We start from the raw sequence: 71,168 nt of genomic DNA on the forward strand, positions 1-71,168 counted from the left end.
AAATGCTACCCTCCAATCAGCCAGATACCTCCAAGGTTTGAGACGCCACTACAACAAGAATACCCAACCTCGATCACTCCAAATCAGAGATCTAGTACTAAGAAGAATACAAAAAACTGACGGATGCCATAAACTACTCAGTCCATGGGAAGGTCCTTTCATTGTCACAAAAGTCACCGGACCAGGCATGTATAAGTTGATAACTGAAGATGGAAAAGAAATCAACAATACATGGCACATCAGCCAACTAAGGAGATTCTACGCATGAAGACAATGCAAGGAAGAATATAAATACAAGCCACAAGAGATCAACGTTCATGATCAGTAAAGATAGCGTTCCTCAACAACATATGTCTCATTATGGCTTTTTCCCCCAGTTGTTTTCACTAAGCATGTAAACGTTCATGATCAATAAAGATGGTATTCCTCAACAACAGATGTCTTATTACGAATCTTCCCGAGTTGTTTTCACTAAGCATACCGGCTGAGAGCAAAAGAGCTGAAAAGATGCTTGAGCCCGCCGATGAGGGTAGCTAATAAGCTAACACCCGATCCAAAAAGCAAAATGGCTGAAATCATACCTGGGCATATCGACCGAGAGCAAAAGAGCTGAAAAGATGCTTGAGCCCGCCGATGAGGGTAGCTAATAAGCTAACACCCGATCCAAAAAGCAAAATGGCTGAAATCATGCCTGAGCATACCGGCTGAGAGCAAAAGAGCTAAAAAGATGCTTGAGCCCGCCGATGAGGGTAGCTAATAAGCTAACACCCGATCCAAAAAGCAAAATGGCTGAAATCATGCCTGAGCATATCGGCTGAGAGCAAAAGAGCTAAAAAGATGCGTGAGCCAGCCGATGAGGGTAGCTAATAAGCTAACACCCGATCCAAAAAAGCAAAATGGCTAAAATTACGCCTGAGCATACCGGCTGAGAGCAAAAGAGCTAAAAAGTTGCTTGAGCCCGCCAATGAGGGTAGCTAATAAGCTAACACCCAAACCAATCATAAGATGTTTTCTACAACCAGATGAAAGCCAAACAAGCACTCGACAAATCAAGAAAGTTTGCCAAGACAACGATCTACAAAAATCGAGTTGTTTACACGGCACAGATGAAAGCCAGACAAGCACTCGACAAACCAAGAAAGTTTGTCAAGACAACGATCTACAAAAATCGAGTTGTTTACACGGCGCAGATGAAAGCCAGACAAGCACTTGACAAATCAAGAAAGTTTGCAAAGACAACGATCTATAAATACTGAGTTGTTTACACAGTGCAGTCAAAGGCATGATAAACACTCGACAAAATCAAAGACATCCAGGCAAAGAAGACATCAACAAAAAATAAAGGATCTTCATTCAAAAAGAAGTATAATATCCTTATTACAGAGGCTGGAGTACTAAAGTCAAAATACATCAGGCATCGCCATCAGGAGAAGAAATATCAATATCAAGATTATCTACAATTCTCCTAGCCAAATCTTCGACCTCAGGCTCCATCTTTTCAACAGCATCAAGATATTCTTGACTCTCGGCTTCCCTGCAATCTTGGACAGGGGCATCTCCGGAGCAAGAACCCGGACCTAGGCAAGAACATTTCTGGTACATAGTTGGGCGCATCTCTTCATGAACTCCTAGAAACGGGTTGGAACTTGGGGAATAAACTGAGCCCAAGATTGACCATCATCCGATGGAGTCCGAAGAAGATTGGCTATTGACCGAAATGATTTCCACAAAGCATTCTAGTTCTCAGTAGCCGTCGCCAACTTACCAGTCAATACTTCAATTGTTTTTTGGGCCTGCACAAGATCCCTGTCACCTCCACGCCTAATCAACTTGACAAGCGCGAGTTCTTCTTCAGCACGAGTAATTACCTCTTCAGCCCTGTTGTGACTATTGCGAGCAAGTGTCTTCATTTCCTCAATACCTTCCGAAAGCTTCTGCTTTTCAACTCGGAGAGCTAAACCAGGCACCAAAAACAAGTTATCAGAAAGGAAAATTCGAATACAAGAGTGAAAGGAAAATGGACCCTTGGCCCATTTACTTTGGATTTTGGTGTTTGATGACTAACACAACCAAATTAGACTAATGAATTTGCAAGTGTTTGTTTTGTAGTTCAATAGGGTGCAAGACGTAACTTGGACGAAGGCGACGTGATGATCCGATGATCAACACCTCAAGCAAGACCTTAAGGGCACAAGAGAAGACCTAAGAGATCAAGCAAAGTTCAAGCATGAAGATTAGAACCAAGCCGTACGCAAGATCGCAAAGAAACGAGCTCGCAGGGGCGACCGAACGCTAGACCGAACGCTGGTGGCTTGGTAGTCGGGGCGACCGAACGCTGGACCGGTGGCTCAGTAGTCGAGATGACCGGACGCTGGACCAGTGGCTCTACAGTCAGGGCAACTAGACGCTGGACCGGCTCTACAGTCAGGACGACCGGACGCGGGTGGCGAAACCGACCGGACGCAGGGAAGCAGCGTCCGATCGAGTACAGAGAGGTTCTAGAGCGGCAAATCTACAACCGGACGCGTTCGGTGGCAGGCGCCTGGACGCTGGCCAGCGTCCGATCAGCACATTGCTGGCTCAATGATCGGGACGACTGGACATGTCCGGTCAGGATGATTCAGCGTCCGGTCAGTAGCAGAATTGCGGAAGTTCGACCCCAACGGCTACTTTCTCAGTGGGGCTTATAAATAGACCCCCCAACTAGCCATTTAGTAAGTGTGGAGCTGAGGAAACATACCAAGGGTGTTGATACACTATTTTAGTGATCTCCACTTGCATAGAGCTTAGTGATTCATTAGGTGATTAGCGTAGGTGCTTTGTGAAGTGCTTAGGTTGATTAGACCACCGCTCATGCGCTTGCTCTAGGTTTAGGCCTAGTGTTTAGTGAGGTTTGCATACCTCTTACCACTCGGTGCTTGTGAGCACCATTATTGTACATCGGAGGGCCTTGAGGTCTTACGAGATCACACCAACCGCGTTTGTGGTGTGGCCACCACCATGTACCGGAGGGAACAAGGCCCGCGATGTTTTGGCCGAAAGCTTGATAGTGAAGACGGCGGGGAGCATCCAGGAGAGGCTTGCCGGAAGGCACGTTGGAGACCCACTTGCACGTCGGAAAGGCCCAAGGCTATCCACGGAGTTACCCGACCAGGAGCTTGGCCCTTGCGAGGGATTCCTTGCGAGGGGCTCCAACGAGGATTAGGGGGAAGCTTGCGCGCTTCTCGATACCTTGGTAAAAATACCAGAGTCATCGATGGGAGTTTGCATATCTCTACCTTGCTCTTTAGCTTCCGCATTTACATTGATTACTTTACTATGTTTGCGGTAGAGATAGCAACATACTAGTAAAACCATAGTTGCACATCTAGATAGTTTATCTTTTGCATATGTTTTGCTAGGGTTAGAAAAAGAGGCCATAGTTTTGGAGTTAGATTTTTAAGTTGCCTAATTCACCCCCCCTCTTAGGTGTCACGGTCCCTTCAATTGGTATCAGAGCCGGTTGGCTCAATTTAGACTTTTGGCTTAACCGTTGTTGAGCCAACGTTATTTAGAGTGGTTGGGATGGATACCGCTAGGCCTCCGCACTTTGATGGCACTAACTTCCCATACTATAAAGCTAGAATGGCTTGCCACCTTGAGGCGGTTGATTTGGGTGTATGGAGAGTCACTCGTGATGGGATGAAACCCATTAAGAATCCCGAAAAATCCACAAAGAATGATGAAAAAGAAATGCACTTCAATGTTAGAGCTAAAAATTACTTGTTTGAATCACTTAGTATGGATGTTTTTAACCAAGTATTCGCTTTAAATACGACACATGAAATTTGGTTAAAACTCCAAGAGCTCCATGATGGCACAAGCAATGTCCATGAGCAAAAACATTGTCTAGCAAAGCAAAACTATGATTCATTTACTATGAATGATGATGAGCTTGTTCGTGATATGTATTCTCATTTGAATCTAATTATCAATGAGCTCCATTCTATAGGATTATTAAAGCTAGATGATGCGGACATCATGAGGAAGATCATCTCTGTGCTACCACAAAAGAAATATGCAAGCATCATCACCATCCTTCACAACATGGAGGACTTGAGCAACATGACCCCGGGCATAGCCATTGGCAAGTTAGTGGCATTTGAAATGTCACGTAAGGTGGGTCAAGAAGAAGCTTCTTCATCAAGCAAAGGCAAAGCTCTCGCTTGTAGCGAGAAAAAGAAGATGAAGGGCAAGCAAGTTGAGACAAGCTCAAGCTCAAGTTCCTCAAGTGAAGATGAAGAAGATGAGGACGATGGTGATGATGAAGATTCAAGTGATGATCAATCTTCCTCCTCCATTTCCGATCTTGATGAAGAATCAATCAAAGTGATCAACAAGGTGGAGAAGATGATCCAAAGGCTCAATGTCAAGGGTGTGCCCATCCAAATTCAAGATTTCATTTTCACAAATCAAAGAAATGAGCAAAGAAAGAGAGGATGCTATGGATGCGGTGAGTTGGGGTACTTTATGGAAGTTTGTCCAAACAAGCCCACACCCAAGACAAAGAAGAAGGCATACAAGAACCAAGCCCTCACATCAATAAGATCATGTGATGATTCTTCAAGTGAAGAAGAACCCCATCACAAGAGGCGAGGCCACAAGCACTCATTATCAAGCTCTTCTCGTGTGTGCCTTATGGCACGAGGTAACGAAAGCTCTTCCTCTAGTGAGAGTGATAGTGATGATAATATGCCTTCTTATCATGAACTTGTGCAAGAAAATCTTAATTATGCTAAAGCTTGCACTAGTCAACAAAAGAAGCTCAAAAGTTTAAAAGAAAAGCTAGATAGTTCACAAAAAGCATACAAAACCTTGCTTGAACAATATAAGAACTTTGCTAATCTCAATATTGAACTATCTACTAAAATTAAGAAACTTGAGACTAGTGCAATAACAAATGCATGCACAATCAATGATGAGCAACTCTCAAAGAAAAATAAAAAATTAAAAGAAAAGTTAGCTAGCTCACAAGAAGCATACAATAGTTTGCTTGCTAAAATGGAAACCATGTGCAAACATTGTGATGAGCTAACTAATAAAGTTGCCGATCTTGAAGCCGTTAGCACAACCCCCACCAAGGCATCTAAAAAAGTTCTATCTTTAACATGTCTAAAAAGGATGCCTCTACTTCTTGTAATGATTTATGTTTAGAGTCACCTTTGTGCAACCAAGTTTGTGTTGAGAAAGTTGTTGTAGATACATGCACACAAGAGGTTGCAAAGGAGAATGAGCAACTCAAGCAAGAAGTAGCTCGCCTCACCAAGGACTTGACTCAAGTAAAAGGCAAGGCGAAGCAAACCCAACTTCATCAAGATAACACCGTCAAGGGAGTGAAGAAGCTTGATGAAGGACAAACCGTGGTTTGTTACGTATGCCATAAGGAAGGTCACAAGTCCTATGAGTGCAAGGTGAAGAATGGAGGAGGAGCAAAGAAGAAGGAGAAAAAGCAAACAAGCAAGCTCTCCAACACCTACACCAACAAGGTGGACAAGAAGGCCTCCACACCTTATCTCTTGAAGAAGAAGAAAAATGATAAGGTGGTGGCCACCAAGGTGAACAAGCAAGCCAACAATGGGGTCAAACGCTTCTGGGTGCCAAAGGAAATCATTTCAAACATGAAGAGCACCAAGAAGGTTTGGATCCCGAAAGGGAAGTGAGAAGTCCGTCGGACTTCGGGGAATTTGGAGACTTGGCAAAGTATGGGTGCATTTCATGGGGTGCATCATGATGAACAAAATCATTGCCAAGCGGGTTAGTGAATACTATGGACCCAAATTCCCCTTCCCATATTAGGTAACTAGATGTTATTACTTTTTAATTGGTACATCTTGCAATTAGATTTTCCTACAATTGATATCTTTAAGCATCTAGTTACTCTTCATGCCTAGATTTGCATTTGCATGCTTATATCTTTTGTCATGCATACACTAGGTATTTCATATGGTAGGCTTGCTCGGTTACATTCTTATTCCTTGGAGCAATCCTACATAGTTTAAAATTATTTAGGAGCACGGCACATAGCTTATCTTACTATTGTTCATCTAATATGTGCTAAAGTCCAAATTATAGATAATCTCTCCCGGATATCTTTTTGAAAATGATTCTCACATTCATGAGATGTCATCTTTAAAGTGGTATTTTTTATTCTAAAATCAATGTGCATGATTTCTACAAAGCATTCTACATTTGTGTGCACATATTTAGGGGGGGGGGTTAATTCTACAACTTGGATGCTTTGAGACTAATACTATTTCAAATGGTATCAATTTTTTAAACCTATCACATGTGTAGTAGTCTCATTGTAAGGAAGTTGGAGTCCCCGGAGTTAAGCATCATTCTTCAATTAGCATCATCATGTTGATTTCATTTCATATTTATATGCTTTCTCCATGAATTTTATAGATTAAATTCCCTTGTGCAATAATGTGCCAATTATGCATATACTTTGCTTTCTATCATATGTATGCATATATTTAGGGGGAGCTTAATCTATATAATGTGAGAGTCAAATTTTATGACCTATTCCTTTCTACATTCAAAGGATCACAAAGTTTGACCCTCCCTTGTGCCACTAATATCTTCCTTTTTGGTGTTTGATTTCAAAGGGGAGAATTTAGAGGACCAAAGGCAAGCATTAAAATAAGGTGTAATGGTCCAAAAAAAGGGAGGATAGTGGATTATGGATTGCCTATGTATTAAAAAATTTAGGAAGCAAGGCTTAAATCCATAATGCCACATGGGGACATTTGCAAGGGCAAGATGGTCCTCAATTGGTATCTAAGTAGGATATTCTAGCATCACATAACTTTGTCCTTTGCATTGCATCCTAGCAAGTAGATAGTTTTTAAATTTAAAATTTTTATAATTTGCTTGCTTTGGTCGTGTTGGCATCAATCACCAAAAAGGGGGAGATTGTAAGGAAAATGGACCCTTGGCCTATTTACTTTGGATTTTGGTGTTTGATGACTAACACAACCAAATTGGACTAATGACTTTACAAGTGTTTGTTTTGTAGTTCAATAGGGTGCAAGACGTAACTTGGACGAAGGCGACGTGATGATCCGATGATCAACACCTCAAACAAGACCTTAAGAGCACAAGAGAAGACCCAAGAGATCAAGCAAAGTCCAAGCATGAAGATTAGAACCAAGCCGTACGCAAGATCGTGAAGAAACGAGCTCGCAGAGGCGACCGGATGCTGGACCGGACGCTGGTGGCTCGACAGTCGGGGCGACCGGACGCTGGACCAGTGGCTCAGCAGTCGGGACGACCGGACGCTGGACCGTCTTTGCAGTCGGGACGACTGGACGTGGGCGGCGAAACCGATCGGACGCAGGGAAGCAGCGTCCGATCGAGTACAGAGAGGTTCCAGAGCGGTAAATCTACGACCGGACGCGTCCGGTGGCAGGCGACCGAACGCTGGCCAGCGTCCGATCAGCACATTGCCGACTCAACGGTCGGGACGACCGGACACGTCCGGTCAGGACGATTCAGCGTCCGGTTAGTAGCAGAATTGCAGGAGTTCGACCCCAACGGCTACTTTCTTAGTGGGGCTTATAAATAGACCCCCTAACCAGCCATTTTGGCAAGTGTGGAGCTGAGGAAACATACCAAGGGTGTTGATACACCATTTTAGTGATCTCCATTTGCATAGAGCTTAGTGATTCATTAGGTGATTAGCGTAGGTGCTTTGCGAAGCGCTTAGGTTGATTAGACCACCGCTCATGCGCTTGCTCTAGGTTTAGGCCTAGTGTTTAGTGAGGTTTGCATACCTCTTACCACTCGGTGCTTGCGAGCACCATTGTTGTACATCGAAGGGGCTTGAAGTCTTGCGAGATCACACCAACCACGTTTGTGGTGTGGCCGCCACCGTGTACCGGAGGGAATAAGGCCCGTAGTGTTTTAGCCGGAAGCTTGATAGTGAAGACGGCGGGGAGCATCTGGGAGAGGCTTGTCGGAAGGCACATCGAAGACCCACTTGCGCGTGGGGAAGTCCCGAGGCTATCCACAGAGTTACCCGACTGGGAGCTTAGCCCTTGCGAGGGATTCCTTGCGAGGGGCTCCAATGAGGATTAGGGGGAAGCTTGCGCGCTTCTCGATACCTCGGTAAAAATACCGGAGTCATCGACGGGAGTTTGCATATCTCTACCTTGCTCTTTAGCTTCCGCATTTACATTGATTACTTTACTACGTTTGCGGTAGAGATAGCAACACACTAGCAAAACCATAGTTGCACATCTAGATAGTTTATCTTTTGCATAGATTTTGCTAGGGTTAGAAAAAGAGGCCATAGTTTTAGAGTTAGATTTTTAAGTAGCCTAATTCACCCCCCCTCTTAGGCGTCACGGTCCCTTCAAAGAGGAAACAAAAAGAACCCGCAATACCATTGCACTCATTCTTCATGGCCTCCACAGCTGCATCCCTCTGCTTTCCTACCTCAACCACCTAGGCACGGAGAGCTTTCTCCTCCTTTTGGTGCGTTTGACGCTCGATCTCCATCTCAGCTCGACAGAGGTCAAGCTCTGTTTTTAGGGCACTAACCTTAGAAGATAACTTTTATCGGTTTCAGATGAGAAAAAGAAGCCGATATGATCCCGAGAAAAAGACTGGGCAAAAGAGAAAGAGAAAAACAAAACATAAGAACAGAAGAAAAACGAACATCCAAAGAAAGAACTTCAGAAAAAAAAAACTTACCTAGAGTTTTTCCCCAAAAGAAGTCGCGAAGGTTCCCTAGGCAGCGGTCAGCTCTGACAACCGATGAGTGGCATCAAATTGTTGCACCACATCATCATCCAAACACTGAACGCCACTAGGAAGAGGAGCAGAGGGAGAAGTTGGTCGAGGCAAAGAAGACAAGACCAAGGCCGTACCCTAGGAAGCCCCGGCTGCCTCTTCAGATGGCTCCACCGCCACAACCATGGTCACCTCCAGAGCCAGCAAATCAGCAGCTATGGAACCACCAGAGAACCCTGTCCCCCTCACAGCCAACTCGCCGACCGCACATTCTAAGTCCAGAGACTCAGAACGCAAGGGCACACCAGAAGACTGACAAGAAGTCGACTGAGGGATGAGGGAAGGCAAAGGCCTGCAAGATGATAAACAAAATCGACGATAAGAATATGAATCAGAGAAGGGGAAAATAGAAGCAGAGAAACATAACCAGGATTCACTCACTTAGCTATCTTCTTCTTCATAAAACCCCCAAGACCAATAGAAGACCTTAGAGGGGGAACTATAGAAGCAAAAATATCACTGCCACCTTGCAACGGGAGTGGCGTGGTCAGAACCAGAGCTCCAGAAGAACTCGAGGTCAACGACCGCTTACTACAAGAGAACAAGGTCAAAGTCAGAACAAAAAGAAGTGTTCAACAGCAGAAAAACAGGAAAACAACTCACCGACGCGTAACAAGGGCCGCATCATCATCCTCCTCTTCCTCACTCTCAAGCATGGCAACCACAGCGCCATCTGAAAAAGAAGAAAAGTATTCGGTTAGAGGCAAAAACAAACAACAAAAAGACAAAACATATTAATATGCTCACCTAGGAGCACGCTACCTATAACTTGAGTACTTGGACGAGTACTTGATTGGCAAGACTTCTTGGTGGCAGGCAAACCAGAAGAAGAACAATCCACTCGCCCCCTTTTTCCGACACTGCGGGGAGCTCGAGGAACTGGACGAGGAACATACTCAACATAGGTGTCAAGAACTACGGAAGAAACACCAGGAAACATCGTGGTGATTTGAAGCTTACTGGTTAAAGATGCCCTAGCAAGATTCTTCCAAAGCTCCACAATGGCAGGGCAGTCATCAAGGGGGATTGGGTCAACGAAGTTACGCCCCAATTCCTATAAAAGAGTAAAACAACCAGACAAGAACTATTAAGCGAAAAAATGAAGACAGCAAAGGAAATACGAAAAGTACCAGCATAAGAAAAAACAACTCACAGCAGGAGGCGGGTTGTTAGCACAGTACTCAGGGACAGTATGCAGGACGACGCTCACTCTCTTCAACATCTTCTAAAGGCGCTCGAGCACCTCCTCACCAGTCAACTCAAGGGCAGGGACCATACGAGAAGGGTCCTCCGCTCCAGAGTATTCAAAACCGTAGTTCTCCCACTCCTTCAGAGGTTGAACACGGCGGCGAAGAAAACTAGAAATGATACCAAAGCTGATCAAGCCTTGCTATTTCAGAGCACATATCCTCTCCAAAAATGGCTTGATCGCCTGGAGCTCATCCACCGTCATAGGATTCTTTTCCCATCGGTCGTTAACCACGGGACCAGAAGAAGAATGGACAGCAAGAGGAGGGATCATATTAGCGACATAAAACCAGTTAGCACGCTAATCCTTCATAGAATCAACCAAGTCATAATCAAAGAATCTACCCTTACGACCCTGACGAAACTGGATCCCGCAGCCACCAAGAACATGGGTGTCATCGCTGCGGGGTTGGGGCTTCAGACGAAAGAAGTAACGAAAGAGAGAAAGAGAAGGAGGAATTCCAAGAAAAGTTTCACAAAGATGAACAAAAACAGAAAGATGAAAGACAACATTGGGAGTAAGATGGTTCAAGCTAATCCCAAAATAATTGAGAAAGCGATGAAGAAAAGCAGAGGCAGGAAGACAGAGTCCAGCACGGATAAAGGAGACAAAAAGAATAATCTCACCGGAGCCTAGAGTTGGGACCCGGTGCTGACCTGGAGCTCTCCACTCAGCAATCTCCTTATCCTGGATCAGGCAATCACTGACGAGCTCGTGCAATTGATCCTCAGTCGTAGTCGGAGCCGGCCAGACCTTCTGAGCAGCCCTCATGGCCATGAATTCTTGATTTTCAATCATAGAAAGTGATGCCTCCTCGTCTACAAAGGTTGCATGGGACTTGCTCGCTGATTTCTTCCTACCCATATACTAGCAAAAGCAATAAGGCACTAAGAAACGATAACGGTCAGGTGGCGGCGCTTAGATGACGGCGACAATGGCGACGGCGGAGTAAGAACTGGTTTCAAGGTAAAAGCAGGGCAGTAAAGAAAAAGAAGAAAGAATGCCTTTAAATAGACTTTTACAGCAATAAAAATACAGCCCATTAGGCCCGTTTTAACACGGCATGTGAACGCAACGGTTCATTTCCCAACACAACTGACAAAGCCAAAATGACGTACGACACACTTCTACACAACGGTACAATTCAACGGGCAGATTTCAGACTTATCCATCCAGCACCAAGGCAGAGTTAACATATTGCTACGAAAAGAACTCATCAACAATGAAGCAACGAAGGGTTGCCTCACAAGGAACACAAGAACTCGATTCTTATAGAAAGAACTCGGGAATCTCACAAACAACCAGGACATCAGCAGAAAAAAAGAATGACAACCCAGAAAATAAGATTCTTTCCATTATAAATGGCTTCAAAAATTACAAGATTACACATCTTACAAGACCCAACGAACTCGGTACTACGACGAGCAAGGTAGCAAAAAGGAACCCGGACACAACTAAGCTCTAGAACGACTACGTGTTCCAAATTGCTACTCGGTAGAACAAACTGCACTCGGCTACACTGTTTTCTTCAAAGGACGAACACAGAACATCCGAGGCGGAAGTCAGCAGCACGGCGGGACAACATGGAATAAGGAAGCCTAGCAGGCATCTGTCTACCCAAGCCCGATGTGATACCAGATCAGGTGTTGATCTATACCGGACAGTCGCAGGGCAGGCAAGGGGGATCTATCCAGAACTGCTGGATGAAGAAACATACCCCGCATCACAAGACTTCCTCCAACTACCGCCACGTACCTCCTGGTACAATGCCGCTGCGAGATTAGTCTACCTCTAATCTCTATCACAAGACTCCCTCCAGCTACGACAAGATATACAAGAACTACAAGATACGCCCGGGGGCTGCTCTACTTCAGAAACTATCATATTCATGACTACGGAGATTTCAGACCACACAACAGAACGCTCGATGAATCAAAACAGCACACCAGGAGGGTATTTATATATCAAACAAGCGGTGCACATGGACCGGGAGCACCAACGGAACAAACCCAACAAAGGACACGGTGAAAAGACAGAATTCAATGAAAGAGGACTCAGGCGTGAAGGAACAGTACTCAAGGATAAGCATATTCGAAAAGGATATACCAACACTGTACAACTCGTGAGCAAATAGCATTTACACTCAACCACTATCATACAACCACATCTGACAACAACAGACTACCAGAGAATATGCCAAGACCCTGCACCCAAGTTCTTTTTGAGTAAAAGAACCCGGATAGACTCTCAGGGGCTGCAACAGGAGAGGTTTTTTCAGCTCTTTTGAACAGCATAAGATTCAAGACCCTCCAGCTCCTTGTTCCAAATAGCAAGAGGCTCGGGGGCTACACTCAATGAGTGCACTTTTTTCCTTGAAAAAAGCGCACGTCACCAAGAAGATCTCTTCAAGACAAACTACTTCAAGGACTCATGTCAAAAAAAACCCGAACCGAGCAATATCCGAGTTCTTTTTTAGTAAAAGAACCCGGGCATATGCTTGGAAGCACTTCGATGAGGAATCAGAACAATTTCAAGATAAGACCCTCCAGCTCCTTGTTCCAAATAGGAAGAGGCTTGGAGGCTACACACCCAGATGGATGTATTTTTTCTTCAAAAAAGAACACACCACTCGAAGATCCCAAGAAGCGCTACACGGTTTCACTCAGGAAAGTACTCGGACAACGCTTGTTCCTGCTCGGCAAGACCTGAAGGAACAAGATGAAGCTTCCAGAACTCAACCATAAAGTGCTCGGGGGCTTGTCGATACGGGACCCACCGGATACCCCATAAGGAAGAAAGAAGATCTAGTCTAACTAGGATTTCTTTCCCTGTAAACTTAGTAGTAGTATTATTCTGTAATCCTACTAGGAACCTCATTATAAACTGACTAGGACTCTGGCATCCTGACTATATAAAGGAGAGCGGAGTTCCCAGAGAGAGGGGGATAACGTAACACAACACTTTACAATCAATCCAACGCAAAGGCTAACGCCGACTGGACGTAGGGCTATTACTCGATCACGGTCGAGGGTCCGAACCAGGATAAATCGACTGTCTCTTGCGTTTACCGTCGAGTTCTGCATACGTTGAAGCCCGAACAAACTGCCCCGGGTACCCCCGTAGCAGGCTATCGGTGGTGAAACATCGACAGCGCCCCTGGGCGACGACCAACGCGAGGCGTGCGAGCACCCTGGGTGAGCATCTACGCAAGCACCCCTGGCGAGCACCTGCTCGGCGGCTTGGGCCAGCACACCCTAGGCACAACAGAGGACGGGCATGGCGCGGCGGAGGATGGAGGCGCGGCGAGGGATGGTGCGACGGTGCGCCAGAGTGGCCTGGCAAGGTTGGAGCCGGGCGCACGCCACGCCTGGCTGGAGGCGGCAGGGATAGGAGCAAGTGAGCGACAAGTACGTGGACGAGTGGATTTTTTATTTAGAAATGGAGGAGCGGGTGGTCTTGAGCTGTCGTCGCACACTCGCACGACCCACCAACACAGCGTTTGGGCGGGCAAACACCCGCTTTCTATCGTTACCGTTGTCTTTAACCAGGCTTGGAAATCGACACATGAAATCCTTGTTGAGAGTTGAGACTGACGTTAGTTTCTATTGTATTTATGTCACGCTCGGCCAGAACCACAAAGAGTAACAGTGACAAGTGACAACACCACAAATATTGAAACAGTGGAAAGTTGTAAAAAATGTTTCGAAGTTTTTAATCACACTTAGTACTTTGCGTCATGATTATTTTTGTTTCTCTAAAAAAAACTGAGGCTAAAACTCATCGTAATTTCATATACGGAGTACATAAATAAGAAATTCGGATGAATATACGCACCATATAGCAACATAAAATTCATCTAGTTTACCTTAGACCATGCAAAAACGCTGGAGTAAGCAATAATGTAGAAGGAGGCGCCGTGGAAGCTCGCCGTCACCGGCGGTGACCCGTGAGAGCCTGACGAGGAACGAGCCAACTGGGTGGGTCCCGTTTCCAATGTGAACGGCGGCGCCAGGAATAGGCGAGCAACTGATATCACTGCCACGTGGGCCCTTCTGGCTGGGGAGCAAACCTTGCCTCGCGTTATTTATCCGAAAGAAACCAATAGCGCGGGCGTGCAGTCACTGGCGTGTGGGCCGCGAAACATGTCGCCTCGCCTTGCCGCGGCCGCAGCCGCTTCCGCCCTTCCTCTCCCTCTTCCTCCGCCGGCGGTCGCCGCGCCTTCCCGCACCCTCCGAGCTCTGGTCCTGTCCCCTGGCGCCGCAGCTGCCATCTCCTCCACTCTGCGCCGCCGCAGCGCGCCGGCATGCCTCGTACGCCGCCTGTGCTCCTCCCACCACTCCTCCGCTGCGGCGGCGACGACGGCGGTGGAGGAGGCGCGGCGCGGGCGGAAGCAGCTCGGGATGACGCCGCCGCTCTACGACTACCTCCTCGCCAACGTCCGCGAGCACCCCGTGCGCCACTCTCTATCTACCCGTTCTTGTTCCGAGCCAATTTGCCACTGATTTTGGTTCTGACTGTGAGTGCCCCGTCCTCGATTTTTTCCAGATTCTCCGGGACCTTCGCGAGGAGACCGCGGCTATGAGAGGGAGCCAGATGCAGGTGCGTGGCAATGCATAGCATGGCATCCATGAACTGTTGTGTCCATTTTTTTTTACCTGTTCCCATCGCGTTAGTTGCATAGATGAAGTGCAGTGTGCTTATGGTTCTGCAAGAACATCACAGTAGTCCGTTCAAGCGCAAAACTGGGAACACCAATCCATGATGCATCTCTGATGCAAAGCTGGTATTGCATTTGCAGTTCTTCAACATCGTTGGCCATTCTCAATTAGTTCTCCTAAGTGCCATATAATAAGGCTGGCATTTGGTTGTCTTATCACACTGATGCTTCCACGTTACATTCTGCATATGCATGCAATGAACTCTACTGTATTGTTTTGTTTTCAAGTATATTATTGGAGGTTACAGGGCAAAATACAGATAATCCTGTTTTGCTGAGCTTAATGTTGGGCATAGTTGCAGTTGCAGTTTCTTGTTATTCCCTTGAATCGCCTTGGTCTCCTTGTAGCATATCAAATATAATTTGCCTTTTGCCGTCTTTTCCCTGAAAATATTATGACGGTTTCCATAGCTACAATACACTTCAAATTTGTGTATATTTCTCAACAAGCAAGCTACAGAAAAGTGCTCATTGTCTGTCTAATCTGGTGCCTTTGTCTTTGTAGGTTTCTCCCGCTCAGGCTCAGCTGTTGGCAATGCTTGTGCAAATTCTTGGGGCGCGGCGTTGCATTGAAGTTGGTGTGTTTACTGTATGTTAACTGATTACTTTACCATTTTGGATTTTCCTACCATCCACACCCAGTCAGAAAAACAAAACAATAGCAATCCACTTTTTCTTCGTGGAATTTGAGTGTGTTATAGCAAACTAGCAATGTTAGGGCCTACATCAGCTAAGCTTTGGCAGTCTAGGGTGCACACCTTCCTTCAAATGTTGAGGAAATGTATATACTTGCACATATAAAGCTTTCCATAGAATTGTGATAACTACCATAAGAAATATGGTGTTTGTGTTAGTAAGCATATATGAGTGGGTATAAAAATGTTCTTTGTGACATTATGGGTAAAAATGTATACAGAAATTCCAAAATATTGCAAATCCCATTGTCTGTGTCTTAGTGATGCTTTCATCTTTGTATAGGGGTATTCATCATTAGCTGTTGCACTAGCCCTCCCTGAATCTGGTCACTTGGTTGCTTGTGAGAGGGATGAAAGATGCCTAGAAGTTGCCAAGAAGTACTACCAACGTGCTGGTGTTGCACAGAAGGTAATTCATATTACTATTCACCTCTTATGCCTGGGATAGAAAGTTAAATCAAATGTGTATCGTTTTTAAGCCAGCTTGAGAATTTTTTTTTGCATAACAAATTAAAGATGCTTAAAGTAGTCCAATAACCTTTTTTTGTGCAAATTTGAAAATTCTTCCAAGCAAACTATTTTTGGTGCTCATTTATTTATTTGTGATATATGTTTCATTGTCCTTATATTTGTTTTACATTGTATTGACTATTGAGTTCTGCACTGTAGTGAATGAAATTAGGAAAAAAATCGGTAAACTGCATATTGTATCTGTTTCATTGGAAATCTAATCTTGATGATATTAAGCAGTAATTTTCTTTCATGACCATCTCTATGCATTTAAAGCTGAAAACACTGAGTATCTGGAACTGCCCTACAATTGTAATAATTACTGTTATATGGTAGAATCCATTGATACTTTTCTCCATTATCTCCATTAGAATGGCTAGATTTAACGTTGGCTCGCCACGCCTATCACAACCCTCCTCCTTTACCAGGGCTTGGGACCTGCTATGTTGAGACATCATAGGCGGAGTTAATCCATTGATACTTTTGCGCTCTAAAATTTCTGTGCTGATCAATGCATAAAAAAATCATAGATTGATGTGAGACATGCGTTAGCTGTGGATTCTCTAAGATCACTACTTGATTGTGGTGAAGCTTCCAGGTATGCTGATGGTTTGTTATAATCCATCATCAACTAAGTAGCCTCTTAAATTTCTATCTAACCTTTACTTCTCCATATTTTCTAGCTATGACTTCGCATTTGTTGATGCTGACAAGAGAATGTATGAGGAATATTTTGAGCTTCTACTAAAGCTAGTAAGACCTAACATACATTTCATCAATTGGATATATGTAAAACACATGCTGCTTTTTGTACCTTCCCCATAATGTTTTTCCCTTTTTAACTCTTCATTCCACTTATAATGTTTGAAGAAATCATTTTTGAGAACCTTTGTTATCTCATATTGGTTTATAATTCATTTATATAAAATAATAGCATTTATGGACTTATGGTGCTTTATGTGTTGACAGTTCTGTTTTCTTCTGTAGGTAAGAGTTGGTGGTTTAATTGTAATGGACAATGTTCTTTGGTATGGAAGGGTTGCTGATCCACTGGTCAGTTATAATGTCTTTTAGATTTACACGTTATGTTATATGGTACACATCATATTTAGCACATATGGCTTTTTCAGGTTGATGACCCAAAGACAATCAGTATAAGGAACTTCAATAAGAAAGTTTTGGAGAACAAGCGTGTCGATATCAGCATGGTATCCCTTTCCCTCTCCTTGTTATATTTTGTTATTTGGTGCATTGCATGTGTTTATTACATGCAAACTTTCGTAGGATCTTTGAAAAGCGTGCACAATTTTTTGTCCTTCAGAATATTGTGATTTGTAGCAGTACTGCAACATCAGCATGCTACATTTACTGACAATGGCATTATTTTATTTGGGACAATTGCAGGTGCCTATTGGAGATGGGATGACAATTTGCCGGAAGCTAGTAGATACTTGACTTCACAACGTTTTATTTAGATGTCGAAAAATTAAGCCTTGAAAGATCAAACTGATATGGGTTAATCAAGTAAAAAGGATTATAGACGATGAACCTCTTGACATTGACAATATCTACAGACGCAGCTAGTGGCCTGGGCTCTACTAAGCACAATGGTAGAAACAGGTGCTGCAATGTCCATTAGATGTCGATTACTGGACTGGACAGTAACACCAGCTTGGCTATTTTTCCTGAATTGACTTTTTGCTGCATAGAACGCTGAGGTGAGCATGTCCTGCAGATAGAACTCCTCAAGTACAAAACCAGCATGTTGCTATGGTGTTTTGTTGATAGACCAATGTTTTGATATGCACCTATCCTCTCGAGGACAACTCAATGAACCACATGCTGGGAATTGCAAGCAGATGACATGTACTTTTACTGTAGCAGTGTGATGTGTACCAATCCACGGAATTTCGAGCGTTGTTATTTCTGAAGCTTGTTTTGGAATGCTCATGAATGTAATGGACACATGAATTTTCATGTTTAGTCTAGTGATTGTAAAATCTCGCTAAATTCTTGATAATCTGTGAACTGAATGGCTGGTTGCAATTGCTCAAACAAATCTTCCAAATCCTGGACCTACTGTGGTTTACTCTTTTCTCCACAGGTATTAAGCATGGTTCATAGAAGATTAAATTTTTTTTGTTACTGGTATTTGAATCACGAGCAATCTACAATTGCTTGGGTTCACTTATTTATGTCCTCCTTTGTGTAAACAAACTAATGAAGGCACAATGTTTCGCGTGCAATAAGAATACTGCACCAGTACAAATTTATTGATATTGTTTTGCGTTTTGTACGTTTGCTGCAATCTGTTAGTCTTGATGGAGTTTACCCGGATGCAAGTGGTTCGTGTCAAAATTAAGTTCAGATTAGCAATAATGCCAGGTGACTATGCCTTCATCACATAATGTGAAAATGCCAGTTAAGCAACGAGTCATGAAACTGTTAACCTCAGGACAAACTGCAGCGATACAAATCACAACACGCACTGGGTTTTGTTAAGTTCTCACTTCAGTATCAAGCATCTTGCCTTTTCGACAAACATCATTTCAAGTTGTCCTACACTATCAACCAGCTTGAGAGTCACCGCCAGATCCTATCTCCACAAACTAACTTATGCTGAACTTGTAAGGTAGATGTTTCAATGTTCTATTTCTTCTAGGCAAAAATCTAGCAAAAACTTTGAAAAATAAAATCAACTGAAGATCACAGCTGCAACGACCAGTATCATGGTTGTGAGGAGCCTGTTGCTCCATCCAGCATCGCCTTGCGCCGACGACTTGCTGTTTGACTCATGAACCTGTGGCCTGCAGGTTTTTTGGAGCAGAATGTGAGTTGCAGGTCAAGAACAGTAAAATGTAACACTGCATCTGTAAAATGTAACAATGCATCGGGTGAGAAGAGACATTCAGCTGAGACATACTTTTGCCTCTCCTTCAGTAGACCACAGTACAGGGCATTATCCGGGATGACCATTTCAGTGACGTTGTAGCCCAGTGGATCAGCAACCTTCACATAGACCTCCTGCCCTCTGTACCAGTTATCCAGCTTTTCGGCACGCAGATTCCAGATACCAACATTGTCAAGCGAGACTAGGACCGCAGTCCAGCCCCCGGGGAAGACCTGTTTGTCATTGCAAATATTGAGAAATTTGTGTTCTTCAGAATTACCAATGGCACAGCTAATGTGAGGTACAGAACTTTTGGCACATTATCAGATGTGTCTTGGAAAGGTTGCTTACCTGAGTGGTGCAGCGAGAGATGGCATCCCACTTGTTGTATTCATTCCTCCTGTCTGGTGTCCACTCGCCATAATTCATCCTGAAATTCACCGGAAGGTGGTGTTCTTTTCAGATGTTCACAAGCAGATATGAAACATTGGTTAAAACTGAAGATTGTGATGGTTCAGCACGTACCCAACAACAAAGAATGAGTAGCCATCAAGATGGTAGGTCTGAACATCAGTGTCATTGTTCTGGAAAACGATCTCTAGGAAACCCTTGTAGGATGCGTTCAGCGCAGATGAAGCTATCCTCGCTGGCGCATTGCTGGGCATTGCAGGGAAGTTAGTTGCGTAGACTCCAGTCAGGTTGTGGAGGTCAGCAAGCCTCAGTGGCGTCTCTGGAGGAGAGTATGACACCCTGTTGATAGTCCTCCGACGCTTTCCATTGATGCTCAAGGGTTGCTCGTTCTTGAGAACAAAGGTCTGAGTGATGTTGATCGATCCATAGTGGAATGATCCCTGTGGGTTTGGACGGGCAGCACCAGCGCTTGTGTTCATTCTGAAACAACAATACTAATGACTCTTGATGGAGAACATATGAATACCATTATATCAAATACAGTAGAATGAAACAACAATACCAATGGCTCTTGATGTAGAACATATGAATATCATTATATCAAATACAGTAACACAAATGACAACTTCAAATACAGGAGAAGAATCCGTTAAGCTAAATGAAGATCAGAGTCCACAGTAACACAAGATCAGAAGTGAATTTCCATGGCAAGAACATAGCAATATTGTACTCTTGTGAACACAATACCTGATGGACCTTGCCTGGTTCATGGAGTAGTACTTGTCATAGTGATCATTTGGAGCATCAGGGAGGCTGCCAGAAGCCCTGCCCTTGGAGTTTGAATACTGAAGGATGGCTACACCAGCTACTTCATGCCATCGAGGATTGCTTGCAAACCTCGGGCTCGCCACAATGTAGTAGTCGGTGCTTGCATTCTGATCCATGGTCACCAAGAAAGAGTAGGACTGTCCCACATGGATGTCCAGGTTGGTGTAGTTCTGCTGATTGGTGTAGGTTCCTTCAGTCTCTACCAGACGCATGTTGTGATTCTGGATCCTAAGGTTGAGGCTAGTTGAGATGCCAACATTGTGGACACGGAAGCGATATGTTTTGCCTGTCACAAATATTCAGAGCATCAGACTTCACACGACTCATGATAAACATGGTGGTGTTGTATTATAGTAATGCAGATAGAGATTGACTGATAAGCTGCATTCCTACTTCCACTCATTTGATTTCCACTTCACATCAGTGACTGATAAAATCCAACCTTTTGTGCTACCAAAGTAACAGAAGTTTGAAATATAACTAACATACAAACATAACTTCGAGCATTCAGCATGGGTGTATGATTGTAGTTTATAAAAATTGCACATAGAGCTGCAAATTTGCAAGTAAAAGTTTGATCAAAGCCATATATAACCTGGCTCAACTCCAACAGTTTCATACTGAAGGCCATCCGGAACCAGTGCACTGTCATATCTGTAAGGTGCCTTTCCATTGATAAGAATGGCATCTGGTACCCCTAGTTCCTGATTATCATCTAGCATGTTCCTCAGTTCCTGCATGTGATAGAATACTCAAATTACAAGAAGAATATGCAAAAGCTTTTTCAAGTACCATGCTAAATACTGTGCAACAACTCCATTTTCAGTGAAACCCTGTACTGCCATTCTTATTCTGTAAACTTAAAAATGAAATTAGATTCTCAGATGAACACTAATATTTGGTCTAATATCCTGCTGGGAAAGAAAATCTAAGCTTATGTTCTATGTACAAAAATATGCTGGGAAATTCAAGAGATCATTGAAAGTGCAATATTTTCCCTGACTACCTCTGAAACAAATAGATAGACCATCTAGATTGCATTGACAGACACAAAAACAAAGTGCGATTCTTACAACATGGCTTTTGGTGTACCAATCCCCGATGAACAGGGTGATATCACCATGAGGCTGGTCGAAGGGGAGAGGCACGGTGGCGCGGTTGTTGACAGTGATGGGGCCAAACCCGCCGGCGGCACGCTGGAGGCCGAGCGACGGGAAGTAGAAGAAACTGCCGATCTGGTCCTTGAGCTGGAACTCGTAGGTCCAGTTCCATCCCGGAGGTATGGGGCAGTTGGTGCCCATGACGCCGTCCTGCCACGAGTTCATCCTCATCTGGATCCCGTCCCTGCCATTCCCATGGAAAAGAGACAAGTGAGCAAACCAGTTCAGTTGCCACTTGCCACAGGATGAGAAGAAAATTGGCGCCAATGCTAGTTCAGTTTTTGAAAAAAAGATGGAATTTGCAGAAGCAACCCTCAGGTATTAAGCATTTCAAACATTTTCCAAGGATGGTCTAACATCTGCAAAGTTATTTGGTAGAAAATGTTATGCAGATTTTATTTGCTACGGTACAGATGTAATTCAATCAAGAACACAGATTATATCTAAAAAAAATAACAGAAACCGTTGCATCTTCAGTCACTAATAAAGCAAATAACATTTTGGTACGAACTATCAGGATGTAAATGCAATGATGCCGAGAATCACGCACAGATGCATGCACCTGAACCAATCTGCTGGAAAGAACATGATATGCCTGCCCATATATGTCAATATGCCATGATCAATTAAGCCCATAAATGTCTCAAATGCACAACGCATAATATGGCACGTCATATGCTTAATATAGGAAGGCAAAGAGGAAGCGCAGAAATGGAAGTGCAGCTCAAGATCCACCGAGAATTTCATCACAAACCCATCAAAGATGGAAACCTTACATATGGCTACTGACACAATTTGACTCGTCAAGATTTTTTAAAAATTTGGTATAAAATGAAAATGCATGTGTGAAATATTAAAAAAAATGCAAGAAAATAGGTTTGCTTCACATGAAGTCATCAGAGATCTGTTGCATCAAAATGAAGTGATCAGAGAGGCATCATCAGCAGTAGTAAGTACCAGGTGATGAGGAGGGGCTCGTCAAGGTTGTTTTGGACGTTCACCCTCACGTTCTGGTTCGTCGTCACGTTCAAGAGAGGACCCGGGAACTGGTTGTTTATCCCAATCACCTGATGAACAAAAAGAAATGCGTGTTCTTAGAATTTTGCGTCTCAAGCCCCAAGCCTCAACCCACATGACGAAACTTCTCTATTTTATTAGAAACAAAAAAAAAATTACTGAAAAAAACAGAGTACAAGATCTCAATATCTCATATTGATTGTTTGCCAAGAAAAAAAATGAACCTTTGGGCTTTGAAATGGTTCGTTCACAAAAGAGAGATCTTTAGGCAGGCACACACAGGGCAAGAAATATTTCGGCCATGCGCCACCAAAATCAAGTAAAATTTCGCCAAAAAGTCTGAAGAACACATATCACGAGCATAAAGGAGTCCTTGCAACATCGACGGCGGATTTATTTATTTATTTTGTTCCTGAGGAGCGCGAGCGCCGAGCGTTACGAAACCTTTACAAGACAACGAAATCGCAAACGAAGCGACGACGACGAAGATTCGTTCGGCGAAACTGCTTACGCGAAGAAGAGAAAATAAAGGATGCGTTTTTAAGACAAGCACACGTCGATCGAACGAACGAACAAACGTCGCCAAAAATCAAAACATCTAAAAAAAACATATGGCAATTCTTTTTTTTTTTCAAGATCTTACGAAGCCATGAGGTGTAAAAGGAAAATAGAGAGCGGAGAAAAAAAACGTAAAATTTTCCGGACAAATCGAAAACTTTTTTTTTCGATAGAAATCAAGAACTTTAAGACAGCAGAGAACAAGAACAGGAAGAGGTCGAGACAGATAGGTGGTGACGACAAGTACGCGCCTTCTGCGCGGGGCCGAGGGGCTCCACGGTGAGGTACGCCACCTCCCAGCGCACCTCCGCCTGCGCTGCGGCCGCCGCCGCCACGACGGCCGCGAGCACCACGGCGACCGTCATCGCCGCCGCCATCGCCATGGGATGGTTCTCGCTTCTCCTGGGCTGTGTGGCGTGCGCGCCGCGCTCTACGTACTCCCTCTCGTACGTCCAGCGTACTCTCGTCTGCGCCGAGCCCTGCTTTGCTTTGCCAAGGTGGGTTTTGGCCTCTCTCTCGTGGTGTGGGGTTTTTGTTGGGGGTATAAAAAAGTGGAAAAGAAGGGACGGAGAGCAGAGAAGAGATAAAAAGCAAATGTAGAGAGACACAAAACCAACACATGAATGTATGTCAGCAAAAGGAACTCTCAGAGACGCTATCTCTTTGTTTATGGCTAGAGATATATGATGATGTGTTGTGGTTTGGGTTTTGAAATTAATTATTGTGCAAAAAGATAGGGCAAGAGGTGTGTTTGAACCGTCCATGAAGTATCTGACGGTCAAGATTAGGCGCGTTAAAGTCGGTTACATATGTAGCATGCGTTTATGGTATAAGACAGGTACATATGTGCGTACGGTTGTTGTACGTGTAGTAGTAACGCCAATATGTCTTGTATGTACTATGTCGTTATAGTTTGATGGTGAACATAGACAACTTAGAGCAGCTCCAGCAATTCGACCAATCCTTATCACATGAAAAAAAAAACTATAGAGAGGGTCATGTGTGTGTATAGTAACAAATTAGTTAGGATGGTAAGACAATATGTTCTTTTACACAAATGTCCTTATACCTAAGAATGCTCATTTTTCTTTCGGAGGGAGGGATTTGCAAAGACGAACATGAATGAGCAGGAAATCTCAAAGGTGCATTTTATTTATGGTTAAGGATAATGGTAATAATAAAAAATAAAAAATGCATGATATTGTTTGTGGGTTTGAATTAAATGATGCGTAAAAAGATATTTCGAGTCATGTTTAGGGCTTTCCTAGTGAGTATTGATGGTCAAAATTAATCATGGTAGTTACCGTCTCATCAGAAAACCACACTAGCAACAGAGCGTGTATATTTTATCATATAGCAATATATGTAATCAGACTACTCCTTATTACATACAGTATAAAACACTATATACAGTGGGGCTATGAATTTGCAAAGATGGTAATAAATTGGATACCTTGACACTCTATATAGTGGGTTACAGTATGTATGGTTACGTCGATGTAGCAATAGTAAAAAAACAACACGACGCTTTACACAAATATCCTTACCTACTAGGAATTCTCATTTTCTTTTAGAAGAAAGGGATTTGCAAGGCCAATTATGAATGAAGAGGAAATTTCAAATGTGCCTATTTATTTATTTATTGTTAAGGATAATAAAATGATGTGCCAAAACATATTCCAAGTCATGTATAGGGCTTTTCGTGTGTGTCAGTAGCTACAAGTTATAGATATATACAGATATAGATATAGAGTCATAAATCGATAGATGGATAGATATACATAGGGAAAAAAACACCAAGGGCTAGTTTAGAAACTCAAATCCCCTTAGAATCCATGATTTTTTCCAGGGTGAGAAGGAATACTATTTGAATAACACATTTAGTTATTTATAGAGAGTTTTTCATCCCTGGGTATGCATTCCTCTTGCTTCTAAATTAGCCCTAACTCGTGGTTAGTCAACTCTTAAAGAGAGGACGTTTACAAGGCTAAAAAAATCGCAAATTCCACAAGGAAATTAAACGCGCTACGAGCAAAGATAGATGGGTGTCGAAATCGAAATAACTGAAAGACCAAATTTGAGAAATATTTGTGGCTCCTCCGCCCACCGGTTCATTGGTTGCTCCACCCACTGTATCAGCGTGAACCACCGGCCTGCCCTGGCCGACCTTGCTCGACAAACTTTGACCAAACAATCGGTTACACTCACACCTCCTTCTAATCTGCATATACCACCTACCAATCACCTACTTATACACACACAATAATAAAAACAGGCCAAGTAATAATAAAAACGTGCTGTAGGGTCCTTAACAAGCCGACTTAGCCATTCTCTGTTTAACCCCCACGGGGGGAATGTGCTGGATGTCTTTTTGTGTGTGTGTGTGCGCGCGCGCGCCCAGGGGCTTTTCGGTCTTCCGAACCTTCCTGTACATATAAATTTCTTTTCTTGCTTAATTGAGAGACAGTGCTCCTGCCAGGTTTTCGGAAAAAAAATCATACATTCAGCATGATGCTTCACAACAGAGTTTTGATGTTAGGTGGGCGATTGTATCCTGAAAACCATGAACTTGGCTAACTAGCATAGAATGGATTTTGATAGCAGACAGATAATCATGCATGTAACTGCAGCTAAGGTGATGTTGGATGGAGGATTCTCATGGAACAACACTGGCACATTGCCACCTGAACCAAAGAAGCTGTTTGGTAGCAGTACCAGGGCATTTGCAGTTGCAGGGAATATCAGGTGACAGGTTCTCATCAGTTTAGCATATCATTTGAATCACAAAAAACACAATACACACTGCAAGTTAAGGAAAACATTGGAGCGCTTCGTGTATGATACAAAAGTAGAAGCAGAACGTCTTTTGCACAGCATCGTGAGACTGCCAGGTAAATCACATTGGAGAACTGCGGCGAGCAAGAGAAGTGTTCTTCGAAGCAAGAGGGCAGATGTCGGTCGACACCGTACCACCCTGGCCGGTTGTTATTGCTCTCTGTTGGAATTGAAAACTGTGGCGCAGCAAGGCGTCGTTAAACATTGGGAGGTGGCCAGATCTTCCCAAAGAGCTCCTCAACGCGGCGTGCTTGGTTCACATATCCCTCTAGTCCTGAAGCAAGTAGTTCTTCTGCAGCTGGCCCCATTGCAGCTGATAGGCTCAACTGGTCCCACTTCACAAGCTGCATACATCATTTATCAGAAATGAACAATCAATCAGTTTGTTTTTTCATTTCTTGGCTTTATTTTGTCTTCATTAAGTTTAGCACTTACCGGAGACTTCTATATTTTCAGCAAAGGCTAACAGAGAATCATTCTCATTTATCAATTCTGGAAACAGAGTTTTCCCTTGCAGAGAGTTCTATAAAAGGATCCTACAGATATGTCCTGGTCCTTCTACAAATCTTTCTGCTACGATATCTCTCTATATTGGTCTAGTGGAAATGCACAGGTCTGGTGAAGACAATATAAATTTACATACAGCATCACACTTGCAATGGTTCCTATTGGGAACAATTACGTAGAGTACTCAAAGGTGCCCTTTTTGTAAAAAAAAAAATCTAAACAATGCAGATTACTGATCATCGTTAAGTTATTTGCCAATTAAGCGGTTTAGGACTTCAGATATTTGAATTTGGAACAAGATCCATGAGTACACGAACCTCCTCTTCAGTGAAGTTGTACGTCTTGCCAAAAGGAGGAGTCAACTTTGGGACATAACCGTACTTCACATCAGGATCGGTGACAGATTCTTCCAGAGACTGCAATATCTTCAGTGGTGCAATGATGTAATCAATCCTACATTTAAGAAACATTAGTCCCCATGTTAGTGACCATGACTTGTGAATTTGTATCCAATATCCAGCAAAAACAAGTAATACAAAATTACCCCAGAAGGCTAAATATGTCCTGCTTGTTCCGTATGGCAGCGACCATCAACTTTGTTTTGTACCCATTTCTGTGAATATAGGCATATACTTTCTTCGCCTGGATTATAACCCACAAATATATGAAGTTATAAACTCTAGCTTAGTACCAGAAATTGTAAGTGTACTGTTGCTCATCTCTGAGAAGTAACCCCCTTATTGTTGACTACCTTAATACTAAGTGCCATAGTTATCCACTTATGTTAGTCTTGTTAATTACTCATTTATACTGCACTACCATAAGGAAACTAGAATACCAACACATTATCTGCTGATATTAATCAAATGATGGAATGATAAAAAATGACAAACGCTAAAACTGACTCAAAGATAACTCAAAATTACTTGCTGCAGCTGAGTACAAGAAGTTCCAATCTATTTCTTTGTTTTTTAGCTTAGTAGTCAGGCAGCAAGCACAAAAGCTACTGTAGGTCAGTAAAGTTGCAGGCTTGAAGATCCTGTTTCCAGACATTTGATTCTTCAAATTTCTTGTATATTGGTATAATCATGCATAAATAACTAACAGATAAAAAAAGAACTGAAGCTAACCAAAGCAAGCCCAGCATCTTCTCCCTTCTTCAGAGCTTCATCTATCTCTGGATCACCAGAGTGATTCCTTGCCCAATCCTGGGTAGTTTGTGGTTAGCACAACATACTGTTTTAGAACAGAGTCATGGTAAAAGATGGCTTGATAAATTTACCCGCAACCGCCCCACAAATATCTGTACAACAGATGCACCAGCTTGTGCTGCCGCTGCTGCTTGTGCGAAACTGGGCAAGAATGGTCAACCACAAAACAAAAGATGTATATAAGCTCCAAGTTATTTTTCATCTTACATAAATAAGTAAATGCAAGACTAAGCAATTACGCTATTGCAGGTGCTTTAGTGCCAAACTTGTTATTTTTCATCTTACTAGTAAGCCTGGTGAATAACTACTATCCACCAGACAGACTCAACAGAATACCTCTCCATGTACTAATGTAAAAGCATAATATGATAATCTAAGAAGATTATCCCTAGCTTGTTTTCATGCTGCACTTTAAAGAAGGGGGTACCACTAATAAGCACCAAAATATTGCAACATAGAAATGTTGCAAAGTGGGAAAATAACATCCATACAGTTCCCTGCTCTAGCCGTTAAGCAATAGGATCAGGAGCAAATGATATAAAATGGTTTGCCATTACCTGTAAACAAATGTTAAATGTGTTTGAACTCCTTCAGATTCAAGCAACCTTGAGGCCTCTATGCCCTAATGGTAAACAAGTTGGAAAGGAAGATTTATAGAGACAGCAGGTACCGGCAGGCAGAACTTAAAGAGTAGTGCATTGCATACTTACTTGCCAAGTAGCAGGAATTTTGAATAGCAAGCGGTCAGTTGAGACATCATGCTGGTTGTATAGATTCAACAGTTCATGCACCTAAATATACAAAGATACCAGTTTTAAGGAAACTGCGACTAAGAAACACAGATGTTTTTCTCAAAGGATATCCAACCATGCTTAGTCACAAGCATCAGCAACAAGGACATGAATAAGACCAATCTTAGGATGCAATTACTCAGGTAACATATATCTTAACATGCTTGTATCCTCGTACTGAGGTTTAGGACAATTACTTTAAACATTAAGTCACGATTTCAGTTAAACTGTAACACCATGACTAAAGTGTGATTTGTATGATAATTGAAACGTGAAAAAAAAATGTGTGGAACTGATAAAAATCAGTAATATTGATCACTACAATAATAGCACAGAGGTACTGATAATCTGAGCATGGCAGCAATGAGAGGGATGCAGAGAAATTGAGGATCAATGACATGATTCTAAAGTGTGTTCATAGGTTACTCAAGAGCTAAAAATACATATTTTAAGTATCAGAAGAATTGTTCCCCCAATATGGTCTCAAGTCTCATTAATCTGTAACAAGTCACAACTCTATATTGCATTGTAAAATTGTACATCAAGCTAACATACAAGTAACAAGTGCTTGTTCCATGAAAAAATATTGATCAAATTTGCTGGTACAGTAATTTGATCAAAGTAAGGTTAATAACTAAGAGGTGTTCAACAGATATCTAAATAATTTAGTAATAGTACTAATCCACATGGTCATACTAGTACCATGCTGCTAATATATCCCCACTTCCCCCACTATCTCAAATCTATTCGGACCAATTTGGAAGCTACGCCACAAATAAGCGTTCTTTTTATCTTGACAGTACTGAGCTATCCTTGTACATATTTGCATATGAAACACTAACATTGGTGACATAAATAATATGCTGGAACAAAAGAGTCTTGTTATCACTATTATGTTTTGTTACATTGGAGTGTCACATACTCACATTGCAGGTTGTTAACTAGGCCAGATGCCAAGAAAGCTGACATACAGACACTGCCAGAGGGAACTTCTTAACCGCTTTGAGCTAACAAACTGGTAATGCTAACAGAAGGTCCATATGATTAACATAAGGTTGTTATCACTATAATGCTAACAGAAGGCCCATATAATTATTCAGCCCACTTTGGGAGTTATGCCACAAATAAGTGTTCTTTATATCTTGACAGTATCGAACTATCCTTGTGCATATTTGCATATGAAACACTAGCATTGGTAACATAAAAGAATATGCTAGAACAAAAGAGTGTTGCTATCACCATTGTTTTTTCTGTACATTGGAGTGTTACATTGCAGGTTGTACTGCAGATGCCAAGAAAGCGGACATACAGACATTGCTAGAAAGAACTTCTTAACCGTTTTGTGTTAAGAAACTATAATGCTAACAGAAGTACATACAATTATTAATAATTGTGGATATGCACCAAATTTCATTCAAGCATTACGAAGAGAGAAAAATAAAACATCATACCCTGAGGATAATGCCCTGGGTGTCATAAGCCAACCGAGCATCTATTTCAGTCGAAACGCGTCCAGGGACTTGATGAGCTAGTTCAGCGCCAACGTTTGCCAGAGCCTGCGAAAGTTCTTCTCAAATCAGCCCCTCAGATGCACGGAAGCCCCCACATTGCCTAGCTATATCACTATGACAGTGGTAACTGTCGAAATCTGAGATGAAACATGCAGACCTTGGTGAGGTAACAGGACATCCTGTCCTCAGGCTTCTCCAATGCGTTGCACTCACCATCTGCCAGCGCAGTATCTATCGCACTCTGCAACAACCAAACAGCCCCAACACGAACCGTGTCACTCTTGCACTGCAGGATTAATTGAATGGCTGAACATTCCAATCGCGACAGCTTCTCACCTTGAACTTGGTGTCTGGGAGCCCAGCGATCCCAAGCAGCAGCGACGAGCTAACAGTGGCCGCCGTGGGTGCGAATCTGAGATTGTTCGAACAGCACAATGTGCCAGCCTCGGTCAACCCACCCACCAAATGTCCAAATCCAATGGGGCAACAATACAGAAAAGCAAGGCAGGAAGAGTGTTACCTCTCGAAATCATCGAACACGACGGTGTCCGGCACGATCTCGCTGAAGCCGGCCACCGCGTCAAGCTCAGTGACGACCTCTGCACCCAAACAGAGCGAAATCGGGAGTCAGGAAGGCTATACACGTCAGGAGAAGAAGCAGGGCACGACACGAGTGGGGGGCGGGGGGGCAAGAGCAGTACCGCTGACCGGGGACGTGGGTGCGTTGCCAGCGGCGGCCCGCGCGGCCACAGGCAGACTCCGGAGGCTGGAAGTCGCAGGCTTTGCCGACCGCGAAGTCAACCTGACCACCTGAAACAACGACCAGGAACAGGTGAAACCGGGGAACAAGATGGCCAGGAGGCGACGGCGGCGGCGAGCGGCCGAACTGCGCGAATGGGAGCTTGCTGGAGAGGATCAGAGGAGGGTAGACGGGTAGAGAAGGTGTAGTACCTGACGGGAGGACGGGACGAGGGAGGAGGAGGTGGGCGTGGATACGGAGAGCGCCATGGGAGTTGGGATCGGAGCCGGTGGACTGTGGAAGTGAAGAGGAGATGGGGAGCGGAAGAAGAGAAGAATTAGCGATGCTAGGATCTGGAGGTACCTGGAATTAATTAATTGCTGTGCAATGACCGGTTTACCCTTTAGATGTTAAAGAACCTCTCATTCCAACCCAATAGGATTTTCACTGTGTTGCGTTGTGATATCGTTCAAAACTTAGGTAGATATGAATTATATATGCAATGAGACTGGAACGTGAAAGTTTGGAATGCAGTGATTTCATTTAAAAAAACCGTACTAGAATCGGTCTAATTTTACATAAAAATGTAAATATGGGGAAAAATATGTGTTCTAAGTAGGGCAATGGTTCGTAAAATATGTCTCTTCCATGCACTTCACTAAAAGTCAGAATTAAATTTTGCATGACATGCTTCTCATAGGTTATTATCTAACAAATATGAGACAATAAGTAGTTAAGCAATACTCCAGGCATATAAATATAATAACAAGTTGACAACATGTTACTATTATTTAAATATTTACTTTTGGTGGAACTCTGAACCAAGGAATATGTTAGTGATGCAGGTTCCTAGTTTACTGTTCTACTTCAGTTCCTAGTCCAATTCTTCTTCTTAAATCACACCAATATGGTTTACTCATGTAGTCATGTCAATCGCTGTTGGATAGAAAGTTTAAGATTTATTCATAAAAATGCAATGGCTAATATACATGCAGTGGGCAGATTGGTAATTTGAACCTTGTCTCTCCCTGGAGCCAGTGGGTTTTGTCGATCCATGGGCCTAGGCTTCGTTCGATAGAACCGAGGGGGGACGATGAGAGTGACATGTGCATAGTGCACGGGAATATTTAAAAAGGATTTGGATAACCCATGACTCGCTCTTGATTGGATATCGGTGTCTTTTGTTCCATTCTTACTTTGTGATACATGATCATTTTTGGGACGATTTGACTTTATATGCGACCGAGCCCGATTTAGTACACACGTATGTGAGTAAACAACACTTTATACTCAGTCCAATCCAAGGTGCAGTTGTATACTTATATTTCGAAAGGTTTTCTATTCCCTCATATCCTCAAATTATACTTTGTAATTCATGTGATTGAAATATTTTAAATCCTAGAAACGGATTAGGTTTTCAAAGGGTGTTTTTATGTTTATTTGATTTCTTGGACACTCTAAGGGCCTCAGCTGCTCAGCACATGTTGATTCGAAATTTAGAAACAAGATTATCTTGAATATAATTGCATACAGAGGTGTATAAGGGACCAAAAGTTACCCAAAAAAGGGCTTCTATGAACTAACCATATGGTTGAATATATACATAAGCTACATTGAGTTAGTATCTAACCTATCATATGGTTGTGAAGACTACTCCGTTCTTTTTACTTGTCATATTAGTTTTTTTCAATATATTTCTATCTTTAACTATCATTTTTTAAAAAAAAATTTGTATAGGCTAACAACATAAGATTTATGTTTTAAAATTTACTGTAAGAAGTACTTTTCATAATATATGGTTCACATGTTATGAAACTAAATAGATTTTAAAATTGATAGTCAAGTTAAAAATATCTAATTTAAAACAAGCCTAATACGCCTTGGAAAAATGGAAAGAGTACAGATGAATTATGCTATCCAACGTTTTTGCCCCAACTGATGAAGCCTTCCTCACTTTGCTTTTACTTTACGAGTTATTATTTGTCAATGAAGGAAGGAATAACTTGCGTTCACAACCTTCTCAGTTTCTGATTAAAAAAACAAGACAGGGCGGCAAGCTTCTCACTTTGGTTCGGGATGCAACGTAAACTATTTTTCTCAAACATCTATATATATATATATATATATATATATCTTATAAAGCTAATCCCACTATAAGTCTATCTCAATATGCAAGTTATTCACTTCATCCACCACTAACTATTCATAAATCTTCCCCTAATAGCTATGTGATCCCACTATTTTTTTCAATCTTTAATTGCAAGCTATCCGCGTATATGTGTATAGAAAAACTTACCAACATCCACCACATCACATTAGGTTAATTGGATTCTTCTAAGAAATATGTGTAGATAGTGTATTTTTGGGAATGTAGATGTTAACATATTTATATATAAAAAGCCTTGACCTCAAGACAAAACTAAAATTAAGTTAAGTGTATAATTAGAAATGGATGGAGCAGGACACGATTAGAACCACCTTTGTCTTATCGAAGTAAAGAACAGATGTACAATATACATGATGTATGTGACCTAAATAGTTTGATGACAATTTATACTTAGGGCCTATTTGGACTAAATTTAGTAAAATAGGCCGATTAAAAAGGTGGAATAATTTTAAGGCTACCTAACTAAGTGTTAGTCGCTCTCAATAGTCCATATTCAATTATTCAAACATCACAGAACTAAATTTTAGCCACCTTAATTTTAGTTGGACTAAGAATTAGTCCAGTTAATCAAACAGGCTCTCATATACTAACGATCATGAATGGAAGGTAAAGACTAAAGAGACGGTGGTGCCAAAACAAGCAAGGCTTGTGCCCGATGAAGCGACCACGGATTAAAAACCACTGTAGCAGTTGGTAAATGCAACACGGACGTCGCGCTTTCTGATTCCGGAAAACGTACTTTCCTGTGATGGAGAAACGTAATCCCAGGATCGCGTCCACAAGCTAGCTTCTTCCCACGCGAACCCCGTATGACATTTTCCTTAATCCAAAACAGCCCACTGACATGCGGGCCCGTGCTGGGCGAGGCGCCCCGGGCACCGCCGCACCGGTCCGCCAAACAGCTCACGCCACCTACGTGTCCCTGCGCGCGGGGCCCACGCTACTACATTACCAGTACTATCCTCCCACCGCTTCGGTCTCTCTGCCGGTGGGCCCGGCAAGCCCGTAACCCCACCCCGAGACGAGGGCACCGAGGGAGAAAGGAAAGGAAGGAAGAAAGACGAGGACGCTTGACGCTTGACGCGACGCGAGGCCGAGGCGGGGGATAGAAATACGAGAGCGAGGGAGCAGCGAGAGAGAGAGGGACGAGAGGTGAGATAGATAAGCAAGCGGCGCGCCCTAACCCTAGCCCGCCCCCGTCCCCGTCCCCGTCCCCGTCCCGCCCATCGGCCCGCCGCTTCGCTCGCCGGAGGAGGAGCGCACCTGCCGCCGCGGGGATCCGTACGCGCGCCGGACCGGACCTGACTTGCCGCGCCACCTCCGCGCGGGCGCGCCTCGGTCGGTGCGTCCCTCGGAACTCTCGCTCCATCTCCGTTCGGTTTCCTGACCCCCGCCGCGGGTGGTCGCGCGCGGGGTCTGGGTGGGGATTGGTCGGTGGTGGGGACGACGACGACGGGGTCGCGCGCGGCCGCTGGATCGGCCGCGGGTTCCGCCCTTCCGATGGGGTGGGGTCGCGTCGTCATTGGGGGGCGATCTGGAGGCGGGGGTGCGGGGGAGCGGTGGTTGTGCTGCTCCCCCGTGTGTTGCTCGACTTAATCTGGCGCCAGCCATTGGGCGAAGGGTGTTTCCCAATCCAGAATTGGCTGGGTGCAACTCGATTGTGCTACCGTCTGTCCTGATTCTGGAGACGGTAATCCAGAATTGACTGGGTGCAAGTCGATTGTGCTAGCGTCTGTCCTGATTCAGGAGACGGTAGTCCATAGGAACATTGGGATTGGGGATTGGGGTGGTGTAGGGGTCTCCAATGAATAGATGGTTCGATTCGGGGATAGGCTGCTCAGCTCGATTATCTGAATTTCCTGTGCTGCTCTTCCATATCTGTTGATTTGCTTATGCGGACATGTGTTTGTGCTCCTCTTGCAGGCGTGGCTGACTTGGTCCTTCTGATCCGGTGGTGACAGGCTCACCACCGCGACGGCGATGGCGGTCGTCAACCCTAGCAACAACCCTGCTATGTTCGAGGACGACGACGACGCTCCAATTTCGTTCAAGAGGACAAGCAACTCTCTGAAGACTGCCAGGCCCACCCCCTCCAAGCAGGACGGGTCGTCAGGAGGCGCTGGGAACCCTGTTAGGAGCCCCAAACCTGTGGTTCCCAATCCACAGAAGAACGGCGTGACCGGGGCTTCGAGACCAATGCATATGAAGCCACCGTCGTCCAGCCCAAACCATTGGCCTTCGGGGTCTGGCCAGCCAAACAGTTCGGCACAACATAGTTCAAAGGGTAATAATAGCATTGACAAGAGTAAACTGAAAAGACCTCTTGTGAAAGATGAGAGGTCTGACGATTCAGATGATGAGGTGCCGATTGGGTTGAGGAGAAAGGCTGAGGAGAAGAAGTTGAAGAGAGTTGATACCGGGGTTCAGAAGGCGGATGACTCAGATGACGATGATAAGCCATTGAGTCTCAAGTTCAACTCGTCCAAAATGTCTTCCAACAGCGCGAGTAAGCCTGTTCCACAGAGGACTGCGGCACCAAAGGTTGAGCAGCCTGACAAAGATTCAGATGATGATAAACCATTGGCAAGCAGGTTGCCCAGTAATGCCGGTCCAAAAAGTGGAGGTAATGTCTCTGAAGATTCAGAGGATGAGAAGCCATTGGCTGCCAGATTTTCAAAAGTTGCTGGCAGTGGAAACCTAAAAACAGCTTCTTCCAGCAAAGGGTTAAACAGTGATACAAATGGCCAACGAAGTTTGGGCAAAAGGCCTCTAGACAATAGGAATCAAACAAGTTCAGCTCTTAAGAAGGCAAAGCCTTCAAATGCTTCAGCTTCTGCAATCGTTAAAAGAGAAATCAAGACAGATGACAATGACAACACACCTCTTGCACAAAGGCTGAAAATGGGGGAGTCTTCGAAAGGCAAGCTATCTACAAAGAGTATCGTCAAGAAGAGTCCTGCTTCTGCGGCGAAGGACATAAAGAAACTGAAAGGGAAAGGGAAATTAAAGAAGAACATGAAAAATTCTCAGTTCTCAAAGACAATGAAGGTCCCTCCTGGATCTGGTGGAGGAAAGAAATGGACTACCTTGGAGCACAATGGCGTTATTTTCCCTCTTCCATACAAGCCTCATGGTGTCAAAATGCTTTACAATGGGCAACCTGTTGATCTGACACCAGAACAAGAGGAGGTGATATATTCATGTTCTTTGTTGCTTTGTTTCCAAATTTTTATATGTAAGCAACAAGGATGACGTAGTCATGAAGTAGCTCTGAAATCCAAACAGTTCATATAATTTCCTACCCTGTTAATTCTTTGTGCTGCAGGTTGCAACAATGTTTGCTGTTATGAAAGACACAGACTATGCGGGCAAGCCAACATTCATTGATAACTTTTTCACTGACTGGAGAAAAATTCTTGGTAAAAACCATATTATTAAGAAGTTCGAGCTTTGTGATTTCACACCAATATATGAATGGCACCTCAGAGAGAAGGAGAAGAAGAAGCAGATGACAACAGCGGCAAGTGTTTTTTTTGTTGAAACAAAGCTGCATGTTTGACTTGCTCTGCAGAATGCCCTCTCATTGTGATTAAATTGCTGTTATTTTCAGGAGAAAAAAGCATTGAAGGAAGAGAAATTGAAACAAGAGGAGAAGTACATGTGGGCTGTTGTAGATGGTGTTAAAGAAAAGGTAAATTTTTATACACTGACATAGTTTTATAATATGTGAGCTGATAATGTGTGTCTTAATCTATAGATAGTTCTCTTGGTCCCTTTTCTGCTGCTGTACTAGATCGATAGCTTTTACAAGGTGGGACTTTTTTTTTGCCATGTTAAGATTCTTGCACCAGATGTGAAGAATGGTGTGATGATGTATGATAAACAGTTTGCTCAGTAATAAATAACTGTTTGTATGACATCATTGTTGCACTTGCATATAAGCTACTGTTTCTGTGCTCTACTACTTCAAAATCATTTTGCCAACATTTCTACTTGATTAAATTATTTATTTGTTCCATTCCAGGTTGGAAATTTCAGAGTAGAACCGCCTGGCTTGTTCAGGGGACGTGGAGAACATCCAAAGGTACAGATTTAATGTCTTGTAAAATACACGTGCCTTTCTTTGTCAAGTGAGTGCCATCTTTTTAGGCTTTTTTTTACATTGTTTCAGATGGGAAAACTAAAGCGACGCATTCGACCAAGCGATATCACGATAAATATTGGAAAAGGAGCTCCAGTCCCTGAGTGCCCGATACCTGGAGAAAGGTACCATTTTCCCTGATCTGTTGTGTATAAACTGTGTTTGCAAATAGCATGCAAGCAGTGTTTGATTGTTCATGTGTCCTGCAGTTGGAAAGAAGTCAAACATGACAATACTGTTACATGGCTGGCTTTTTGGAATGATCCAATTAGCCAAAAGGATTTCAAGTATGTTTTCCTGGCAGCAAGCAGCTCACTGAAAGGGCAAAGTGACAAAGAGAAGTATGAGAAGTCCAGAAAGTTGAAGGTGGGGGAAGTTCAGTTTGTATATATTGGAGGTTTTGAGTATGCACGTACTGACGTACATATAATTTTCTTGTGTGCCATTGGCAGGGTCACATACAAAGAATTCGTGGGAATTATACAAAAGATTTCAAAAACAAAGATGTGACGAGGAGGCAAATTGCTGTGGCAACATACCTTATAGATAAACTGGCCCTTAGGGCAGGCAATGAAAAGGTACATCCAACTGGAACATGTGTTTGGTGGTTAGGAGTGATGTTCTAGTTTATTCTTGTGTTATTATCTATCCGTGATGTGTCTGGTGGCTATTTGATTTCCTACATTTGGAGTTTGCACATAGGTTCTTTTATTTATGCAAGCCTGGACATGTATGCTTGCTTTTATATGACATCTCATTGGCATCAGCAACACTAGAATTATTATAAAAAAACACTTTTGCACCAAGACCACTATAGGAAGGGTTAGCTGAGACACTGGCCACCACAATTTTACATGCTGAGCTACTTTCTGAAGAAAATGTTTCTGATAGCATATAGTCATCACCTAAATTTTTTACGTTACTTGTTTTTTTGGCTTTGAGCTTCTTTGGAATATGTGCCAACATGACTTATTCTTGGTTAATATTTTAAATCATTTTTAGGATGATGATGAAGCTGATACTGTTGGTTGCTGTACGCTGAAGGTTGATAATGTTACGTGTATGCCCCCAAATAAGATTCAGGTATTGATTTTCAACATTATTCACCATATTCACTCAATATGACTAGTTAATTCTGATGCATTTTGAGTATATGACTTTTAATCAACTTTGCAGTTTGACTTTCTGGGTAAAGATTCAATAAGATACTTTAACACCGTAGAGGTTGAAGAGCTTGTGTACAAGGCAATTGAGGGTTTCCGTGCTGGTATCTCTCACACATAATTCTCATTTTTTTCCTTTTGTTTTAAATCTCTTCTATCTCTTCCCTAATCATTCACTTCTGGTTTTATAGGAAAGAAGCCGGGAGAAGATCTCTTTGACAATATTGATACAACTAGGCTAAATGCTCATTTGAAGGATCTAATGCCTGGGCTTACTGCAAAAGTGTTCCGTACATATAATGCTTCCATCACATTGGACGGAATTGTAAGTTGAAAAGAATCTTGTCTTACTGGGTTTCAGTTGTCCATTCTTTCAAACTTCTTAGGTTTGCACGGATGCATAGAGCTGTTGATGTAAACGTATTGTTTTCTTCCGTATTTTAGTGTTTATAAATGTTACTTGTACCTACAGCTCAACTTAATGCAAACAAGTAGTTGGTAAATGTTACACAGTTTGTCATATCTTCAGTTTTTTTGAACCTCTGATTTTTAACTTTCTGATAACATGTAAGCATGTTATTATGCTTTGTTCATGTGACTACCATCCTGGTAGAATGGTCTAAGTGTATATGTACTTGTGCCGATATTACAGTTGCATGAAGAAACAGAAGATGGAACTCTTCTAGAAAAAATCGCAGTCTATCAACGAGCAAACAAAGAGGTACTATCTTTTACTATGGGGGGAAAACTAACTACTTGTATCATCATTCGTCCTGACTTTGGGCTGCCCTTTCTCGTATACTCAGGTTGCCATAATCTGTAACCATCAGCGTAGTGTCTCAAAATCACATGAATCCCAGATGATTAAACTGAATGAAAAGATTGATGAATTGAAGGTTTGGTTTCTGTTGCAAGTTATCAGCTCAAGTTTCTGCCAATAGCTTTGTGATTTCTTGAACTGTCTGACACACTTGCCTTTTCTTCTCCAGTCCCAAATGGAGGAGCTGAAAGCAGACTTGAGCAAAGCAAAGAAAGGGAAGCCTCTAGGATATGATAAAGAGGGGAAGCAAAAGAGGAACTTGGCTCCTGAAGTGTAACACCTCAATCACACATTTTGTTGTATTTTGTATATATTATTAAAACAAAGAGCAAGGTATAGACAACCTCACAAAACCCACTTGCAGGATTGAAAAGAAGATCGCAATGGTTGAAGGCAAGATAGATAAGATGGAGATGGATAAGAAGACAAGAGAGGATCTGAAGACGGTTGCACTTGGAACATCAAAGATCAACTACCTTGATCCTAGAATTACTGTGGCATGGTGCAAACGCCATGAGGTCCCTATTGAGAAGGTATGTTAGTTTCTGGTTCTGACAAACAATTGTTTTTCTCCAAGTTTCCCTGTTGCAAAGGCCTGCAGTTACTGAACCTGTTGTTCTGCTGACAGATTTTCAACAAATCTCTTATCGCGAAATTTGGATGGGCAATGGACGTCGACCCGGACTTCAGATTCTAGGAGAGCATTGGCCATGTGCTAGTCAGTTTGGCCCAGTTTCCAGCCCTTGTCCTTGGACACTAATTGCAGCTAGGAAAGGAAAGAGCTCGGTGTTGGTTTTTTCAAAGTCCCCCTGCTCCTGGAACGAAGGAAGCACCCGGCATTCTCTCTGTAGGCCCTTTTTTTTTGTTTTCGTTTCTTAGTGTACTTGCCACCGTTCGATTGCGTTAAGTTCTGTATGCATTTTGCTGAGGAATCTGAGCTCGTTTGAGAACGGTCGGACATTCAATTCATACTGAGTTAATCTCAAATATAGATGACTTGTTGAGTGATGATCCCGTGGTCATTGTGGGACTGGAATCGTGTTTGGTCGAGAAGTGAACTTGCCTTGTCAGTTGTGGATTTGAGAGAAGTGCTGAGGTGTGAATCTGATCGAAGTTGAGTATGATATGTCACTATGTCAGCTGTGTTCTTGTTGTCTTTACGTCTCCAGCTGCCCTGCCTGCTTGTAGCGGAAGTTGGTCAGCTTTTGCTTGTGGGCGTTGTCCTCCAAAGTCTTACAGCTGGTATAGACGTATATAGAGAACAAATGAAGGAATTTTGGTAACATAGTTGAAACCCCTCACAGACCACCCAAGCAGAGCGGAAGCATCATGTCATGCTACACGGGGTCTTGGATTCAGATTGCGCTTCACGCCCTGCCTCTGCCTCCTCTATTGTCCCGTGATTGAGTAATCGCATCGGGTATTCCAGTGGATCGAGCCAGCTTTGGGTTTCTTTGGCGCTTCGCCGCGGTCGCCCTGCCCGTCCGCCCCATCCCCAGCACGAACCAGATACAGAGCAAAGGCTAATCGCAGAGGCACCCACATGTCAGGGATTAGAGGGTATACATAGGGCTATAGGCAGGAACAAAATAACATCTTCAATTATTAGGATTAGGAATAGAATACTGGGAGGATTTTACTTTCTTTTCTTTTTGAGACCATCTATATGAACCGGCACTACTTTTCAGCCATGAAATCTCTCACACTAAATCAGCAGCAGCAGCAGCCGCAAAAACCTACTGATTATTTCACAGTTTACGAGGCCGGTCCCGTGAATTTCATCCATCGGATCAAAAATCCGTCGCTCTCTCTCTACCTTCTCTCCTTCCCACAACTCTCAGCACTGGACCCTGATGCCAGTATATGCCACACGCGAGCCCAGCCCTCGTCCCCGTTGCTGCCACCTCTGGGCTGTCTGCTGGCCCAGGCGGCGACTGAGATCCTTTTGGTCCGTATCAGACGATAATAAGTACTCCCTCCATCCCAAATTGTAAGTCATTTCAAGAATCTTGGAGAGTCAAACTTTTTCAAGTTTGACTAAAATTATAGAGAGAAACACAAAGATTGATGACATCAAATAGGTATAATATGAAAATATAACTAATGAAGAATCTAATGATACTTACTTGGTATGCTAAATATTATTATTTTGTTATATAAATTTGGTCAAACTTAAAAAACTTTGACTCTCCAAGATTCTTGGAATGACTTACAATTTAGGATGGAGGGAGTACGATATAAAAGCGAAAGCCCTTTATCCTTGCACGTGGATGATCCCTATCAGACGATAATGAGTTCGCTAAAGAGAAAGTCCTCCCTCCTATTCTCCTCCAACTTTTATCCAGCTTAGATTTACCTCCACCATATTTTTTTTGCTAAAAAAACAATTTTTTTTTACCTCATAGCCAAGGCATGACGATGTTATTAGGGTGAGCTCTACCACTAGATTTTTTATATGTTTAAATTCATTTTTGCAAAATTATTTGTTCAACCAAAAATGTGCAAAACTATACTATTGCCGCAATTGAATTGGCGGGAAGTAAACTCGACCAATTGAGATGACAGATTTTTTTACTGCCACTTGAATTGGTGGATTTTTTTCTACACGATTCACATTAAAAATTCTAACTTTATATATGAGCTCGGCTAAAGATAAAATTTATAGATCTTGAGGAGACTTATAATAACTTAGTAGTTCATGACTTTGCAACTTAAAGTCGTTTTTAATACCTAAATAATTGACATAATGTTCAGATTTTTATTTGTAGATCTAAACATTATATCAATTAATTTGGTACCAAGATGGTTTCAAATGAAAATCTTGTAAGCTATTTGTAAGATAAAAGTGATGATTTTTAAAGATAAGCCGGAAGAAAAATAAAATTCCACCAATTAAAATAGCGGTAACTGAAATCCAGTAGCTCAATAGGCAAAAATTTCTTTCCACCATTTCAGTCGATGGTAGTAGTATAGTTTTGCACTTTTTGAATCAAACAAATATTTTTCCAAAAATAAATTTAACTTTTTTTTAGAAAAATTAAAAAAAAATCCCTACGACTAAGCCCATTAAGGTCATGGCATGGGGAGATGCCGCAGTACGGCCACAACAAATGGGTTGAAGGTGAGCCGAATAATCTGGTGGGCTAACATGGCAACACGTCCAACTAGCCAGCCCATATACCTGCCTAGCTCGGTGGCCCACGCTTAACAACATCGACCAACGATGTTTAGAAATTCCGGTCCTAACATTAGAGAGTTTGATTTGTAAAGATTAAAATAGGAAAAAATCCATTTTACCTCCCTGAACTTTTCTTGAAGTTTAGTTTTTCTCCCTAAACTCAAAAACCAGATAAACCACATCCCTCAACTTTTAAAACCGTTCATTTTACCTCCCTTACCCGGTTATAGGTGGTTTTCAAAGGCGGTTTTGTCTTTTTCTTTTTTATTTATTTTGGCTAAATATTTGAAAAATTATAGTAAATCATAAAAAATCATAAAATAGAAAATCCAACTTTGTTGGATTCTATATGAGTAGATCTACACAGTAAACACATAATACGATATACTTTAGTACAAACTTTTTGTCGTAGCTTTAGATCTATGCTTTTCTGTAATTATTTCATAGCTGCAGTTTCTATGGTCCAATTGTGGTGAAATTTTTATGAAAGTCTAATTATTGTATAATTTAACTGTAGTAAAAATTTCATGCTCGTTTCTATTTTTACACACTTTTAACTATTTTAAAATTATTTAACAAGTATAAAACTAAATAAATCTATAACTTAGTTACACATGATTCAATGAGCATGAAATTTTTACTATAATTCAATCATATTCTAATTAGCCTACCATAAAAATTTCACCACAATTGGACCATAGAAACTGTAGATTTGAATTAATTATAGAAAAGCATAGATCTAAAGCTACAACAAAAACTTTGTACTAAAGCATACCATATTATATATTCACTGTGTAGATCTACTCGTGTGGAGTCCATAAAAATTAGATTTTATATTTTATGATTTTTTGTGATTTACTATGATTTTTTAAAAAATTCAGCCGAAATAAAAAAAAATAAAAAAGACAAAACCACCTTTAAAACCACCTATAATCGGGTCAGTGAGGTTAAATGAACGGTTTTAAAAGTTAAGGGAGGTGGTTTACCCAGTTTTTAAATTCATAGAGGAAAACTAAACTTCAAGGATAGTTCAGTGAGGTAAAATGGACTTTTTCCATTAAAATACGTAAGTAGATTATTAGGGCCTTGTTTAGCTGGCGATTTTTTTTTGGAAACGGTACTGTAGCACTTTCGTTGTTATTTGGCAATTAGTGTTCAATCATAGTCTAATTAGGCTTAAAAGATTCGTCTCGTGAATTTCGTCTAAACTGTGTAATTAGTTTTATTTTTTATTTATATTTAATACTTCATGGATGCGTCTAAAGATTCGATGTGACGGGGAATCTTGAAAAATTTTGTAAAATTTTGGGACCTAAGAGAAGATTGACTTGTGGTTTTGGGCCGGTCCCAGGCTCTGGCATGGGTCTGTACTCTTGTGCTGTGCACTGGTGGTGGGCTGTCCTGAGGTGGGCTCGCCTACTTCTTTCCTCCCGCGTACATACCCCTCCAGGCCTCCACCGATCACCCTTCATCCAAACCTTTCTCTCCACGCTCCCTCGCTCTCGTGGTCCTCTCCTAGAAGCGACAGCTGGGCGAGCAGCGCCAACCTACGCTGGTCTTCGACTCTTCGCCGGGCGCTTCGCCGGCGACGAGCATCCACCAAGTACGACCCGCGCCTTCCCTTCCCTTTCCATCTATTAGCGACCGACTCCAGCCACCACCATTAATTAAGAAGCACAGCCAAGCATTGATGACTAACTTGATCCGACTTCCGACACAACCTAAACCTAGGACGAGCAGAGTTTAGGTCTTTAGGATAGGCAGCAAGCAGGGGGAATCGATGATAGGAGGAACACAGGAAGGTTCTAGAAGACGCTAGAAGCAAAGTATCCGGGTACACGAGAGAGAGTAATAGCAAGCAAAGTATCGGGGTACACGACACGAGAGAGAGTAATAGCAGAGGAGGAGGAAGAACGGTAGTGGTGGAATACTTTGATTTTGTTTCAGATGGTTTTGATGATGAGTAAAAAATGTCTCGATGCCCTTTCGCCTTGCCGTCCACGCCCCTTTGTATATTTGGCTACTATATACTATGCCTCTGGTTGCCACTGCCTGACATCCAGGGCACACCTGACAGACATTCAGACATACAGACACATGTCCCTAACACCACCCTATCCCTTCACGCTTTGGGGAACCAAGCATCCCAAACCCTAGAGTAAGCTATTTGTGTTTGTACCTGACCCAATTTGCATGGACATAATATGCATTATACACTAACTTCGTTTTTTTTTTGCAAATAAAATTATCACGTGTACATATTTACACCTATATATATTGTGCTGGCTCCGCCTCTGTCGTCTAGTTGTGCTAGCGATGGGGAGAAGGGGGAGCAGACTTTTGGCCCTGTGCAAAAATTGGGTGCTAATTTTGTCACACTGTTTGTGGATTTTCAGGGATCGACTGAACTGAAGAAGGTACCTCCTGGATCTGGTGGAGGAAAGAAATGGACTATGTTGGAGCACAATGGTGTTATTTTCCCTCCTTACAAGCCTCATGGTGTCAAAATGCTTTACAACGGGCAACCTGTTGATCTGACACCAGAACAAGAGGAGGTGATATATTAATGTTCTTTGTTGCTTTGTTTCCAAATTTTTATATGTAGCAACAAGGATGACATAGTCATAAAATGATAAAATCATTCCGAAATCCAAACAGTGCTTCATATAAATTCCTTCTATGTTAATTCATCGCATTACAGATTGCAACAATGTTTGCTGTGATGAAAAACACAGAATATGCGAGCAAAAGAAGATTTGTTGATAACTTTTTCACAGACTGGAGAAAAATTATTGGAAAAGATCATATTATTAAGAAATTCAAGCTTTGTGATTTCACACCAATATATGAATGGCACCTCAGAGAGAAGGAGAAGAAGCAGATGACAGCAGAGGTAATTGCGCGTTTCTTTCTTGGGTTGAATCTAAAGCTGCATGTCTGACTTAGTCTGCACAATGAATTCTAACTTCATATGTCCTACTGATGTCCTCTCCCATTTTTTGAGTACATTTTGTACAGTCCCCTCTTTCTTAATGAAATGACACGCAGTTCTCCTGTGTTGTTTGAGAAAAAAATGTCCTCTTATAGTGATCAAATTGCTGTTATTTACAGGAGAAAAAAGCATTGCAGGAGGAGAAATTGAAACAAGAGGAGAAATACATGTGGGCTGCTGTAGATGGTGTTAAAGAGAAGGTGGCTTTTTTATACACTGACATAGTTTGATAATGTGTCTTAATTTACAGATAGTTCTCTTGCTCCTTTTTCTGTTGTTGTACTAGATCAATACTTTACTAGTCAGGAATTGTTTGGTTAGTCATGTTAAGATTCTTGCACTAGATGCAAAGAATGGTATGAGTGACAATGTACGATAAACTGTTTCCTCAGTAATAAATAGCTGTTCCTATGAACCCATTATCATACTTGCATGTGAGCTGCTGTTGGTATCTGTGCTCCACTAGTTCAAGAACATTTTGCCAAACATTTGTACTTAACTAAATTTTTTCTTGTTCCAGGTCGGAAATTTCAGAGTAGAACAACCTGGTTTGTTCAGGGGACGTGGAGAACATCCAAAGGTGCAGATTTAATAGCATGTAAATACACATGTTTTTTTTTCTGTTTCGAGTAAGTGCCATCTTTTTTAGGCTCTTTGTTACATATGTTTTAGATGGGAAAACTGAAGCGCCGCAGTCAACCAAACGATATCACAATAAATATTGGAGAAGGAGCTCCAGTCCCTGAGTGCCTGATATCTGGAGAAAGGTACCATTTTCCTGGATCCTTTATTTATAAACCATGTATGCAAATAGGTTCCTTACATGCAAGCAGTGTTTGATTGTTCATGTCTCTTTTCTCCTTCTTTTAATACAATGATACACAGCTCTCCTGCGTGTTCGAGAAAAAAAAAGTTTGATTGTTCATGTGTGCTGCAGTTGGAAGAAAGTGAAACATGACAATACGGCTACGTGGTTGGCCTTTTGGAATGATCCCATTAGCCAAAAGGATTTCAAGTATGTTTTCCTGGCAGAAAGCAGCTCACTGAGGGGGCAAAGTGACAAAGAGAAGTATGAGAAGTCCAGAAAATTGAAGGTGGGGAAGTTCAGTTTGTATATATGGAGATTTTAAGTCTGCACGTTCATATAATTTTCTTGCATGTCATTGGCAGGGTCACATACAAAGAATTCGTGAGAATTATACAGAAGATTTCAAAAACAAAGATGTGACCAGGATGCAAATTGCTGTGGCAACATATCTTATAGATAAAGTAGCCCTTAGGGCAGGCAATGAAAAGGTACATCCAACTGGAACCTGTGTTCAGTGGCTATGAGTGATGTTCCAGTTTATTCTACAGTGTTAGGTCTATCTGTGGTGTCTCTGTTGGCAATTTGGTTTCCTACATGTCGAGTGTGCACATGGGTTCTTGTACCCTAACTTTTTACAGTACCTTTTGACTTTGTCCTTTTAAAAAAAATATGCCAACATGAGTTTTATTTATTCTTAATTACCATTTTAAATCATTTTTAGGACAATGATGAAGCTGACACTGTTGGTTGCTGTATGTTGAAGGTTGATAATATTACTTGTATTCCGCCAAATAAGATTCAGGTATTGATCTTCAACATCTATTCACCATGTTCACTCAGATATGACTGGTTAGTTCTGATGTAATCTGAATATATGACTTTTAATGAACTTTACAGTTTGACTTTGGGTAAAGATTCTATAAGATACTTTTACACTGCTGAGGTTGAAGAGCTTGTGTATAAGGCAATTGAGGGTTTCCTTACTGGTATCTCTCTCACATACTACAATTTTTTCCGCTTTGTTTTGAAAAGTCTTCTGTCTCTCTCTGTTTCTACCCTAATCATTCAGTTATTGTCTTATATAGGAAAGAAGGCGGGAGAAGATCTCTTTGACAAGCTAGATACAACTAGGCTAAATGCTCACTTAAAGGATCTAATGCCTGGGCTTACTGCAGAAGTGTTCCGTACATACAATGCTTCCATCACATTGGACAGAATTGCATGTTGAAAGCAATCTTGACTCAATGGGTTTCTGTTCTATATTTATTCTTTCAAACTGCTTAAGTTTCCACCAATGCTTAGAGCTGGTGGAGTAAATGTTGGAGTTCATCTTGTGCACTAGTACCATCTAGGGCATCTGTTATTATTGTTTTCTTCTGGTATTTTAGTTTTTATAAATGTTACTTGTATACGTACAGCTCAACTTAACTGCAAATAAGCAGTTGATCAATGTTGCACACATGTACGCATGATTTTTTATGTTCCATTCATGTGCTACCATGGTCTAAATGTATGTGTACTTGTGCTGAAATTACAGTTGCATGAAGAAATAGAAGATGTAACTCTTGTAGAAAGAATCGCTTTCTATCAACGAGCAAACAAAGAGGTACTATCTTTTCCTACTCAGGGGGAAAAATTATAACTACTTTTATCATCATTCTTTTTTACTTTGGACTACCCTTTCTCGTATGCTCAGGTTGCCATAATCTGTAACCATCAGCGTAGTGTCTCAAAATCACATGAATCCCAGATGACTAGACTGAACGAAAAGATTGATGAATTGAAGGTTTGGTTTCTGCTGCAAGTTATCAACAAAAGTTTCTGCCAATAGCTTTGTGATTTCTTGAACTGTCTGACACACTTGCCTTTTCTTCTCCAGTCCCAAATGGAGGAGCTGAAGGCAGACTTGAGCAAAGCGAAGAAAGGGAAGCCTCTAGGATATGATAAAGAGGGGAAGCAAAAGAGGGACTTGGCTCCTGAAGCGTAACACCTCAATCACACATTTTGTTGTATTTTGTATATATTATTAAAACAAAGAGCAATGTGTAGGCAACCTCACAAAACCCACTTGCAGGTTCGAAAAGAAGATCGCAATGCTTGAAGGAAAGATAGAGAAGATGGAGATGGATAAGAATATAAAAGATGATCTGAAGACGGTTGCACTTGGAACATCAAAGATCAAGTACCTTGATCCTAGGATTACCATCGCATGGTGCAAACGCCATGAGGTCCCTTTTGAGAAGGTATGTAGTTTCTGGACAACATATGTTTTCCTCCAAGCTCCCTGTTGCAAAGGCCTGTAGTTGCTGAACCTGCTGTTGCGCTGACAGATTTCAACAAATCTCTTATCGCGAAATTTAAATGGGCAATGGACGTCGACCCAGAATTCAGATTCTAGGGCAGCATTGGCTGCCATGTGCCAGTCAGTTTGATCCAGCATCCAGTCCTTCTCCCGGACACTAATTGCAGCTAGGAAAGGAAGAGCTCGGTGTTTGTTTTTTGAAGCCCCCTGCTCCTTGCACCACTGAAACACCGGATCATTCTCTTTGTAGGCCTTCTTTTTTTCGGATCTTATTAGTGTACTTGCCACCTGTCGATAGCGTTACGTTCCGTTTTGCATTTTGCTGAGGAATCTGAGCTCTTTTGACAAGGGCCACATTTAATTCATACCGAGTTAATCTCAAGTATAGATGACATGTTGAGTGATGATGGTCCCGTGGTCATGGTCGGGACTGGAATTGTGTTGTCACGAGATCTCGTTTGGCCGTGTAACGAAGTTGACTTGCTTTGTGATGGTACTTAAGTGCTGAGGTGTAAATTTGATCAACGTGAATCTGTCTCTGCACCGTGCTGCTTGTTTTACGTCTCCAGCTCTGTTGACTTGTAGTACACCGAGTTAAAAAAAAAGACGACTTGTACACTGTACATCTCTACCTGCTTGTTTTATACTCCCTCCGTTCTTTAAACAAAGTTGTTTTAGACATTGACACGGTCTTGCTATAAAATATTATAAAATATAGTCAATATATACTTTTATAAAACTACGTTTCGAGATGATTTTACTTATATCACTTTCATATTTTCAAACTCAAACAAAAAAAATTATTTATAGTTAAAGTTTAAGATATTTGACTTAAGACAACCTCAAAACGACTTTCTATATGAACATGGAGGGAGTATCTAGAAACGGAGGCACTAGCGCCTGGACATCCAGCGCCAGCAACGTGCCCGGATGCAGCTCAGCTAACCGAACCTTGGGCTGGATCGTCCCATCTCAACATCCCGCGTAACAGAGAAACTAAAGGGACCGAAGCGCTACCTACCGACGTAACAGAAAAGGGGGGAGTGTGCGCTCGCATCCGCGCTGCCATCCCCCGACGCGCCCCCTCCACTGGCCCCACCGCGCCCCCCTCCGCAGTTTGAGAATGATGCAAGGCAGCAGAAGGCGAAAAGGAGACACCAAGGCGAAGTAGCAGAAGGCGAGGAGGAAGATACAAACTTTTAAAACATCCAGATACAACACTCGCAACATACGTCTGAAGACAGATAAAGCGCTTGAAACATGCGTCTGAAACACTTGAAAAAAACATATGAAACACTTGAAAACCATTGCAACACATACGCAACATCCAGATAAAATACTTACAACATATGTGTGAAACATATGCAACATCCAGATAAACACACTCTCGACATACGTCCGAAAAAACATATGAAACATTGGGAATAGACGTTTGCAACATATGTATACAACCATTACAACATATGCAACATCCCAATCTGCTTTTGCAACACCATACAAAATACTTGCAACATACATTTAAAACATCCGAAACACTCGAAACATATGCGTATAACATGCGCTTTCAGCCAGTGGCGAATCTAGGATTTTAGATCAGGGTATGCCGCCTAAAAATTTTCATATACAATTCGGTAAATCCATATTAGTAATTCAGTAATAATTGTAAAATCGACTACATGATTCGGTATAAGTGCACTAAATAACACAATAAGGCTTAAATTTATGGATTAGTTAAGTTAAAACCATCCACTAAATACAATATAAATAGTTCAAAAGGCATACCGATAATTGAAATATAGGAGCAAAAGAGTACAAGAGACTTACAACTCTATTTCTGACTATTTTATTTGACGCTTTCGAAGGGACATAAATATCTTGATTATATCATCTTCACCAACTTTAAAGAAAATATTCCGCTCAGTGAAAGTGACTAGACAATCATCTAAAAGACTATCTCCACCATATTTCGTAACTTTGTTGCCACTAAAACCATTGCAGAAAATACTTTCCACACTTGCCGTTGCCACGGGTAGAAGCAACACCAATTTGAGATGCTCATAAACCATTGATACACTTTGTGCCTCTTTATTTCGAAAAGCTTAACCGAGAGAGTTTCTCTTCAGAAGAGCATAAATATTAAACAACACAATGCTAAATAATTAATCAATTTGTTGTTTGTGATGTTAGCAAATATTCTCTCCATTTCAAATTATAAGACGTTTTGGCTTTTCAAGATACATAAGTTTTGCTATGCACTTATATATACACTACGTCTAGATTATGCATAATAAAAGTAATGTATCTAAAAAAATCAAAATATCTTATAAATTGGAATGGAGAGAGTAGCTATGAAAGTAGATAATAATTTTCTATAATAAGACGAAGAGTAGAAGATTAAATTTTACCAGGGAGAAATAGTGAATCAGCAAGCCTCTGTTACTGCGTGGTCGTGCAAACTGCACACGAGTGACCGGAGGCAGCAGGGCACCGGCCACCAAAACCAGGACGTCACCGTCACGCCGGCGTCAACAGTCAGTCAGGGGCGGCAGGGGGCGGCATGTTCCGTGAACCGTGACTCCTCAGCTCCGATCGACGGATCGAGATTTTTTTTAACAAATCGACGGATCGAGATAACAGCCAAAAAGTGGAAGGTCCGAGGATAACCTTGTCGCGAACTAGCCTCCTGGGCCTTCTAACTTCCTGCTTTCGTGATGGATATAGCGTCATATGTGATCCAAGTGATTTCTTTCCTTTTTTTAATACAAATACAGATATATAATACATATATATTATTAGTACATGCCGGTCAGACAAGGTATGCCGGTGCATACCCGGCATACCCTGTGCCTTCGCCGCTGCTTTCAGCGCAATGACACTTTGCTGCTCGGATGAATGGAGCTTGTAATTGTGGAGCTCGACGTGAGCGTGGAGCTCGTTGGCACCTTGCAATTAGTGGGCTATCACATCCCACAAGAATCACCCTATTCTGGCATCCATATTACTATCCTAACCACTGCAGAAAAAAAGCAAGCACGGCTTGAAATGATCCCAGCCGCCAGAAAAGCAAATGGAAATACAATACCAAAATTAGAGTAGGCAAAAAGAGGCCATAAATTTTTATTTTATTATTTTAGAATTAAACTACTAGCTGACTTTGATCGAAATCAATGTTGATTCGCCTCGTTAAATTCTATTTAAAGCCGAACCTCAGAAAACATATAAAACTATAATAAATAAGAGTAATGCTAGTTTCGAAAAAAATCCTAGAAGAAAGTTCATCTGGCACATTATACACCCCTAAATAAATAGAATCACCCCGAGCAGCATTTTGAAATTCCGGCTCTTTTTTTTTTTGATATACTCGAAATTCTAACATTACTGAATTGACTTGTAAGCGTATGTTTGGATGGAAGGTTGGACTGGGTCGGAGCGGGTTGGACCTATTTCCGTAGTGTTCGCTCCACCTCTCCAAATCGGAGAAACCAGGCGAACCCAGTTCCTGCCTAGAGACGACGGTGCACAGACCAGCGGGAACGATGGCCATGTGGCGCCTTGAAGCGGCGGCGGCGGCCACGTGGGCGCGCAGGAGTGGCAAGCCATGCGAGCACGTACGAGTGGTGGGCCGCACGTGGTGGAGCAGCGCGTTGAGCAGGGGAGCAAAGCGGGCGGCGCATCAGAATCGAGGGGAAGGAGGATGAAAGGCTAAGACTGACGTGGGGGCCCCACCTGTTTGTTCAACCCATCTCAACCCAGTACTTCAACCAAATAATAAATATGGGATGAACCAAACAAGAATTGGGTTAGAATTTTTTTTATTTTTAATCCATTTTTAATCAATATTTTAATATTAATCCAAAAATGTATTTGCAAAACTGACCATTTTGGTTGCGCCAGCGAGGATGGCGTGACTGGACCACTTTATCGCATCACATGCGCTGGCGCGACAAGGGGTGCCACGGTGGCCTCCATCGTTGACCAGAGCTGGCGTGGCGAACTGTGGGGCCCGTGACTGGGCTGTCGCGCCAGGCGGGCTAGCGCGACATGCCTATATAAGGGCGCGGCTCAGCCTCTTTTTCCTCTCTCTTCTCGCTCCCTTCACTCTGGCCGAGCACGAGGTGAGCGGACTTCTCTCTCTTCTCTCTTTTCTCTTCCTCACATCCTCTATTTGCCTTTGATCAGGTTTGCATTTTTTGCATTTCAGATTTGATCGGTCTCGTGCATGAGGTATGACTCCCTCACCTCTGTTGTTGTTTTTTGTTTAGTTGATTTTTATACACCGCTCTGGTTTACACTGTTGTGTGTAATACTGGCTTTCTTTTGGTTTAATGAAAGTTGCTTTGGCTAATCACGTGTATTATATTATGGTTCATGTTGTAGTTGTTGGACTTCTATGTTTTTTGTGATTGGTTTTGGTTGCCAGTGCATTAGGGTTCCACTGCACTGGTTTAGATAACACCATGGGTTGGAGTGTTGTTAGTAAACTTGCTTTGAGGTGTGTGATTTGAAGTTTTTTTGGTGAGTAGATGAATACATGAGTTGGACTATGTATTTATATACATCATTTACATTCAATAAGTTAGTTTTAGGGTTTGGCTTCATAGGTTTACATGATTTTAGAGATGATTGAGATGGAAATTGTTGTTGAACTGTGTAATAGTATTGGTTCATATCTTTGCTTTGTTGAACTACTTTGTAATAGGTTCAATGGCGATTCCAAATGACAACCAATTCGTGCACCATCCGAAGGATCATGGTGCTATCTGTCCTTTCCTACCAGCAGAGCCAACACCATTGTGTTACTGTAGGTTACCGGCATTTGTGAAGTAGTCAAGGCATCCCGCCTCAACAGGGCATGCTTTCTACTGTTGCCAACTTAAGTGGCATCCCCCAACACTTGATGCTTACCTAGAGAGATGCAGCTTCTATCAATGAATTGACGGTGATGAAATATTTGATCCATCAATTATGTTGTTTTCTTATGACCCCTAGAAGAGCGTCCCATATTCGGAATTTGTTCGTTGGGTGCAGCCGCCACCTAACCCTTTGAAAAATGATAGAGGTGGAGAAGGTTGACACTGCTTTGCACCGTCTAGCCAATCCTCCTAGATGCAATTGTGGAGTGTCAGTCAACGTGGAGCATTCACTGTCTTCTATCGCTGTGGATTGCCAGATTATGTAAGTTCTTATTAAAGCAATCTATCTCTAAGCTTGTATGCATTCTGCACATACAATGTTACACTTAGAACATCTATTTTTTACAGAGAGGGTTCCCATCTTGTGACTTTGAGGAGTACAACTATGGACCCAAATTGCACTGGCCTTCTGAGTATGAATTTGTGGAGTTTTAAGCAGGCATTAAGCCATGGCCATGCACAAAGATGCCGGACCATAAGTGCAAGTGTGGCATCAAGGCTCGCGAAGGAGTTGTTCTGTCTGAGCCAGGACATGGATACTATTGTGGCAATGCTTATGGAGGGTCGTCTAAGTTATGGGTGAGTTGACTGAATCGGTGAAGTTACTACATGAACATAGGCCATCGGTTTGTTTGCTCATTGCTTTGTGTTTGCTTAGGTGGGGATGACATGCGATTGGGAGGACTTCCCTGGTCACGAAGAGTTACTAGAGAGGTTGAAGATACATTCACCTCTCGAAAAAAGATAGGAAGCTAAATTTTTACAATAACGAGGCCGGGTTGATGAGCTTTTGGCGACAAAACAAGGAGGACTATGATTTTAAGGAGGCTGAGGATAAGAGGGATATGGCCTTTTTCCGTAGGCATTTACGTCGCTTATGTGAGTAATTGATTTTGAAATTTGTTTCAACTTGTGCATCTTCTTACAATTGTTCCCAATGAGGCATTGTTTCGTTCTTGTAGTCCCCGATGATGCACCGAACGACGGCCACATCCCCTCACCCATGGAGGAGGACGATGACGATGAAGATGACAATGACGATGACCATGACCATGATGATGACGATGATGAGGACGATGAGTAGTGTTTCCTATCAACTGATGCCTACAAGGTGCAGTACATATTTTGCAAATGTCAATAGGTTTGGCATTACGTAGGTCTTGTATATGGTAGATGGAGGACTAGGTACGATAGCGCTGCTTCTTTTGTGCAAAGGCAGCAAGATCCGTACATATTTTTGTAAATGGCCATGGGTTGCCATTTGGTAGGACTTGTTTATGGTAGATGGAAGACTAGTGTTAGTAGTAGTGTTTGTATATGGTACATGGAACACTTATGTAAGTGATGATGATGATGATGACCTTGAGTTCTACGAACAATGCTTCAAACTCCTTATCATGTGTAATGCTTCAAACTCGTTATGGTCTGACTTCTTATGGTGTGTAATGGTATGTGAACAATGTTTAACTTTGCATTCATGGTTTATCATGTCAACAATTCCTGCAATTTCAACTTTAGTTGAAAACATGAAGAGAACATAATGTTCATAACTTACGAAATGGTTGACATGTTTGCAAACCATGAAGAAAATACAATGTTAATAAGTTATGAAATGGTGGAGTTAGGAAACAGTTTGACAAAAAAGCGTCACTTGGAGCAAATGGCCAAGAAATTTGGTGTTTGGAAAAATACATGAAGAAAATTCTATTTTAAGGACGTATGTTTCGAAAAAATTAATGAAGCACACTTGGAGGTAATGGCCAAAGCGTGGTTATTTCTAGGACTGTCGCACCGGCTAGGCTGACGTGACAACGCTGCCATGCTAGAGTCGATGGTCCGACAACGTTGTTGCGCCAGCCTAGCCAGCGCGACAAGGAGTCGCTAGCCAGGCCAGAACTCTCTGGTGCCGATGGACGTCTGTCACGCCAGCGTAGGTGGCATGATAGAGTCATGCCAGCTAGATTGGTGTGGTTGTGTCGTGCTCCCTTCGCTGGTGCAACACTGTCATGCCAGCCATCCATCGACACCAGAGAGTTCTAGCCTGAGTGGTGAGTCCTTGTCGCGCCGCCCAAGCTGGCACGACAGGCCTATCGCGCCATCGACTCTAGCGCGACAACCTTGTCGCGCCAGCCAGGATGGCACGACAGCCATTTGCACAGTGGTCTGTGATGGCTGGCTGGCACGATAGGCCTAGAAATAGGTTTTTTACTTTTCTTCCTCACTTCTTAACACACAAATATAATTTAGACATCAGACAATATCATACAACAACATAGTATGGCCGACATGGGTCACAAGTTGACAAATAATACATGACCAACATAGCATATAACATCAAGTCCACCAAAGTTATGAAAGTTCATGCATGACAAACACATTGCACATAGTTCATACACAATGAAGTTAGTTCACAAAGTCCACACAGTTGACAAGTCATCAACATAGTTGTAGCATGGCCAACATAGTCCATCAAATGAGCACACATAGTTGTACCATGACCAACATAGGCAACAAAAGAAGCACATAGTTCACAAAGCATGCTTGAGATTAAAGGTTAGGCGTGAAGGGCTCTCAAGGACGACACTGTCAGCCTGGATGTGTCGGTTGGAGATTGGGACTGCCAACGTCAGAGCGGTCATAGGCACGTCCTTGCACGTTTCATCCTTGACCTCGTCGTGGGCGTTGGGACGAACTCTACACAAAACATATACAACATATGGACTTTGTATAGGCAGAGGACCCTCACCAAATCTATAGTAATAGTTGCTAATGACATGTACCTGAGTTTGTGTACCCTAAGGAGCATTAGCAAGTTGGGAACCCGTCAGCTCATCTTGCTCATAAGTTGGATCATCGATGTCATCATCACCTCCATCGTCATCATCTTCCTCATCCCTACATCTTGCACGGGAGCTCTCTGGTCTCTCAATCGCCACCCTTTGGCTTGTATGGGTTTGTTCCTTGGTGGGATCCAGGAGGTGGCACTTGTACATCTTCGGCTCTCATGCAACTCAACTTACGAGCCATCCATCAACAGGATGTCAACACCTTCTGCAACCATGGTCATGTGAAATGAGATATGGTTACATAGCGTTTAGGGTCAGTAGGAAAACATAGAGGCATAGGGGTACTACCTTGGCAAATTCTTCAAGGTATGAATTCTCGATCCCTGCTGCACGTCCAAGGTAAACTCTGGCCTCATTGGAAAGGTGAGCTAGCTGAGTTGCCTAGAGTAGATGCATAATCATCATTACCATGTACTTTTGAAGTGAACCTGTGTGAAGGCATAATTCAAATTAAACGCTTACCATGTAGTTCTCAAGTGGTGTTCTCTATGGCAACACACTCATCCTTATCATCACATCATAGGGGTCATTGTCGTCGCTCCCTTCTTCGTCTATTAGAATGCTCGACACCGGTGGATGCACATTGATTCTTGTGGACTTGTGAAGCCATGCCAGGTACTCACGGTACTCGCTGGTCATAGATCGAGCCCCACTAGTCGGTTCCACCCTCTCTCTAGCTTCCCACTGTTGCACGTACTTTTCATGCTTGACAAGCCAGTTGTTGTCACCGAACCTTTTCCTCCTCAAAATCCTGCAAGCACACATATTACATTTTGAGGCCTTGTACGAAGCATGCAATGGTGAGTCTTAAGGAATGCAAAGTCCAGTTTACTCATGCAACTGATGGGTTGTCGACTCATGTTGTAGAGGGAAATTTTGTTTCCTACCAAACTGCTTCATCACTCTTTGGAGGAGGTGGTGCTCGACCACATAGAACAAGATCATCGGTACATTGGATCACCACAACACCTTCTCAGCCTCAACATGTGGGGCCATGTTCAACTCTCGAACGTCCCACCTGTCATATGGATCCCATTTAACCTATAATTTGTGTTACTTAGTACATGGCCTTGTTGATACTTTAGGAAGAATAGAAATGGAAGCATCGGTGGTAGAACAAACCTGATTCGAAGTTAAAACATCCAAATCATTGGAGTATTGAACATAGCGATGTTGGGGTTGACCCTGAACCGACTTAATTCCTGTCCAAAGGTAGCATACAGGCGGCGACAATCACCATGGTTCCAAGCCTAAAAAACAAAACCATTATAAGGATGTCACATAGTTCATGGAACATGTGAAACACATGTACCAAATAAATGCAAGGTACTTACCGGAACTTGGCCTCTATGCACCCGTCCGATACGAATGCGCTCCCAAATCCAAATCTAAAGCAAGTATGTGCAACCACCTATGTTGGAATTGGGGTTGGCCCTCCTACATCCCTCACACAGCTGCCGATACAACCAAGCAAGAGTGGCAGACCCCCAACTATATTAGGCGATGTTTTCTCATGGTTCACGTAGCTAGGGTAGGACCATCCACGAGATGGTGTTCCTAGAAGCATCTAGAAAGAGGAAGCTTGCGACCATGTGCCACAACCAGACATGAGCGTGCCTCTCAACGACGTCGTCTGGTGCATGGGGAGGGCACCTGTTGAAGCATTGCCACAACCAGGCTGAGTTGACACTCAAAGTCTTCTTCTCCTTCTTCCCTTCTTTAGGGTTGGGTGGCTAGTAGCCGGTAAACTGCTGCACCATATCCTTCTAGTTCTGTGGCTCTACCATGCCTGTCACTATCGGACCATCCAAGTGAAGGCCCAAAATGTAGCCAACATCTTGCATGAGCATGGACATCTCTCTAGAGGGTAGGTGGAAGCTATGGGTCTCCAAACACCACCTATCGATGACGAAGGTGGTGATGAGGGGACCATTCATGTCTGGGAGGCCAGCATTGATAGCTCGAGCCAGGCCTAGAAAATCAGCTCCTGCTCTTGATAGGTACTGGGCATAGTGCTCGTCCCTCTCGAGCGGTCAGTGAGATCGGGGACACAGTGGGACCAAGACCTGCAAAAAAACAACGTTACAATCGATAGCGGGGTTAAGACATTATACGTGAAAACAAAATCTTGTGTGTAAATCACTTACCGTACCATCATCGACCATCAAGTGCGCTCGGTGGTCCTTGTCATAGAAGGTCTCAAGAAGGGGGTAGTGTGGGTGCGCCATGCTGCAATTGTGAAAAACAATGAGAGAATGTTAGAATATGGAAAAAGTAATTGAAACATGCTATATGGTACAAAAATAATGAACAAATACATGGAATATATAAGCAACACCTATTTTAATCTATGTATGTACCTTTATAACCTTCGAACCACTAGTACTCTCGTTCCGTGTTTGTAATTTCTTTGAGTTCTTACGCTTCTTATGTGTGGCAGCGGTATGACCTGTTTTGTGGCATTTGGAGCAATGGACCTGTCCCGGTGCCTCATCAAAGTCGCCAAAACCATACATATCTTCACCATACCCGTTCGATGCATCCATAACTCCTCAGAGCCGCTTTTTCTTCCTTCTACGCTTCTTTGTCTTTAGAAGGTTCGATTCAGGAACAAAATCCAACCCATAGTACTCAGGCCATTGTGTCGGATCGAGGTAAGGCTCGAAGGTCGACTCCCACACTTTTAGAGTGTTTGACATGAGGTAAAAGGAGACATGAACTTTTTAGTTTCATGGTCTAGACCCCTGCATCTACAAGCTATGATGACATGTGAGCAAGGCACATGGAAGAGTTGTGGAATGTTACAAGAGCACTCCACTTTGTCAAGGTTGACCCTATAATTCCTACCACCGTACTTCTTGCCCCCTCGGGTTTGCTCCTCCAGCGGACATGATATTGTAGACTAACCTTGATGGGCCTAAGGTCTCCCCCACTTGGTTGGAAGCTATCGTCTTCGAGAGATCCAAGTGTTTTCTATTAGCTCTACCCCATTTCTCTTTGGACGCCTTTGCTATGTTCCATCGATTCAAAAGTATTCATTACACTTCCTAAATGAGTACTCCACAATACCTGACATGGGGACTACACGGATACCCTTGAACACCTTGTTGAATGATTCTGAAGAATTGGTAGTCATCACGCCGTACCGAAGACCTCCAGCATCGAATGCAAGAGCCCAATTCTCCCTTTCAGGCATCTGATCCTCAAGCCAAGTCTTTGCCCTAGCATTGAGGACTTCTATAACTCTGCAAGCGTCTCTTTGAACTTTTCCTTGGTTCGACACCCACATAGTGACTTTAACTTCTACACTACCTCCTTTTTCTTCTGCCTCCGCCATATGTTGGCAGCAAAGTGCCTCATGCACCACCGATGCTCAAGAGGAGGGCATCCATCTACATGCTCTTTCGTAGTTGTCAACAGATCATGATGCCGATCTGAGATCATGCATATGTTTCAAGATGAACAGAGCACATTTTGTCTCACAAGCTTCATGAACCAACACCAACTGTTGTCGTTCTCACCCTCAGCCAAAGCGATTGCTAAAGAGACAAATTGATTGTCATGGTCCACTCCAACGACAATCATCAATACACCCCTGTACTTGCCTGTCAGGAACATACCATCAACAAGTACTAACAGACGACAATGCTTGAAGGCCTCCGCCGACTGAGAAAAACACCAAAAAAACTCTCTGCAGAACATGCTTCGGAACACCATCCACGTCCGTGACAATGCAACCCACATAAGGATACCACCTAAGGCCTGGATTGAAGTGTTTCATGGCACTTAGAATCCTAGGAACTTGGTTGCACGCCTCTTTCCAATCGCCCCATAGCAACTCTATAGCATGCTGCTTTGCCCGCCATGCCTTTGAGTACTTCACTCTATAACCAGTGAACCCAAATATGGTCTCGATCATGCTTGAAACAGATGTATCACTATTGACCCTAACCATGCCAACAAGGCAACGACCAAGGTAATGGGCTGCGTTTTAGGCGTGCACATTGTTCGGCTTTGAAGATCGACAGGTGTGAGGTTGCCTCACATTGCGAATCTTCCACTTTTAGTTTTTCTGCCTCTGAGCCCATAGACCCCATTGACATCCATTCTTGCAAAGGACCGTGTACCTCTTGTTCTTGTCGGAGTGGCTCACATAATACGACCTATGAAACCTAATGGCATAATCCATTAGGAAATACTTGAGATGCTCCAACGTATCAAATACCATCCCCTTTTCAATCTCCACCTCCTTACTATCTGGTACCGCATCGGCCAACAACATCAAATCGGTGTCACATATTGCCTGGTCAACGATACTAATGTCCATGAAATTAGGTACTGAGGGTACCTCCACATGGACAGCCTTCAATTGCCTCAATTCGATGTTATTGTACTCCATTGTCAATGACCCGTCAGCTGGGACTCCTATTGCATCCACAAACCCTCCCTCACAACAATCACTTTCGTCCTCGCTGCTAGTCTCAGACCTATACTCATCCTCCAACACATCATCCAAACTACTTAGGCCCGAAGTAAAGTCATCTTCGTCCGTGGAGCCAACATCAACTTCGTCATCCTCGGATCCTTAGGATATGTCGTCCATATCATGTGTTCCATCTCCGTTGCCATCGTCCTCATTAAACATTTCTTCATCAAAATCATCATTCAAGGCACCTGGCTCACATGACCTATCAACTTCTCTAACGACAACCGCCGGTAACTCTTTGTCTTGGGTAAGGTTCTCTACGGGCTCCAAATCTATACTATCATCCACTGCCACCACAATCCGACTAGACCCCTTCTCCACAATAACTTCCAAGCACCTAACACTGCTAATCTTGACAACGTCTATGTAATTCTTCCATTCATCCTCACATGACAAAGACATCAACACATAATGTGCCCATTCCTTCCCATAGTCAAAACTGTCTCTCAAACTTAGTGGCCACCCAAATTTATCCGGCACTTGCTAACCAAAGCATCAAAGGTAGGAGGTCCACTAAAGAACTCAACATGTTCCTGCATACTTTTGAACTCCCTGTTTCCTTTCACTTTGCCACCATGAAACAATCGCACTAACCGATCCATCTACAAAATATGAACCAACACATCAATACCAATATCAACTACACATTTCCTAACCCAAACATTTGCATTCACACCTACATTACCATGACAGAAAATGGAACAAACATACCTATACAAACCCTTCATGTATCAACTACCTACGTCCATGCAATAAGAACTTTACATCCAATCCATGAGTAGAGTATATCCTAAAACTAATGCACACATCAAACACTAACAACGAATGCTAAAAAACATATTCATAACATACCAAATTTGCTAACCCTACCAATGCAACTAAAGAGCCAAAGCATCAAGAAATCAAGGCGGGGAACTTGTACCAGGAGGTGTTGGACGGTGGGGAAGTGTAACACCCCTGGTGTTACGAGCTTGTTTAGCACCACGATTTAGACCTAAGAAAAATTTTGAATCAAGTTTTCTCGGGTTTTGATATAAAATGTACTTGAGGTGATAAGCGAGTCCTGTGTGACGTAGTTTCACGGACTCAAATAAACGTCCAGGTTAAATTTCAGTGCGTAAAAATATTTAGGAATGTGGAATGATAATCCTAGCAAATAAATAGCGAACGATTTGTTTTATTAGATTAAGCAGGTAAAAGAACTTTTATAAATAAAATAAAATCTATTAACAAATAAAATCTATTAGATTATGCGGGATACAAGGTTGAAAGAAAGAGCACCTCGGGCACATGTCAATTATTGGGAAGATCACTTGTTTCATGGTCATCAAAGAAGCAAAATAGTGTTGCATTATCAACCGCCAAAGCCGAATACATATCTGCCGGTAGTTGTTGTGCACAAATACTTTGAATGAAGGCCACTTTGAGTGACTTTGGAATCAAGTTCAAGAAAGTGCCATTGCTATGTGACAATGAGAGTGCAATCAAGCTAACCAACAATCTGGTTCAACATGCAAGAACAAAGCACATTGATATCCATCACCATTTTATAAGAGATCACCAACAAAAAGGGGACATTTACATTGAGAGTGTAGGCACCGAAGATCAACTTGCCGATATATTCACCAAGCCATTGGATGAGAAAATGTTTTGCAAGCTAAAGAATGGGTTGAACATATTGGATTTCTCAAATATGTGTTGATGCACTCCCCACTCATATGTCATGCCTCTTCTTCGAGCAATCCAAGGTAAAAGTTGATTGGCATGACATACATCTTTGCTAAGGACATGATTAGTGCATCTAGTCACATTTTCAATTTTATTAGGACCTTTCAAGTGGTTCTATTTTATTAGGCTCATTCATAAAAATCAAATGATTTTGATGTCTATATGGTATCACTATTGCTTCTATGCTTGACTTGATCTAGTGGTAGCATATGATATATTTATGGGCTTGTAAACCTAGTGTTTGATCTAGAAAATGAGCTCTAAGTGTTTAACTCAATATGGTACAAGATAACCCTTATTTGGAGGTGTGAAGAAGCTTGTCCTTGGATCAAACCGAGTTAAATATCTTTGGCAAATGATCTAGATTGGACTAAATTTGGGAAAATGATCCTCACCCCATTGATTGACATTGATAACCTCGACCCTACAAGTAATACTATCTATATTTAGAACCTTTGTGGTCATTGATGACAAAGGGGGAGAGAAACAAAGATAGTAGTAAATATAGTGAAAAGGGGGAAGAAATATCATAAAGAGAGAGAAACATAAAGATATCTTGATATATGACATAGTGTCGGATACCGTGAGAAGGGGTACCCCAAGCAAGAACCAAAAAACTGCCTAGACCCTAAAAACAAGAACCGATAAGACAAACGAGGTCTCAGCCAAAAATCTCCAATTCGCCCGAAGCCCCCTCGCCGAGGCCCCTTCGCCCGAGGCCCCCTCGCCAAGGCCTCAGAAGAAGTACCGATTCTCCGATTCGCGCGAGGCCGGCTCGCGACCAGCCTTGCGACCACCGCTTTGACTAGACTACTCCGGCTAGACATCACATCCAATCAAGGCGCTCAACCACTCCGACAACCACATGATGGCATAGTACAGCGAAGTGGCAGACCAGACGTCAGTCACGTTAGCGCCCTACCATCCACGATAGGACTGTGCAGGGGTTACCGGCTACTGTGCTGCCTAAACTCCTGCACCAAGGACGAACACGACGTGCGGAGTCAGAACTAGGTTCCTATGACCTCGGGACCAGCGAACTAGCCATGCTCCACCTCGCTCAAGACCCTCGATAGGCCTCGGATGAACTGGCCGAGTTCCACCTTGCTCGAGACTCCCGGTAGGGCCTCGGGCGAACTGACCATGCTCCGCCTCGCCCGAGGCTGGGCTCGTCCCGCAACCTCGTCGCCTCCGCCTCAAAAGTCACTCTAGCAGGCTGTCGCATCCAATTAATGCGCCCAGCTGCACCCACTACGCAAGCCACAATCGGTAGTGCGCCGCGACAGGAGCGACGGGACAACGGTCAAATCGCCTTTTTACCATCCCTTACTGACAATACAGGGTACCATATCCTGTAGACGCACGTTCCACACTGTTCCGCCTAAATCAACTACGACGATGGCCGCCAAGACCCCGCATTGCCACCCGCAAAGGTCTCGGCACGGTAGGCCTCGGCACAGCGGGTCTCGGCACAACCAACTACAGCAACCACCAGGCCTCGGCACTTCACCGAGTCAACAAATGTACAAGAGCATAGCGTGTCGCCGGCCTTAGAGACCATACCGACTAGACACCAACGGGAACTCCCACGACGTCGCGCTGCTCCAGGGAGCAGAATACATCAGCAAATAGTGTCCTTCTCATGTACTTCTGGCTTCCTCCTTGTGGTTATAAAAGGAGGTAGCCGGTGCCATTTCTAGGGGAGGAGAATGAACAAAAAGAGGAACTCACCCATAGAACCACATCCGTGCTGCTTGAGAACAACGCCTCAAGCAGCCCGCACCGCCCCCGCCGAGACCTGGGGCTAGCTCCCTCTCTCGCCTAGCTTGTAACCCCCTACTACGAGCACTCCGGTGCAAGGAATACAAGATCGATCTCTCAGACTGGACGTAGGGCGTCGATTGCCTGAACCAGTATAAACCTTATGTCTCTTTGCATCACCATCGGGAATTAGGGGCACGCAGCACAAATTCACTCGTCGGTTGAGGGGCCCCCGGTTCCAAAACACCGACAGTTGGCGCGTCAGGTAGGGGATCGCTGCGTGTTAGCTTCATCGTCCCAGCAAGTTCCGGATGGCAGACCCCGTACGACCGTTGCGTCTCGGCACGGTGGTATGGTTCGGGAGCCTAGAGTTCATGTCTCTAGGATGTGGATACGATATGGTACTCCTCACACCCCGAGCTCCACTACTCGACGACGTTACCACGGACCCGCAGCCCAGGCGCAGGCAGCGTCCGGGCCGCGGCTCCCGTAGCACTCGCCAGGCGCGACGCGAGCGGGACCACCCCGACACCATGCAAGCTTGGGGCAACGCACCGCGCTCCACCAGTATCCCTTGCCCAGCTGTTGGTATAGAGTCCCAGGCCGGGGACCTATCTAACCTGAGCCTGGGCAAGGAAAAGATTCTGGCGACGCACGGCGACGCCACATCGTCAAGTTCTGTCCCGCCACCTCCTGAGGGGCTAGCCCCGGCGGAGCGGCGCCCGGCAATGACGCCATCCCCGTACCCCTTTGGGTTGATAAATGCCGCCGCCGCCTTCGCTTCCGCCTATGCTTCCAAGCACGCAGAGCCCTCGGGACTCCACCAACGTTTTGCCCTCGACTTCTCCCCCGCAACATCGGCGCACGCCCACGCCGACTCCTCGGAAGAAGACGAGGCGTGGGCCGGAGCAGACTTCTCTAGTCTTTGTGACCCTGAAGCCATGCGCCGCTTCATGACTGCAAGCGACTACTGCTTTGGCTACTCCGACTTCGACGACGAAGGGACTTACGATCCGTCTCGTGAGTGCTTCCACGTCGGGCTCGGGATGCCAAGGGCGGGCGAAGAGGATGAGAGGACCGGCAACCATTCCCCGCCCCAGGCAGGGGCGGGCGATGCTACACCTCCGCATCTCGAAGCCCCAGCAGCATGGAGCGAGAATCCCGTCCGCGGGGAGCATCGACGCCCAGACCTGGAGCAGCTCCGCGAGCTTCAAGCCAAGGTCAAACAAGACCGACTCCTTCTGCAACAGCTTCGGGGCACTCTCGAGCAGGAGCAGCAAGGGCGCGGTGAGGGCGGAGGAGCCCGATGGAGGGCTCACGACGTCCACCACCGCATCAACGACAACGAGGGGGGTGAGCCACCCCCGATCTTCAATCGCGCTAGCTAGAATGTCGCAGCGGCTATGATGCTGGTCCGAGCAATGCCCGAGCCCTCCACCACCGAGGGGCGACGGGTCCGCGGAGAGCTCTGAGACCTCCTCGAGACCGCTACGGTGCAGCAGGCCGAAAGTTCCGCCTCCTGCCGGTGTGGAGGCAGTTCGGAGCAACCCATGGCGCAACCTCGCCGGGGCTAGGATGCCTCGGTCCATCCCAAGCTCGCTCGCACGCCGGCCCCCTCGGTGCGTGATCGACCTGGAGACCAACGCGAGGCACAAGGCGACCACAAAGTAGTTGGCAGGTGGCGGCGCCACGGCGACGGAGCCGCCTGGGGCTACCGCCCACACCGAGGTGGCTGCTACGACAGCGGAGAGGATCGTAGCCCTTCTCCCGAGCCACCTGGCCCTCGGGTCTTTAGTAGAGCCATCTGCAACGCTCACTTCCCAGCCCGGTTCCGGCAACCTGCCAACCTCACAAAATATAGCGGCGAGACAAACCCTGAGCTATGGCTAGCCGATTATCGCCTGGCTTGTCAGCTAGGTGGTGCGGATGATGACCTGCTCATCATCCGCAACCTCCCTTTGTTCTTGTCAGACTCAGCGCGAGCCTAGCTCGGACACCTTCCCCCTGCATAGATTCACGACTGGCGTGACTTGGTGAGGGTCTTCGTCGGGAATTTCCAAGGCACCTACATGCGCCCCAGGAACTCCTGGGACCTCAAAGGTTGCCACCAGAAGCCGGATGAATCTCTTCGAGATTTCATCTGGTGCTTCTCCAAGAAATGCACCGAGTTGCCCCGCGTCGGTGACTCGGAAATCGTCCAAGCATTCCTCTCTGGCACCTCCTGCCGAGACCTGGTCAGGGAATTGGGCCGAAACATACCCACCACAGCGGCCGCACTCCTCGACATCGCCACCAACTTCGCCTCGGGCGAAGAGGCGGTTGGGGCCATCTTCCCCAACAGCGACGCCAAGGGGAAACATAAGGACGAGGCCCCCGAGGCCTCGCCCACCCGCGTCCCCAAGAGAAAGAAGAAGGGTCGCCCGGGGAAGCAGGAGGTCCTCGAGGCCGGCCATGTCGCCGCAGCAGATCGTAGGAATCCCCGAGGCCCCTAGGGCCCTGGGCTATTTGACGACATGCTTAAGAAGCCCTATCCTTACCATCAAGGTCCGGTGAAGCATGCCCTCGAGGAGTGCACCATGCTCCGGTGTTACTACGCTAGGCTTGGGCTCCCTGATGACGATGACGCTAGGAAAAGGGGCGCCGGCGAGAGGAACGGCGATAAAGATGATGGGTTCCCCGAGGTACGCAACGCCTTCATGATCTTTGGCGGACCCTCGGCATGCCTCACGGCGCGCCAGCGAAAGAGGGAACACCGGGAGGTCTTCTCGGTCAAGGTGGCCACCCCCCGGTACCTTGGATTGGTCTCGGGAGGCAATCACCTTTGATCGGGATGACCACCCCGATTATGTTCCAAACCCCGGGCAGTACCCGCTCGTCGTCGACCCGATCATCGGCAACACCCGGCTTACCAAAGTGCTCTTGGACGGAGGCAGCAGCCTCAACATCCTCTACGTCAACACTCTAGAGCTCCTGGAAATCGACCAGTCATGGCTCCGAGGAGGTTCCGCACCCTTCCACGACGTCATGCCAGGAAAGCGCACATGGCCCCTCGGGCGCATCGACTTACCCGTCTGCTTTGGCACTCCCTCCAACTACCGCAAGGAGATCCTCACCTTCGAGGTGGTTGGGTTCAAGGGGGCATACCACGCCATCTTGGGGCGCCCGTGCTACGCCAAGTTCATGGCGGTCCCCAACTACACCTACCTCAAGCTCAAGATGCCAGGCCCCAACGGCATCATCACCGTTGAGTCCACGTACGAACATGCATACGACTGCGACGTCGAGTGCATTGAGTACGCCGAGGCCATTGCGGAGGCCGAGACCCTCATCGCCAATCTCAACCAGCTTGGTAGCGAGGTTCCCGACGCCAAGCGGCGCGTCGGGACCTTCGAGCCCACGGAGGCCGTCAAGCTCGTCCCTGTCGATCCCACCGTCCCCAACGGCCGAGGACTGAAGATCAGCGCCACCCTCGACAGCAAATAGGAGGCTGTGCTCGTCGACTTTCTCCGTGCGAACGTCGATATGTTCGCGTGGAGTCCCTCGGACATGCTGGGCATACCAAGGGAGGTCGCCGAGCACGCCTTAGATATCCACGCGGGCTCCAGGCCGGCGAAGCAGCGCCTGCGCTGGTTCGACAAGGAGAAGCGCAGGGCCATCGACGAAGAAGTGCAGAAGCTCATGGCGGCCGGGTTCATTAAGGAAGTATTCCATCCAAAGTGGTTGGCTAACCCTGTATTAGTCAGGAAGAAAAGTGGCAAGTGGAGGATGTGCATGGACTACACTGGTCTAAATAAAGCGTGCCCGAAGGTCCCATTCCCACTACCATGAATTGACCAAATCATCGACTCCACTGCAGGATGCGAAACCCTCTCCTTCCTTGATGCGTATTCTGGTTACCACCACATCAAGATGAAAGAGTTTGACCAGCTCGCGACTTCTTTCATCACTCCATTCGGCATGTACTGCTACGTAACCATGCCATTCGGCCTCAGAAATGCAGGGGCTACTTACCAGCGGTGCATGATCCAAGTCTTTGGCGAACACATCGGGTGAACCATCGAGGCCTACGTGGATGACATCGTAGTCAAGTCCAGGAAGGCCGGTGATCTCGTCGGCGACTTGGAGGTTGCTTTCACATGTCTCAGAGAGAAGGGCATCAAGCTCAACCCCGAGAAGTGTGTCTTCGGGGTTCCACGAGGCATGCTCTTAGGATTCATAGTCTCGGAACGTGGTATCGAGGCCAACCCGGAGAAGTCTCGGCCGTGACCAACATGGGCCTGATCCAAGACCTCAAAGGGGTGCAGAGGGTCATGGGATGCCTTGCGGCCCTGAGCCGCTTCATCTCGTGCCTTGGCGAAAAAGGCCTGCCCCTGTACCGCCTCTTGAGAAAGTCCGAGCACTTTTCTTGGACCACCGAGGCCGAGGAAGCCCTCGCCAGGCTCAAAGCACTGCTCACCAACCCCCCCCCCCCCCCGTCCTAGTTCCGCCCACCGAGGGCGAGCACCTCTTACTCTATGTCACCGCGATGACCCAAGTGGTCAGCGCGGCCGTAGTAGTCGAGAGGTAGGAGAAGGGACATGCTCTACCCGTCCAATGACCTGTCTACTTCATCAGCGAAGTGCTCTCTGAGACTAAGACGCGTTACCCCCACATCCAGAAGCTGGTTTACGCCGTAGTCTTGGCTTGACGCAAGCTACGTCACTACTTCGAGTCCCACCCTGTGACTGTGGTGTCGTCTTTTCCTCTGGGAGAGATAATCCAAAACCAGGAGGCCTCGGGTAGAATAGCCAAGTGGGCTATCAAACTCATGGGGGAAACCTTGTCTTTCGTGCCTCGGAAAGCGATCAAATCTCAGGTCCTGGCTGACTTTGTAGCCGAATGGACCGACACACAGCTGCCACCCGCTCAGATCCAATCGGAATGCTGGACCATGTACTTCGACGGGTCTCTGATGAAGACTAGGGCTGGCGCGGGCCTGCTCCTGGTCTCGCCCCTTGGAGTACACATGTGCTACATGATCCGGCTTCACTTCGCCGCCTCCAACAACATGGCTGAATACGAGGCCCTCGTCAACGGCCTGCAAATCGCCATCGAACTTGGAGTGCGACGTCTCGACATACGGGGTGATTCGCAGCTCATCGTCGATCAGGTGATGAAAGAGTCAAGCTGCCATGACCCCAAAATGAAGGCGTACTACACGATAGTACGTCGCCTAGAGAACAAGTTCGACGGTCTCAAACTCAACCACGTTTTGCGAAAGTACAACGAGGCCGCGGACGAACTGGCAAAGATGGCATCGGCGAGGACCCCGGTCCCCCCGAACGTCTTCGCCAGAGACCTCCACAAGCCATCCGTTGACTACGTCTCGGTGACGGAAGAGGGCCCATTGGCCGAGCCCACCACAGGGCCCGAGGCCCCCTCTGCCACCGAGACCCCGCCAGCCGAGCTCGGGGCCATGGCGATTAACGCAGAGCCTCCCAAGGGCGACCAAGGAACGGACTGGTGAGACCCTTTCCTTGATCGCCTCGTTCGAGGAGAGCTTCCTGCGGACAGAACCGAGGCCCGATGGCTTGCGCGACGAGCCAAGACTTACGTCCTCTGCAACGGTGAGTTGTATAGGCGTAGCCCATCTGGTATTCTCCAACGATGCATCACCACCAAGGCTGGCCAATCCCTACTTTGGGACTTGCACGCGGGAGTCTGCGGGCACCACGCGGTGCCTCGGGCGCTCGTAGGTAACGCCTTCCGCCAAGGTTTCTATTGGCCAACAACGGTGGCTGACGCCACGAAGCTAGTACGCTCCTGCGAGGGATGCCAATACTACGCTCGACAGACGCACCTCCCGGCCCAAGCCCTCCAAACCATCCCCATCACATGGCCATTCGCTGTGTGGGGGCTGGACATGGTTGGGCCTCTGTAGAAGGTACTCGGGGGCTATACCCATCTGCTGGTAGCCATCGACAAATTCTCCAAATGGATCGAGGCTCGTCCGATCGCTCAGATCAAATCCGAGCAAGCGGTGATGTTCTTTACGGATATCATCCACAGGTTCGGAATCCCAAATACCATCATCACCGACAATGGGACGCAATTCACCGGCCACAAGTTCTTGACAATCTGCGACGACCGCCACATCTGTGTGGCCTGGTCGGCCGTAGGACATCCCAGGACAAACGGCCAAGTAGAACGTGCAAACGGCATGATCCTACAAGGTCTCAAACCTAGGATACACAACCGGTTGAAGAAATTCGGCAAGACATGGCTTGCCGAACTCCCATCGGTCATTTGGAGCCTAAGGAATACGCCGAGCCGAGCCACAGGATTTACACCGTTCTTCCTGGTCTATGGGGCCGAGGCCGTCCTCCCCACTGACCTAGAGTACGGTTCCCCGAGACTACAGGCCTATAATGAGCAAAGCAACCGCACTGCCCGCGAAGATGCCCTCGACCAACTGGAGGAAGCCCGAGACGTCGCGCTACTACACTCGGCAAAATACCAACAAGCCCTACGACGCTACCAAGCCCAGCACATTCGGAGCCGAGACCTGAAGGTGGGCGACCTGGTGCTGAGGCTGAGGCAGAGCAACAAGGGCCGCCACAAGCTAACCCCACCCTGGGAAGGGCCGTACATCGTCGCTCAAGTGCTGAAGCCCGGGACCTACAAGTTAGCCAACGAGAAGGGCGAAGTCCTCACCAACGCTTGGAACATAGAACAACTATGTCGTTTCTACCCTTAAATTTCCAAGCATTGTATATTTTGTCTCTCGAAATACATTAAAGAAGCATCTTTAGTTGTTCTAATTTTTCGAGAAACCCCCATCAAGGGGAACCTATCCCGTACTAGGACAAGTCGATTACGAAAAAACCTAAGGACCAGAGGTTCGCCTCAAGAGCAAAAGGCTGGCCGAGCTGAGAGATAGGCCTATGCCTCCGGGCTACGGCAACTCCCTCACCACCTTGCACTCGAGAGGCAGCCCAGGCTCCGAGGGGGTTTTTTCAAAGGACTTGTCTAGAAATTGGAACATAAGATAAAAACGCTTTACGATAACACTTCAAGGGAGACTTGGCCATGCTTCTGCAGGGCCGAGCCTCCCTTGGGGGCTAGAAGGGGGGGGGAACCCCCCTAAGTCCCAGACACCATTTCTTAATCGATTTTCAGTTAAATTCCTATGCCAAACTCTCTCTAGCGTGCCCTGACAGACCATTTGTAAAGAACCTAAGGACCAAAAGTATGTCTCAAGGCTAAAAGGTCGGCCGAGCTATGAGAACGACCTACGCCTCTGGGCTATGGCAACTCCCTCACCACCTTTTACCCGAGGGACAACTTAGGCTCCAAGGGAGTTTTTACAGATGATACGTTCGGAGGCAAGACAGAGAACAGAGGCTTGGAAATACAATAA

The 71,168-nt window shown here is 44.4% G+C and overlaps 4 protein-coding genes and 1 pseudogene across 4 annotated transcripts; 3 read left to right on the forward strand and 2 right to left on the reverse strand.

The window, feature by feature from the left end:
- Positions 1 to 14,196: 14,196 nt before the first annotated feature.
- On the forward strand, positions 14,197 to 18,016 carry LOC136472238 (uncharacterized). Its single transcript, XM_066469967.1, has 9 exons — positions 14,197 to 14,535; positions 14,630 to 14,683; positions 15,307 to 15,390; positions 15,780 to 15,905; positions 16,537 to 16,604; positions 16,690 to 16,759; positions 16,994 to 17,059; positions 17,137 to 17,214; positions 17,411 to 18,016. Exons 1-9 carry the CDS (start codon positions 14,227 to 14,229, stop codon positions 17,459 to 17,461), a joined length of 906 nt encoding a protein of 301 aa, XP_066326064.1. The 5' UTR covers positions 14,197 to 14,226; the 3' UTR covers positions 17,462 to 18,016.
- Positions 18,017 to 18,701: 685 nt separating this feature from the next.
- Positions 18,702 to 23,253, reverse strand: LOC136472239 (monocopper oxidase-like protein SKU5). Its single transcript, XM_066469968.1, has 9 exons — positions 23,122 to 23,253; positions 22,253 to 22,362; positions 21,209 to 21,479; positions 20,731 to 20,869; positions 20,055 to 20,421; positions 19,422 to 19,787; positions 19,248 to 19,326; positions 18,930 to 19,129; positions 18,702 to 18,813 (listed from the first exon to the last, which is right to left on the reverse strand). The coding sequence occupies exons 1-9, from the start codon at positions 23,251 to 23,253 to the stop codon at positions 18,702 to 18,704; spliced, it is 1,776 nt and encodes a 591-aa protein (XP_066326065.1).
- Positions 23,254 to 25,523: 2,270 nt separating this feature from the next.
- On the reverse strand, positions 25,524 to 30,807 carry LOC136472241 (uncharacterized). The gene is made up of 13 exons (XM_066469969.1): positions 30,677 to 30,807; positions 30,427 to 30,535; positions 30,246 to 30,324; positions 30,062 to 30,137; positions 29,883 to 29,966; positions 29,666 to 29,770; positions 28,134 to 28,214; positions 27,981 to 28,045; positions 27,495 to 27,564; positions 27,343 to 27,420; positions 26,757 to 26,854; positions 26,530 to 26,665; positions 25,524 to 26,049 (listed from the first exon to the last, which is right to left on the reverse strand). The coding sequence occupies exons 1-13, from the start codon at positions 30,731 to 30,733 to the stop codon at positions 25,903 to 25,905; spliced, it is 1,185 nt and encodes a 394-aa protein (XP_066326066.1). The 5' UTR covers positions 30,734 to 30,807; the 3' UTR covers positions 25,524 to 25,902.
- Positions 30,808 to 33,734: 2,927 nt separating this feature from the next.
- LOC136476484 (DNA topoisomerase 1 beta-like) lies at positions 33,735 to 39,763 on the forward strand. Its single transcript, XM_066474339.1, has 16 exons — positions 33,735 to 33,973; positions 34,555 to 35,820; positions 35,957 to 36,151; positions 36,242 to 36,322; positions 36,656 to 36,715; positions 36,803 to 36,897; positions 36,982 to 37,138; positions 37,225 to 37,350; positions 37,775 to 37,855; positions 37,949 to 38,039; positions 38,127 to 38,260; positions 38,588 to 38,656; positions 38,742 to 38,831; positions 38,925 to 39,028; positions 39,120 to 39,288; positions 39,384 to 39,763. Exons 2-16 carry the CDS (start codon positions 34,612 to 34,614, stop codon positions 39,450 to 39,452), a joined length of 2,730 nt encoding a protein of 909 aa, XP_066330436.1. The 5' UTR covers positions 33,735 to 33,973; positions 34,555 to 34,611; the 3' UTR covers positions 39,453 to 39,763.
- Positions 39,764 to 41,842: 2,079 nt separating this feature from the next.
- LOC136469158 (DNA topoisomerase 1 beta-like) lies at positions 41,843 to 48,522 on the forward strand (annotated as a pseudogene).
- Positions 48,523 to 71,168: the final 22,646 nt, after the last annotated feature.

This window comes from Miscanthus floridulus, chromosome 8 (genome assembly GCF_019320115.1).
Source record: "Miscanthus floridulus cultivar M001 chromosome 8, ASM1932011v1, whole genome shotgun sequence".
Classification (NCBI taxonomy): domain Eukaryota; kingdom Viridiplantae; phylum Streptophyta; class Magnoliopsida; order Poales; family Poaceae; genus Miscanthus; species Miscanthus floridulus.

Bases quoted from the DNA above. Each gene is read 5' to 3' on its own strand.
- LOC136472239 (XM_066469968.1), bottom strand. From the start codon at position 23,253: ATGGCGATGGCGGCGGCGATGACGGTCGCCGTGGTGCTCGCGGCCGTC. The intron at 20,870-21,208 runs GTAAGAATCGCA...TATCACATGCAG, and splicing joins GGTACACCAAAAGCCATGTT to GAACTGAGGAACATGCTAGA. The intron at 18,814-18,929 runs GTATGTCTCAGC...AAAAACCTGCAG, and splicing joins CTACTGAAGGAGAGGCAAAA to GCCACAGGTTCATGAGTCAA.
- LOC136472241 (XM_066469969.1), bottom strand. From the start codon at position 30,733: ATGGCGCTCTCCGTATCCACGCCCACCTCCTCCTCCCTCGTCCCGTCC. The intron at 30,138-30,245 runs GTAACACTCTTC...GAACAATCTCAG, and splicing joins GTGTTCGATGATTTCGAGAG to ATTCGCACCCACGGCGGCCA. The intron at 28,215-29,665 runs GTATGATGTTTT...TTGTATATTTAG, and splicing joins CCCAGGGCATTATCCTCAGG to GTGCATGAACTGTTGAATCT.
- LOC136476484 (XM_066474339.1), top strand. From the start codon at position 34,612: ATGGCGGTCGTCAACCCTAGCAACAACCCTGCTATGTTCGAGGACGAC. The intron at 36,716-36,802 runs GTACAGATTTAA...ACATTGTTTCAG, and splicing joins GACGTGGAGAACATCCAAAG to ATGGGAAAACTAAAGCGACG. The intron at 38,040-38,126 runs GTATCTCTCACA...CTGGTTTTATAG, and splicing joins AATTGAGGGTTTCCGTGCTG to GAAAGAAGCCGGGAGAAGAT.
- LOC136472238 (XM_066469967.1), top strand. From the start codon at position 14,227: ATGTCGCCTCGCCTTGCCGCGGCCGCAGCCGCTTCCGCCCTTCCTCTC. The intron at 16,760-16,993 runs GTAAGACCTAAC...TTTCTTCTGTAG, and splicing joins TTGAGCTTCTACTAAAGCTA to GTAAGAGTTGGTGGTTTAAT. The intron at 17,060-17,136 runs GTCAGTTATAAT...TGGCTTTTTCAG, and splicing joins GAAGGGTTGCTGATCCACTG to GTTGATGACCCAAAGACAAT.